Consider the following 55,467-nt stretch of genomic DNA (forward strand, 5'->3'; position numbering starts at 1 on the left):
CTTTTCGTCGCGACCTTGACGTGTAGAAAGCAGCTGAGCCGAAGTGATTCGGGCTTCCGCTTTCTGAAAGAACCTCCTGTGGAAAGCATCCATTAGATCTCGGTAAGATCTAATGCTGCCTTGGGGGAGGCTATCGAACCACCTTCTTGCGTTCCCGATAAGCAGCTCGGGAAACAGCTTGCACATATGGACCTCATTGAGACCTTGGTTCGCCATGTTATACTGATAGCGTCCCAGGAAGTCATGAGGATTCACTAACCCGTCATAAGTCATTGACGGAGTTCGGTAGTTCTGTGGCAAGGGAGTTCGGGTGATATCGTCCGAGAACGGAGTCTTCAATGCTCCGTACATGGCGAACCCGACATCTCTTCGGTATGGAGGAGATGGAGTTCTCCTGTGATTCCGGTACCGAGGAGGAACAGGAACATGTCGGGGGTGAGGATTCTTCTTCCTGGAAGACACGGCACTACTGCGGTAGTGACTTTCATGTCTGGATGAGGAGGGAGAATCCACCGTTTTCGTCTCCGGCTTTTGGCCTTTTTGCAGGAAAATTAAGAACTCTTCCTGCTTCTCGGCCAAAAACAACTTGACAGCCTCGTTCAAATTGGGCTGCTGGGAAGACTCGGTGCGATGAGTCTTTGAGCGGCTTGTTCCTTCTCCGTGAGAACTGGAAGTAGATTTCCCCCGAGGCTGTTTTCCAGACCTGCGGGCTGGACTAGCTTCCTCATGGTTATCACGAACGGTATTATGGGTGTTACGTGATCTGGTATGCATTTTTTTTGGTGGAAGAGGATCAAAAACTCGCTTTATCACAAATTTGGTTCTCTGTTTCCCACAGACGGCGCCAGTGATGGTTGGGCGAATTTTTGATGGTTGTAAATGCAGGTAATGAATATAGATCACGACACAAGGAATTACGTGGTTCGATTTACTGAAGTAAATCTACGTCCACGGGAAGAAAGGAGGGCAAGATTGTATTGCTTGATCTGGTTTACCAGCTTACAAATACAGACTTGCTATATGATATTTTGTGTCTAGAGAGCTCTCCCTCTCCTATCTGATCTAAGTTCTATTTATACATTGAACTAAGATCGTGGCTTGCATCACCACTAACTAGGTCGTGGCTTACATCATCACTAATTAGGTCGTGGCTTACATCATCACTAATTAGATCGTGGATGTCGTGGAGGTCATGAGATCCTGCATGGGTCCACCACTAAATAGATCGTGTAGTGGAGGTCGTGGAGGCTCTGCATGAGTCCACTATCTCCCAGTTCGGTCGAATACTGAGACCGAACTGCTGAACTATTGCCGAGCAGCTTTTGCCGATCTGAGAGTAGAGCTTGATTGGTCGGCTTTTACCGAGCTGTAGGCTGGGGCCGAACTCTTTGGTAATGCCGAACTGATTGGTCGGCTTTTACCGAGCTGTAGGCTAGGGCCGAACTCTTTGGTAATGCCGAACTGATACTCTTCCTTGGGCTTTGGGCTGATGGGCCGTCACTGCTATTGGGCTTGTTTAGTACGTACCCCATCAGTAGGTGTTTTTGCTTTTCAGAATGAGGAAATTGTAAGTGGAGCTTTAGATAAGACTTAAAGAGTGTAGTAGTATCTTTTTTTCAAGTTTGAACTCATGATTCATCAATCAAGTAACAAAGATATCTTTATACCAGCCATTTATTAATAAGGTGATTTAACTTCATTTTGTGATTTCAAATCATACAAGATGAAAACCACTCTAGAGTTGAAAAAATGGATCATAATGCAATCAACAATGTATGAAACAACAACACAAGGGATGGCGGAATGGAAATAGGATTTTTCTTGGGATTTAGTAAGATTAAAGTAATTCTGCTCAAAGATTGGAATACAATTTTCCATGTTTTCATTGTTCAGACGTAGATAACAACATAAGACTTGCAGCTGTTAGTAAGATGTTGTAATAACTAAGATGAAGAAATTGTTAGAATGATTCACCTGAATTCTTTCTTATTCTTCTTCAATGTATTCTTTTGCTGTTATTTGCAAGCTACTATATAGGAAATATGAAACAGAAATCTGGTTTTCATTTTTTTAGTGTCACCTTTAAATATTGATGATGCATAAACGTGCTCTACTTAACTAATCCAACTCCAATGAAGTGTGACACCTAAATTTAATTTCTACGATTAAAATAATTGGTATAATTATTTAGAGACAACTGCATTTTTAGTCACTTAATATTACATTAATATCATTCGCAGTTCCTATTTTATAAAAATATCACCATTAATCCCTAGACATTAATAAAATATCACTAAAAGGAGTAGGTAAATAGTTCTAATTAATGGTACTCCAAAATTCATCTCAATTTGAGTTTTTGAGTAAAATATTAAGTACTAGTAATTTTTAGTTTACACTAAAACAAACTCAAAATTTATTTTCAAATTTTATGAGTAAAAAAAGTAAAAAGATATAAAATATATTTTTTAAAATGAGTTTAATATAATTATTAAAATAAAATCACTATTTAATATTATAATAAAAAAATTAAAATTTCAATGTAATGTAAATAATTGAAGATGTTTCTAAAAATATATGAATAGCGATAATCGATATGTAATTCATTAGTTTGACTAGTTATAAAGTTTTAAATATTTCAACTTACTAGAAATAGAATATATTCTAGAATATTAATAGACATGATGTTACAGCACTAAGTTTACTTATTCAATATCAATTAATAAGAAATTCGATATAGAGAGGGGTTAAGTCAAACTATACCATCACTATTTTATTTAGAAGCTGTCACGTGGCCTGTATTATTATTAATTTCTTAAATCTTAATACACACACATGATGCACGCAGAATCGTAGCATAATTTACCGGGAGTTATCATAAAATTACTATTTTGAAAAGGCTAAACCTAATGATTTTTGTAGTGGAGAAAGAAAAGATGGAAAACTTCCATAATTTCCCGGTGAATAATATTACTAACAAAACTAATGTTTTCAATCATCAAAAGTTTAGATATTCTAATTTGGAATTGGCTTTAATATATTTGATTCGCATATAAATTTAATAACGATGTATTTTTTTTTCTGGTTGTTTATGGATTTGATGGATTGATATTGATGACTTTCAACAAATCGAATTCACTCCTAAATCTAGATTCTAAACGACTATTAATATTTTAAAATGATTTTAAGTCAAGTCTTGATCATTCGAAGAAACTTACTATTTTTTTTGGGATCACGCATCGAGTTGTGTTTTTACATTAAAACATTGTGTCCATAGCACTATATATGTGTTCGTACATGCATCACAATCAAACTCCAATAAACCAAAATGATCGTAATGTTGCAATTACTTTAAAATTACATTCTCTTACAAAAATCGCGACGATATTACAACGAATTTAGAAAGAGAACACCGATTTTATCCAAAAAGAATTTATAAGTTTGAAATTTTATTCATAAAGCAATTTGTAGGCTCTATGATTACTTTATTATACACTCGGTACTCACATGGGCTCTATTATTATAAATTTCTTAGTTTTTATTTTAATGCACACACATAATATATGTGCGAGGTTATCATTAATTATTAATGTGAAAAAGCTAAATCTGACCTGCATACTTTTTTTTGCTTTCGTGAACACTAAAGCCTGGGAAATTATTAAATATCGAAGTTGATTTGACCGAAGTCACTCTATTTTTGTTGACGTTATTTTGCATGAAAAGCTACAGTGCATATTTCCTTCTTTTTAGGTATTTAATTGGTTTTGTGCTGATTATATTATGATGTTAGTGCACTAGAAGAAATATTCACAAAAAGATTTACTATTCCATCAAAGATCAAAGTATACATTAATTTAAAAAAAATCATGATACAACCTCAAAGTAAATCTCCAAATACTCAATTTAGAAGGAAAGCAAATTTAAAAGAAAATAATTGGATAGTAGTACTCTGTTGTTATGAACGAGGCCCTAAAAATATTTGTTGCAAATTAAACATGCATATAGGGATTTATTTTATTTACTACAGCACCAACCCTTTTTGCTTTTTTCTATTTCCTCCGTTTCATTTTGCAGAGATATGGATGGGGGTGATCCGTTTCTGAGCAAGCGAAATCTGTTGAAGATGAATGATGAGTTCAAATTTATCTAAAATCATTGGAATTGGAATTGGAATTGAAAATGAAGTAATAGATAAAATCCATTGATGAGTAGTACTTGCCTGTTTATCCCAATCTGTGATGCAAGTCATCCAAACAAGTATAGTAGTTTGGACAGCAGTTCCCATTATTATCCCTACCCACACACCCTACCAAACATCCATGTTAGTTAGGCTTGTAATGCTAAACAATTGAGAAACATAGATGAGCTTAACATGAGTAGTTTAGCTCGACTCGACTCGACTCGATCGGACTCACCACAACTTGCAGCTTCAAGACATAGCCAAGAATGACTCCCAGAGGCAAACCAATCAAGTAATATGAAGCCAGATTCACATATGCCACAATGCCTTGTTGCCCAGCTCCATTAGCCACACCTGCAATGCTTCACACAATATTCATCTTCTTCCTCATACACTTGCATATTTCAATGCTTAGCAGAGAGAGTGGGCTGCGCTTGCCTGAGAGAACCGGCTGAACGCTGTTTAGCAGCAGAGTAAACGCGAGCAGAGGAGACAGATGAGCAACTGCCCCAGCCACTTCCTCACTATTGGTGAACACGTACGCTGCATTCTCCCCATACACCAAGAAACACACAAACAACACTAAACCGATGCTGAATGATGTTCCAACCGCCATCAAAATCGAGAACTTTACTGCCTTCGCATCCCTCCTTCCCAGCTCGTTTGACACACGAACACTCGCTGCTGCCATGAACCCAAATGCTATCATCAGAGCCCATCCGCTGATGTTAAGACTGCAACAAACAATGTACAGATCTATAGTCGCGTTAATGGATCTTACAAACCAGAGACAGAGGGACGAAGAAGTATACCAGATAGAAAGAGCATCAATTGTGACCTCTGCATTACCCATATTTCCAGCCAGAAGAATTAGCACAGTGTTGTAGCAGAACTCTAGGCTACAAATACGGCAAGAAACACGCGCTGTAGAAACACCATAAAAAAATATAACAAACTTCTAGATAAGCAGGATATGAGTCTAAGTCTAACCAGATCATCACACCAGATGATACAGAAAGCTTGATTGTACGTCCAAGATCCTCGAATGCCAAGGCCGTAAACCCCTTCCACGTCTCTCTACAACCACCACTCGTGATGTACACGATCTGGCCTACATTCGGTATCACATACGACAAAACAGTAGACACCATCACACCAGTAACACCAAACCCCAACTTCACAGACAAAAGCCACGAGAAGAAGATGTGTGCTAGCAACGACACCACTGCAAAGAACGACAGAACAAAGTTCTTGCTCTGTGACTGCAGGAACGAGTTGCAGCTATACAGCACAGCGTACAAGAACGAGACAGCAACGAACCACAGAGCAAAATCCCCTGCCACATCAGCAATCTCGTGATCCTGGCCTAATGTTTTCAAAATCGGGGCAGCAAATATAAACATTGGCGTCAAAAGGGCTGAGGCAACGAGCAATATGATGCATGATTGCTGAAGATACACGCCTAGCTTGTGATACTGTTTGGCGCCAAACGCTTGCCCACACAGCGTTCCAACCCCGTTAACCATGCCAAGCTGCAGAATCAGTGTTTATAAGAAGAAACACATGATTTTTTCACATATTATCTCATTTTATTGTCAAATTTGTGAGTGTACAGATAGTGCACCTGCACACCAAGGACAATCCGGAAGATCACAGTGAAGACGAGGGCGTATGCAGCAAGCTGCATGGAGCTAAAATGGCCTATAAAAGCTTGGCTGATTACATGGATTCCAAATGTTGAGAATGGTATTAAGATAGCTGGACCTGCAACAACCCACAGCCTTTTGGTCTCATTCCATATCTTATTCTTCAAAAACGACGACTTTGCCTCGTCTTCTAGCAGATTTTCATGGATGCCGCCTTCCATTTGATACTAATTAACCCTTTTTCCTGCAAAACATAGGTGTTTTTTGCTTTTCAAGTTTAAATGCATGATTCAACAAGCAAGTAAGAAAGATATCTTTATATCTGCCAGGTATTAACAATGAGATTCAACTAAATTATGTGATTTTAAATCATACAAAATGAGCTTGCTTCAATTTTCGGAGCTCCCTGCTGAAAAACACTCTTAAAATAGAGTTGAAAATTTTCACTTATTTCAAACCGTACACAGCTATAGCCACAGATGATGAATCATACAGTATTTCTAAAATTAACAACAATGAATGAATGAAGCAACAGCAAAAGGGAGGGCAGAATTGAGAAATTTTCTTGGGATCTAGTAACATTAAAGTAGTTGTCCTCCAATATTTTCAAGATTAGAATACAATTTTCCATCTTTTCATTGTTCATAGAATCATACTAGTAGTATGCATAACAAATAAGACTTGCCAATACAGACATTAAGATGAAGAAATGGGTAGAATGATTCACCTGAATTCCTCCTTCTTCTTCAATGTATTCTTTATGCTGTTTTTTTGCAAGATATACTACTATGAAAGAGACAAATACTACATATATCTAGTTTTATTTTTTTAGTTTCATCTTTGAATATGGAATAATACTGCTATAAACGAGTAAAATCGTTTGACATTGGTCCCACGTGCTTAACTGAAGTCACAGGCTCTCATCCCATCTCATAATTCATTCTAGATTTTATTAAGTGATTATGTTCTTGATAGGCGTACTGCAAATAATTGTGTAGACCGTAATTCACTGCTTGTATCGATTATCGAATTATCTGTGCCACAAGTTTTTGTATTATCCATTGATATCTATAATTTCAATATGTTAATTGTGGACTCCTATTTATCATAAAATTACAGGAGTATCTTGTTTTAAAATTTGGGTTTGCCTATTGTATCTGGACTTTTTTCTTCATTTGCGGCCGAAACACAGCTTGATCACTAAATCGGAATAATTAATTTATTTTAGATTTTACAACTTTTGTAATTATTATGATCTGGACGTCACGTGATTGATATACAGTTCATTGAGAACGTATGGTTCTACTGATTCAGTTCATTTTTTCCGCAATAAAATTAAAATCTTATCCGTCCCATAAAATTAAAAAATCTTTCTATTTTAGTATGAAAAATAGAAATAGTCTTATTTATATTTAAAGTAACTTCCCTTTCTTTAACAACGCGACCTCACTCTCCACTAAATCCCTATTTTCAAGGAAGTATTTTTAATTTTCGTGAACTACATAAGGAATATTTTGGTACGTTTAAGGATATTTTGAACTTTTGAACTATACGATCATTACTTTTTGCAGAACTATGACTTTACCACTTTCTTTCCTATATCTCTCTCCTTCCATTTAAGAGCAACCTCATCCGTACTCTTACCAACAAGTATATATGGGCTCAGACCCACTTTTACTCCCTACTCTTAAGCAGGAGCACAACACCCACATCTATGCTCTTCCGCAAAGACAAGCTCAAGGTCTCACCATTCTATTATTCAATTTAAATAAAAACATTTCCACAAAATTTAAATACATTAAAAATACCCGGAATAATATTACAAATTACAAATAAAATAAAAATTACATAATTAAAATCCTAGTAATTAAAAATTACATAATGAAGCACCTAAAAATAAAAATTACATAATTAAACTCCTAAAAAATAAAAATTACATAATTAAAGGCAAAAAATACCTCCGTGGAAGACTATTCATCCGTCTCTACCCCTAATGTTCTTTGAAGACCCCGTATCATTGCCACATGTGATCGAAGTTGCTCGGAAGTCATAGTTGACCTATCGGCCAAATTGAGTTGGGTCAAAACCCCCCACAACGAGTTAGTGGGTGGTTGAGGTGGCTCAAAAGGAGGCGGATGGAGTCGCGGTGCGACGGAGGTTAGCCGTCGACGATAGACGCGCCACAAAAAATGGTTCCCAGATTAGTTCGTGCCAATCACCGGATCTTCGGAGATAGACAAAAACGCTTTGAATAATTAATCCATCTCCCCCGGAGTGTACGGGGTGCGGACACCATGAGTATGAAGATGAGGAGTTTGAGAGTCGCCGCTCCCTCCCGCTCTAGGTACGAGTGATTTGGGTGCCCACCCGTATTGCCCATCGGGGGCATCTTGGTCGTCCATCGGGTAAGACCGACAGCCACCCGGAGCTTGCGAACTTTGGGTTTGAGGAGGGGCTGAAAATTTTGTTTCCGGACTAGGAAATGGTTGTGAGCCGAACCATTCATGGTTCCAACCGCGGGAGTCGGAGGGATGATCGCCTGTGCCGGACATTTTTTGTTGTAAGAGTAAAAGAAAGATTGAGAATTGTAAGAATGAAAATGAGAGAATTTAGATGAGAATTGTGTAGTGTGGTGTGAAATTTTTTGTGTGGAAGTGGGGGTATTTATAGATGAAAATGTATATTTTTAGGGGAAAAAATTAAAAAAATAAATTAAAAGTGAAGAGAAAACGTATATAATTTTTTGGAAACTGGGAAAATATTTTTTTATTTTTAATCGAATTTTTTAATTAAAATCCATTTTTTTATTAAAAAAAAAAGAAAATTGCCAACGGCATTGCCGTTGGCCAATCAGGTGTTGACACGTAGGCTGCTCGCTGGCACGGACATGCTCGATGCATCAAGCAGCGCCGCGCCAGCGGCGAGCAAGCGGTGTCGCACCGCTGGCACGGACGGACGGACGCCACTTTACCGCTGCGGATGCTCTAAATAACCATTCATCTTCAGAAGGTAGTTCTCTTTTTTTTCTCTCTGTATGTAATCGCGGTTGCTCGTAGAAGTTCTTCTACACCGTTATCGTGCAAACATACCTGTCATCATCTCATGCTCAAACATGATTATATTGCATGCAATTCTTAAGCCTCTTTTGAAGCATTCACTACAAAGTACCTGATTCGGTTGTTCTCTCCAAATCTTCCTTGGGCGCCCACGCTGCCGTTTTGTGTTTGGGGGGTCCATCTCGAAGCCAACTTTTGAAGTTTTAGGCCAACATTCCATCCCGTTGATAGGATACAAGACATGCTCGTATAAGGCTGGCATGCGGATCCTAGAGTAATATTCTGATACATAATCAGTAATAGATTGCCGATTCTTCGTAATAGTGGTTGTCGCATGCACGCAAGGGATACCACTTAGCTGCCAACATCTATACCTGCATGTCCTCACCCGCAAATTGACCACAAATTGACCTCTTGGACCTGACACTTGGAACTCGTTATCACCATTCCACAACGATCTCCAAGAGGTAGAATCAGAAGCTGCCTTCTCGATGATTTCCTTTATCGCAGGAGGTACTGGAAAGTCGTACTTCTTCACCCATTGCCCTCTAATCTGTATGCGCTCCATTTGTTGTGTTTGGATTTCCTCCAGCATTGTTATTATGCCCTTTTCACGAGCAAGTACGATCTTGGAGTTAAATGTCTCAGACGTGTTGTTTAGCTGCACAATTTTGCACACATTCTCATCAATCACCTCCATCCATATATATAACTGGCTGCTACTTATTAGCCTCCAAATTTTCATAGATAAGTGAGAATAACTATAAATTTTCTTTTAGAGGAAATAGAGAAAGAGTAATATAGAATTGAGAGGTTGAGAAATCTAAATTTACAAAATAATAATTAAAATAATTGTAGAAACACGAAGAACATTATTGGCGTGGTCAGATATGAAGAATAGGCGGGCTGGCGCCAGGCGGGAATGAAAAAAAGAAACAGAAATCCTATAAAAATCAGCATAAGAGCAGTAGATGTGAGCTTAATAGGAAATTTAGTTTAAAAAAGAACTACATCAATGATCATGTATGAGAGAGAAACTAAATTCAAACTGATAAGATGAATGAGACGTGCAGCAGGTGGGTGAAGAGGACAAGTGGGAAACTTAAAAATTTCCTCAGTAAATAAACATCAACACACAAGAAAGAGAAGAAAAAAGGAAAAAATAACGAAGGAAAGAAATGAAATGACGCGGCCTAGATAAAAAAAGAAAAGAAAGGAATAGATTGGTGATGTGGCAGTGTCGCTCATCTATCGCTCATTTAAGGAGCGCAGCATATCTTTTCTCATATATAACAATAGTTTAAGATTACTAGTACTTCACCTGTGTGTCGCATTTTGTGTGCTCGGAGAAGAAGGCTTTAACCCATTTTTCCTTCGGGGCCACACCGAGCAGATGATTGTGTGTAGCTGGGTTGAACACTCGCAACGCATCCACATTCTGCTCATACTCCTCGACTTTTGTGCTGGATGAAATCCCCCACATCCTTTTTCTTCAATATGTCTCCGGAAAATCTCTTTTTGAAATTATTATACATATGCTGCACACAAAATCGCTTTGGGGATATTTCTGACCAATGATCATCCCCAAACCCTATAAACAAAGTATTGTTAATTTTTGAAGAAATATAAACATTGTATTAAAGTATGTGCAGGCCATGTAAATTTTGTACCTTTTGCTGATCTGACTGACATAAATACATATCGAGGAGGGTTTGCTGATATATCCAAGTCGTCGTCAAGGAATTCCAGAAACAATTTCCACCGTTCGTAGCCTTCCGATTCAGCAACTGCCCAAGCAATGGGCCACCATCCATTGTTCGGATCGATGCCGATGGCCTACTTGTGGTGGGGCTCTTTCCAAGTCGGCTTCAACATATACTGAAGCTTCAGAAACAGAGTGTGTTTGTGCCAACACATCATGCTGGCCTACTTCTCACGTTCTTTAACCAAACTATCTTCAAGTTATAGTTCAAACTCAATGTCCCGTTCATACCATCCAAGCAAAGGTATGTCTCCATTCACCTTCGTCTTCTTTCCCGGCTTTTGTTTCGGTATAACCATTGGAGGCTCGTCAATTACTTCAATCACAACCTTGGACTTAGGATTGATATAATCCTTCAAATATTCCATTTGGTCCCTCTCATGCCGTGCTTTTGCTTCTGCCACCGTGGTCTCAATAACATACACATGTATCAGCTTCTCAAGCTTGGTAGCCAAATGCAAAAATCGTGTTAAGTGTTCCTCGTCGAGGAAAGGCGAAAGTGGATGACCAACTTCCTTGCCATGGCATGCATGATTGTGGGCCGGATGACAGTAATAGAATTCACAAATCATCTCTCTACGATACCCTAATCTCACCATTACCGATGCCAATTCCATCTGATCGAACTGCAAGATACTACATTCATCCACATAGTTCAATCGCCCCTCAACATACTCATCCTTCGCAAAAAGACCACCATGGTGAATGGCCAAACTAAACCTATCTGGCCTATTAGCTGTATGAAATTCAAATTAACATTATCGTTAAAAATCATCCAACACAAAAACATCAACAATGTCTAGACCCTATATTTTACCAAAATCCTCCATATTCAACCCTAACTAGAGAGTAAACCCTAAAAATCAAGTTTTTGGCCTATATAGTACGAAATCGGACAATGCAAGGAAACAAAATTACCGTATTCATGCTTCGGGTGGAAGTTGTTTCTGCCTGGAGGAGGGATTTTTCTTTTTTTGTTCTAGAACACAATTGTCATTCCTCTAGTGGCAAAACACCCGACCGGGTGATTTGCACAAAGACGCATAATCGTCATGTGTTATATTAAAAGGTGACGCATAAGGGTCATGCGTCTCTCCCAAAGCCGGAACAAAAAAAAAGTCCAGTACACTCGAGGAATGACAATCGTGGTCTAGAACAAAAAAAGAAAAAACCCGCCTGGAGGACGTAGGTTCCATGTCTCCGGTGGTATGTCGACGAGTCGTACCGAGTGCCGGAGCCGGATGCGGACCCTCTCCCTCCCGAAGACGAGCCGGATTTTCGGCCTCTTTTTTTTGGAGGCATTCCGTTGATGATGATTTAAAACCGCAAAAACAACCAAATTTCGTTGCTTGCTGCCGTTTGACGGCGAATAGTGAGACGAGAGATAGACCACGTGTGAGAGGAGAGAGAGAGATAACGGCGAGGCGGACGTGCGAAGTGAGAGTGATGAGAGAGGCGAAGCGACGAATGGAGGATATGATGGAGTGAGGGAGGCGAAGCGTCGGAATGGAGGGAAATTTGGAGTGAGAACAGTTGAATACTTCTATATTAGTTGAATATACTTCTATATTTTGTCTCAAAATAAGGAACAAGTACAAAAAATAAAATAATACTCCACAAAAACAAAATAAATCTACTCACTCCCATCACATCGCCTCCACTGCACAACCTCCAAAATTGAAAAGTCACTCTTTTGAAAGCCCTGTCACAATCGTTTTTTTATATATCTTACATCTTTCAAATTTTAATTAACACTTATTACTACAATATACTCCCTTCGTCCCGCACTACTTGCACTTATTTCCTTTCTAGGCGTCCCAAGTTATTTGCACTCTTTCCATTTTTAGTAACAATTTATACCTACAGCCGTAATTGTTGACTTTATCTATCACTCATTCCTTAATCTCCGTGCCCAAAAGGAAATGTGCGAGTAGTGCGGGACGGAGGAAGTACTACTTCCTGTCCCTGAAAATTTACCTCAGTTTTCCATTTTCGTTCATCCCCTAAAATTTATCTCATTTCATTTTTTATAGTGGACCTCATATTTCACTAACTCATTCATACTCACATTTTATTATAAAAATAATATATAAAAATAGGTCTCACAATCCACTAACTTTTTCAACTCACTTTCAATTACATTTCTTAAAACTCGTGCCGGATCAAAGTGGGATAATTTTTTGGGGACGGAGGTAGTACTACTCAATCCGTTCCTTAAATATTGTCACATATTGACTGGACACAAGTTTTAAGAAATATAATGAAAAGCGAGTTGAAAAAATTAGTAGGAGGTGTGTCCTACTTTTAAACTAGTACTCCCTCTGTTTCTTCACAGTTGAATCATTTTTTCATTTTAGGAAGTTCCCTCATAGTTGAGTCATGTCTCTATATAGTAACTTTTTTCTCTTTCTTGCTTTACCCTCTCTTATTTTATTCTCTCTGTTTTATTCACTTTCTACTTTATTCTCTCTACTTTTTTCTCTCTCTTACTTTTTTTATCTATTTATTTAACACATTCAATATCCCTTTCTTAAACTTCGTGCCGAAAAGTTTTGCCTCAACTATGAAGAAACGGATGGAGTATTAGTTTTATAATAAAATGTGAGTGAAAATAAGTTAGTGGAACATGAGGCTATTACCAAAAATGGTAAAAGTGGAATTTGACAAATTTTGTGTTACGAATGAAAATGGAAAAAATGTGACAAAATTTCAAGAACGGAGGGAGTAATAATTTGTTGTCAAAATTCACTAGTTTGCCTTTTTAAAGTTTTAAATAGTTTACTTTAATTTCATGATATGGAGTAGAATATAATCTCAATAGATATTATGCTACTACAAAAAGAAGTCTATGCATTCAATCAATATCAATTAGGTAACCTTATAGAAATTCGTTAGAGAGAGAAAGGGATTAGTTTATTTATAGACTCATGGTCAATCACCATTCATAGTTTATGAGACTCGGTACTCACATGGCCTCTATTATTACCATTAATTTCTTTTAGTATTATAGGATAGTAATTTAGAGACATAATGTCTTCATGCCATACCCACCCCTTATGTTTTGTTTTCATAAATATATTTTATATTGTGACTAATTTACCCTAATGTCATATTAAACGGATAAATATCTACTTAAGGAAAGCTAAATCAAATTAAATATCATTATACAAATGATTCATTAATTAGAGATAAACTAAAATCATGCATATATCAAAGTAGAAGTAATAAACGCATTTAAAAAAATCATAGGTTATATACCATTTGTGTCATGTTAATTTAATACTAATATTAATTAGAAAAAATCATTAATATTAAAATTACGAAAAATTTAAAATCAAAATTGCATAATCAATTATTATTAAAATCAACACTGCATCTCAATTAATTTTAAAATCAAAACTGCATACTCCAAATTTGTTACTAGTACATGATATAGTAAAATTTTAATGTTTAATAAAAAAGGAAAATATTAATAGTGGTCAATATTAGCATTAACAATAAATAATTAAAATAAAAATAATGAAAAATTAAAATCTTAAACCCAATTGTTATGATATAGTATCAATTTAATTTTTCTTGATACAGTGAATCTAGTTAAGAACTCCAATATTTTACAAATCAAAAGAGAAACTATTAAATATATACTTGTAGAATAATAATAGATAAGTTAGGAACATATAATTTTTTTATCTAGGTTAGACAAGAACGTTCCAAAATGAAGACTTTAAAGAATTAAAAATTTGAAAGTAAAGAATCAAAATAAAAATGTAAAATTCTTAAATCAAAATCGTAAACTTAATTAGTATCAGTAATCAAATTTTAATTTGTTTTGTGATAAGGTGAATTGAGTTAAATCAAAATCGTAAACTCAATTATAATCTGTATATCATATATCATGTTTAACTTGTTTCATGGTACAGTGCATAAAGCTAAGGGTTCTAATATTTTACAAAGCAAATATAAAATATACAGCTTTAAAATATTAAATAGATAAGTTAGAAACATGTTTTTTTTGTTTTTTTTTTAATTCTTGGTTTGACTGTAATTATCCAAAAATTAAGAATTGAATGAATTAAATTTTCTAAATAATTTTTAAAAACATTTCTTTAAATTAAAATCATACTCAATTACTATTAGTATAGCATATATCAATTTAATTTGTTGCATGCCATAGTAAAGTGAGCTAAGAACTCCAAGATTTTAGAAAGAAAAAGAAAAAAAATATCAACTTTATAGCCTTATAATATTAAACAAACAAGTTAAACATGTGTGATTATTTTTCAAGTAGACGAACCAAAATAAATGTTACAAAAATGGAAGTATTAAATTTTATATTTTTATAAAATTATTAAAGCATTGGAATTTTTAATATTTTAAAATTGATTATTTTACTATTATATTTTTCATTTTTAACACAAAAATGGTATAATTTCAGCAAATTATAAAAAAAAGGGAATATGCGGAAAAAAATTTAGAACTTAAACGTATGGTCAATGCCAAAAGTTGTGGATCCCAATTACTTCCATAATCAAATTAACCTTATCAAGATCTTAATGAATACTATTTCATATATAAATACAAGGGCAACAAAGTACATAAAAAAAATATAAGTTCAATTAAAAATAAAATGTAAAATAAAATTACCATTTAACCCTCATTATGGCATTGCCATTATGTCTCTAAATCATTTTCATATTCTCTAATACAAACATGATGCACGCAGAATCATATCGTAGGAGTATAATTTAGCGGGTGCTATCATTAATTATTCTTGTGAAAAAGCTAAATCTATAATGCATGTTTGTTTTTTTTAATGGAGAGAGAAAAATATGCTAACATCATTAAATATGTTTCACAAATATATTCTCAATCATAAAAGGTTTAGATATAATTATAATTTGGAATTGGATTTAATGCATTTAATTCGCATAACAATTCATTACATTGTTGTGATTGCAAAGTTAAAGGGCCTCCATAATAATAGTGCCCTCAAAACCCGCCTCCAAAGTCCGCCATAATCCATTTTTCATTTGTCACGTAAGCATTTTAAATTATAGTACCAAAGTCCGCCACACTTTATTTAGAAAACAAATAACATCAATTTAAATACCAATAAGATATGAGAATAATGAAAGTGTTTAAAGATAGAATAATGCATTAAAATTGAAAAGGAAAAAATTATACTAGTAGATTAATTGTGACAAGTTTAAATCAAGTTCATAAGGAAGACCAACCAGGGTTAAGTTCCCAAACATCCTACAAAAGAGTTAGGGATATGTCACTTTTAACCAACAACCAAATAAGCAAAGAAATTATATAGGCGTTTAACAAAAGTAGATAGATTTGCACACAAATATGACACCCTACAAAATGTGCACAAATTGCTGCATAACTCATTACTCATACATGTGTTAGAGTTTGGCAAATATGAGTTCATCCAGCTAGATTTTTGGGTGGGCTAGGCCATATTTTTATACTCACAAAATGTCAGCTCACACCCAACATATTTCTTTGGCGAAATTATAATTATACTCTTCAAAAATAGTCGCACTACCAAAATAAGGAGATAATCGAATAGTTGCTTTTTGTCTTGAAATATGCTGACAATAATAAGTGTTAGTACTATTTATTGTATTTCCATGTTGTGAAATAAAGTAGCCACCCAAACATTCCAAACACTGTAGTGAATCAACAATCCACACTTTATTTTATATAGCCAGGGCGATTCTCCTTTTTCCAAACTGAACCACGGCTACATTAAACGCTGCACCCCTGGAAAGATTCTGGCGTTAGTGTTTCCTAACGGCAATAAGCCAATAATTATACATCAATCATAACTGAAGCCTCTCTCAAAACAGAGACTCAGAGAGGGAGCTGATTCGATTCGAAGTAACGCTCTCTCAATTTTGAAGATAGGAAGAAGAAAACAAATCCAAAAACCCTAAATTTTTCCTTTAAAAATTTCAATCAACCATATTCATCTCAATATTTTCATTGATTACTTGATTTATAGTTTACGCGTTGCGATTTGAAGATTATCGCGAAATGGGAAGCAAAAGGGAGGAGGTGAGAAACGAGAAAATTATCAGGGGTTTGATGAAGCTCCCTCCCAATCGCCGATGCATCAACTGCAACAGCTTGGTACTCTAATCTTCTTTCGCATCACTGATTTTTTTTCGATAGAAATGCGTGCCTTAATGCAGTATTTGGTGAATTTATAGCACCACTTGTTTCTTATAATTAGAGCTCGCTTATTAGTTTAAGCTGTGTGGTGAATTGGCTGTGAAAGGTTTTCAGTGATTACCAGCTTTCAATTGAATGTGATGGGGGCATTGGAATCTTCAAAGATTTCATTTTTTATTTTCTTCTTTTCCAACAATTTTCAGTTAGTGAGAAGTTGGGACTATTGTGCTTACATGAAGCTAGTTTCTTTTAAGGATAAATCTTATTCTAGTTATGATTTTATTCACTTGCGATTTATTCGTTTTCCTTTTTTAAATTGGTGAGTGCAGATGTTATCTTGGTTTAGTTGATTTCCAGCTTTTCATTCGATTGTACTTTTAATTGGAGTCTTTAGATTATCAAGTTTTTTTAATCAAGAATTTTATCTGTGAGAAGCTGGTAATCTTGAGCTTCCATGAAGCTAAACATTCTGGTTTGGTTTTTCATATCCTGGTTTGAAATTCAATCTCTTGAGAGATTTTTTTCAATTTTTGTGGCTGCAGGCTCCCCAATATGTGTGCACGAACTTTTGGACATTTATATGTATGCCATGCAGTGGAGTGCAGTGAGTATTTGTCTTTTCAGCCAAGTTTTCTTTATGTTCCTATAAACTATAGATGGTAACGATGCTTAATAGTTCAAGGTGCAGCTTTTGATTTAAATGCAGGTTTAAAAGAGTTCGAACCTTTTAACTAATGTTGTGGTGCTTCTAAAATATAGTTATTTTTCTCTTGGACTTCAAGAAATTGAGATTTTGGGGAGATACCTTTTGTAAAATTTGATGTATAGATTGGAAAATAAATTCAAGCTACTTTACTTGTGGATCCATTACTCTCTAGTCTGCAGCATGAACTAGTATACTGTGATCAGAAACAGATTGTACTTTGAGACAACAAAACAAGATAGTTGATAATTGATATTAGGCCTGCGCGTTTTGGGTTTTTTGTTGACTGCGTTTCAAAGCAAGCATGTACCATGCTTGTCAATTTCTTATGTAATATTGAAACTCTTATTTCTCCTGTATCTTTGATGGTGCATGCTCTTTCGGTTCTAGATTCATATTGACAAATCAGTATGTTTGAGTTGCAGCCGTGAGTTCACTCATCGTGTTAAGTCTGTTTCCATGGCTAAGTTTACTTCTCAAGAAGTGGATGAACTTCAGAAAGGTGGAAATCAGGTAAATGTGCCTTTAGATCTTTTACCCTGTTCTAATGTTACCCTGGATTTTAGTCATGCTAATTGTTATTCCAGCGTGCGCGGGAGATATTTTTGAAGGCCTGGGACCCACAAAGCCAGAGGCTTCCAGATAATAGGTTCGAGTTCTAATACTTTATTTTTCATGTCTTTTACAGGAAAGAAAATATTCTTACATGTACATTTTGTTCTTGCAGCAATCCTGATAGAGTTCGTGAGTTTATAAAGCATGTTTATGTGGACAAGAGATATGCTATTGAAAAGATGCCTGATAAGCCTCCGAGAGAACCACAGGTTGGACCTTTCGATGAGAATGATACCAAAAACACTCAATATTATATTTAGAGTATCATCTATAAGTATGTGACATCAAAGTTGAATAATGATTAATTGATTTGTCAGACCATAAGAAGCCATGAAGATGAGACGAGGCGAGCAAGCTCTTATCATTCTTTCTCTCAAAGTCCACCTTATGATTTTCAATATGAAGAAAGGCGTTATGGGAAGCCCATACCTTCACTTGGCAGAAAGCCCGGTTCAGACCGCGGTCTTTACGATGGGAAGTTGTCTAGTTTCTCGAGTCCTGGTCAATCTAGTGATCAAGCATATGATGAGAGGTTTGCAAATGAGGGATCATGGCCTAGAGTTTCAGATTATTCTGTCTCTAGTGGAGGCGATCCATTCAGATCTGATGTGCTCTCACCTCAGAGAGAAACCTGGAGCCCCTTCAGTGAAAGCGAGACTTTAAGTAATTTCACAAATGAGGTGCACGGGAATCACACGTTTTTACATAGTTCAAAAGCACATGGTGGAAGTAGGAGAGTCGGGCATCCACAGGTAAGAAATGCATCAGACGGAATTATGACATTCTAGTAGGAGAGTCTCCCTTCACTTTAGTGTGTCCCTGTCACTGATATCTTATGTAAATTGACAGCGCAGTTTTAGTTAACTCAGTCCTTGATTCCAGTATTCTTATGTGCAGAGAACTTCATCTTTGGGAAGTATCGGATCATTTGATTCCATGTCCTTCAAATCTGTAAACTCAGTGGCTGCTGCTGACGCCCAACAGTCTGTTGGGACATCCCAAGAAAAATCTTCACCACTTCCCTCTCTTCCTCAATCTTCAGCATCCAGTAGCTTCAATGGTTTGGACCTCTTCAATGAACTATTATCTCCACAAAACACCACTTCTTCTAAAACTGTTTGCAATTCGCAGTCACCAGAGACATTTTTGCCCCAACCCCTTGATTTGTTTCAGCAATCTCCTATATCTTCAGCTCCAACTCTCACAGAGCAGCAACCATCAGAAACTCTACAACCTCCACCATTAGAATTCACTGGGCTGCCTCAGCAACAACCAATTGCTGGCTTCGGTGGCATGACTTCTGACATGGTGATGGCACAGAAAGGAGCATGGGCAACTTTTGATGTATCTCAGAACTCATTGATTATGGGCAGTGCAAATTCTATCCCTGCTGCTGTGCCATCTTCTGATGGAAATAATCTGCTAGTTTTTAACCCTTTCTCACTTGATCATTGTGCATCTAATCAAAAGGATCCACCAAGTCTTGAACATAGTGCGGTGACGCATGCACTCTGGCAGGACAACCTGCAAAATGCCGAAACCACCACAAATAACACTCAGGTTAGCATTATTCGTACAAGGTGATAAAGGATGTGAAGTTGTAAAATTCAAGTTTATCGAGTTTTTACTACTTTTTATATGCTGCAGGAATGGAATGCATTCGATGATTCTACTGGAAAACGACCAGTTGAATACAAACTAGACGATATAGGTCAAGCTCCAGCTCTATATGTTTCAAATGATAATAGATCTCTTGGCAGTGGTGTGTATGAGGTTGGTGTCCCTTGCACTTTTGATGTAACTGATTCTCTTCTTGGGCTTATTTGCAAAATATATCCTGCAGGTTCTGCCAAACGATGGAAATTTTAGAACTTCATATGGGATCCAACCTCCTTCAACTAGTGTATCTCTGCATTCGAGTATGGCATTGCAGAGTTTCTCCTTTGTTCCCGAGGTTGATTTAATTCTCTCTCTTTCTTATGTCTGATAGTCTCAATGGACATTCGTTTTTATCTGAACTCATTTTGTTTCTTGCTGCTCTTTTGCAACCGATATTTTAGGATGGAGCACATCCAGTTGCAACTGCCCATAAGCCTGGAAATCCATTTGATTTTCCCTGTGATGCAGACTTGGCACCAACTAATATGGTATGTTCTATTTCTTGTTTTCTTTTCTAGTGGTTCTGCATGCTCTCAAGGATTCTGACTGTATGACGTGTATTTAGACTCAATTCTGGGACATGAGCTCGTTGGAAGCAGCTCTCCCGAGTAATCAGGGACTGGCTACTTATGTTAATGATGTGAATGAATCCTGGTTTCCCCAAAATACAGTTCCATATACCCCTGGTGCCGTTGCATTTGACCCTCCAAATGGTATTCTCATTTCTTTTGCATTGTTATTTTAAAACTTCCTTTCTGACTGTACATCACACCAAACCTCTGCTTTTTCAGCAGGCTCTTTGGGGTATATAGTCGGGCAAGTGCCAACCACCCACATACCGTAAGTTCTTTAATGTCATATTAGGCTTTTGCTCAATCAATCTATTTGTGTCTCCTTCTTACCACATGGATAAAATTGTGAGAGAATTAAAAGGAGCAAGGTTTTGATGAAGTAATTATGGAGTAATTTTTTTGTGAATCATGTCTTAATCTAGTAGTAGTCCATGAAACAACTCATTGCTACACCAGCTCTAGTAGATGGGCCTCTTTTTTTTCTTCATTTTCTCCAACCGTAATTAGTTGGCGTGTTCCTGCAGGAGCAGCCCTGCTCAAGGCCCTGTTTCATCCACCGGGGGCAATCCTTTTGCATAGCATTCTACTTTTCCGATATTGTTAGTATCATCATATCAAGATCTTTTTGGCCAATGTATTTAGTCTAGTTTCTTCGTTTTCATAGATAGACCCCAGTTTTTCATGTTTCCAGTTTTTTCATGATTGTATTCTTTGATGAATAAGATGAGAGAGTGTTTCGTTGGTTGTGATATATATGAAGCAAGTGCCTCGTCTTGGTACTTCTATGTTTGTAACTTTGTAAGTATCGTTGAAGTTGTTTTTGTATGGAGATTTTAACCTTCATTGATGTCTTTATGTGGTATTAATAAGAAGTAAACCAGCATAGTCATTCATAGACATAACTGTCTACGTTACAATATTCACATATCCAAACTTCACCACCTTTCTTCCTAACATAAAGACAAAACCATGTTCGTGCGTCCTGCAATGAAGTAGGATGAGTTATTTGATATAAGGCTCAAGGGTCAATACATACAAAAAGAATTGCAGTATGCAATTGTTGTATCTATACACCACGCTCAGACTGGTGCTGAAATATCAGACTTGAGATATGCTCAATTTGAGTTATCCTTGCTAGCTTTAGCCTTTTCAATGGATTCCACCCGTCTCTTCAAAAGATTTCTGCAATTCTAGAATCTTCAGTTGATTAAAACGTAGAGATATATCTTACATTGATGATGTTTTTTAACGTTGAGCGAGAGATGGAAAGAGAAGCACGGAAGCAAATGATAAAAGTAGAGAGTTTACCCCTGTATTCTGCATCTTCCATAGTGCCTTGCCGGCCCGCTAGCATCAATTATATACATCCTACCTAACAAGATACTGGTGCAGGTGAGTAGAGAAAGCCAAATAAATGATCACATACATAAATGCATGCTGAGATATGAGTTTATCCAAGAAATTCGATTTGATCAGAAATTTATAGTGTAAAACTTACTGCATATAACAATCTTTGATACATTTGAACAAGAAGCACAAGATAGGGCATGGCACAAAAGTAACATATACTATACTAAATTCTCTACATATATCGTATGTAGGAGAGAAAATTAGGAATGACTCTAGAAACACCACTGAAATGAGACTCAACGAACACAGTACCTAAGGAAAATAGTGTGGTTTATTTAAGCTTAAAGCAGAAATTGCTTTGACAGAGCACGGACCTAGCATCTCGCCTAAGGGCTTCATTGTCATCATCATCATCGTTGCTACAATATCAACATTCACTACAACATTATTTGCTTCATTATTTAAGCGAACTTGGTTTTAGTTTGGGGACAGAACATTAGCCCCATGATCTATTAGATGTTGAAAAGTCCTCAGAAAGTTATTTACAATATCTAAGAGTTCATTCACAATGTAGTTTTGCTAAGCTGCCGTGGCGCCAAGACAACCATGAAGCATAGTTTCCGCTTTTAATGTGTTTTTCATTTTTTCTTCTTCTAATTGAGATAATTTGATCTCTTAATAAGGTCGGATAAATTAATTTAATTAAATGATTAAGAACTAAAACATACCTGAAAATGATATAATTGGTCCTTCCATTACATACGTGTATATTTCCTTTGTCCTAAAATAATACTCCCTTCATCCCGAAAGTAAAAGAGAGATAGAGAGAAAAAGTAAATAAAGTATTGTTAGAGCATCTGCAACGGCGGCCGTCTCGGAGGACGTCCGACATTGCGGTGCCACGACGGACGTCCCGAATTTTAATTTTTTCTTAAAAAAAACTCTATATATACGACTCGTCGAACTTCATTTCATTCGCACCACTTGTTTTAACGAGTTTCTCTCTCTTTACTTTAATTTCTTTTGAAGATAAATGGAGCACCACAATAGTGATTCCCCCGCCACGAGCGAGTCACAAACGCCGACGTTCCGTCAGAGTTGGTGGAAATGCCGACAGAAGTACACTAATGTGCGGGATGATGCCCGGAATGGCGCCGATGATGCCCCAACCCCAAATGACGGGGATGATGTCCGGGTACTACAATATGTACCCCATTGGTGTGGGATGATGCCCCAAATGCCGGGGATGAGTGCCGCGATGCCGGGGATGATGCCCTAAATCCCGGGATGATGATGCCCGGGATGATGCAGGGCATGCTTGCCGCTGCGGGGGGAGCAGACAGGGGGTCCCCCAATCACCTGGGGACAATGTCTATTGCCCCTACATGGATTTATTGTTTAATTCGGTAAATTGTTTAGTTTGGTGAATTTGTGAATTTTTATTATTGTGGATTTCCGTCGGGATGTCCTTGGGGATGTACGCCATTGTGCAGTGGGATGTCCTTATAACGTAGCAGAAGGTGTTTTTGGAAAGTCCGTCGACATGTCCGCTGGGACATCCGTCCCACTGTGGATGCTCTTAGTGGAGAATGGATCTCACTTATTAGAGAGAAAAGACTTTTCAAAATTAGAAAGTGCATATTCTTATGGGATGGAGTGCATATTCTTGAGGGACAGATGAAGTACTTTTATTTATTTATTTTGATCTGTTTCACAAAATTAATTCACTTTTATTTTTTTTTCTCTCCTAAAAGTGAGTTACATTCTCTATTAATAATATTCAATCATCTTTTCTTTTTATCTTTTAGCTAATTTTATCAATTTTGTACTCCCTCCACTCCATTAGTGAGACATTTATTTTGATACAAGTTCTTAGGAGTGAAAAAAAGTATAGAGAAAAAGTAATAGAGATGATAAAGTATAGAGAGATAAAGTGTTGTTTTTACCACAAAAGAAAATATTATACTTTTAATGAGATGGCTTAAAAAAAATGTGTCTCATTTATAATGGAACAAATAGAATATTAAAGTTTATACGATCCCCAAATTCCAGACTCTCTATTTCTAGAAGATAGAGGGAATATATGAAAACTAGTTTTAATTCTTCAATAAAGTTGTAGTGTACCACAGTCCACAGTCATGACTTTCTAAAATTTCACAACATATTTACGGAGAATTTTGTTTAACATAGCTCAAATGTCGTTTAACTCGTCTTAACTAATGATAAAATTATCCTATTATTATCCTTCAACTATTTTCGCATTTCATGAAGTTTTTTTTGCTTGTACCAAAATGATCTCATTTTATAGTAGTGAGACATTTTTAGTTTCTGTCCCATCAGTAAAATGCAACATAACATAGCTCAACATTGAAATTTTACATTGATGTCCCATTGCTGCTATTGGGTTAAAATTTTCATCCACACTTGAAAACTGTAGTTACTTTATATATAACACAGCATCTTATGCCACATTTTGCCACACACCAAACACACATAATTTTAAGAGAAAACATAATCAAGACTAGAGATAGCTGTGTTTTGTGAAGCTTTCCATAAACTACCACCCATTTCTTCATGAGCAGTTTGTATCATAAGTAGCAAGCCCCTGCAGCTCTGGCCCTTCCAGGCGAGGGTTGTTCTCAAAGCTGCATAATTCAAATCACGCGTCCCTTAGAGAGAGCAAGAGAAAAGAGAGATCTGAATTGAAGCGGAAACTCAATCAATAATCTTACTTGTTTGAGGGGATGTGTTCAAATGAACCACTGGTAGGTATAGTGCCACACAAATTGTTATTTGAAACATCCCTGAACCAGATGCAGATAAATATTTATCAACTAACCGTTTGTCATCATCTAAAATTCTAGGAGGTAAGGTGGTGATCAAACTCAGGTACTTACACAACTTTCAATGAAGGAATACCGGTAAGAACCCTTGGGATCGGCCCATTTAGTCGATTATCATTGAGACGCCTGCAATAAACCAAAGGCTTACTCCATTTGCAGTTCCTCGAACCATTTGCACATTTAGGTTTAAAAAAGAGGGGTAGGCACTAGTCAGCTAGTGCCAAAGATGGAAACACAAAAACAACATACAGACAAACCAATTCACACGAAGAGACAATCAAGATCAAGTAATAAAAAATTACAAAAAAACGAGTGACTTCAAGTTTCCGAGTGATGGAGGTATTTTTCCAGATATGTTGTTGTTGTATAGATCCAAGCTAATTAGGCTCTTCAAGTTACCAAGCTCAGTCGGGATTGTCCCTTGAATGTTATTTTTGTAAAGCTCCCTGCACAATGAAGTGTCCATTTAGAGATACACTAATGATGTGTGGTGGGGGGAAACACAAGATTTCAACAATGAGTCAAGTCACAAACAAACTTTTTTTCAGAGACAAAACTAGTTGTCAATCAATGCTCGTGTGATCAAAATCAGACATTTACATAATATACTCACAGATACTGAAGATGTTCAAGTTTCCCAAGCTCAGGCACTAGATGACCAGACAAATTCGAGTTACCAAGGTCCCTATCAAAAAAATGAAGACATGTTAATAAGTTTGAGAAACACGAGCATCACAATTGTGAAAGATCAATCAGAAGGAAAGTTATTCTACATTGTGAAACATCTAATCGCCTACAAATCAACAATGCACCACAAAAGCATCTTCAAGAATAGTATTGTTTCCGCCACATAAATCTGTCAATCTATGTAGATAACAATACCATTTCGAAATCAGAATGAATATACCTAATCTCATTCAAAACTACAATTTGGAGATCATATCAATAGAGCATTACTAGCCCTACCATTTTTTTTGCTAAAATCAAAACAGAATTTGGTGTTCCAAATGCCTTGAAGGAACAAACAAACCTTCAAAGAGGGAACTTAATGAAAAAATGATAATTAGCACAGTTTGATTCAGGCATCAAAAGCTCAAAACTAACAATTCAAAATTTTCAATTACAACTGCAGCAATTAACTGAAATCACTGCAGCTGATAGATTAACGCTACATAGGCACTTAATCAAAAAAAACATATGAAAACTGTATACGAGCAAATCTACAGAGAATTGCGAAATTCATTAGCATCAGAGATCGACAGATACAGATACGTACACGCGGGTGACGCGGTCATCTTCATTGCAGGTGACGTGGAACCAGGTGCAAGGGCTCACGAGGTTCGGATCCCAGTTTTCAAGCACCTTATCCGGGTCAGTCAAGCTATGGCGAAAAGCGTTGAGCGCGTCGACCTCGGAATTCCCACGCGCCGCCGGCACTGATGAAACGATGGATAGGCATATGATTAGCAGCAATTCAATGGTAGCCATGACTCTTGGCTTAGTGATTACACTGTGCTTGTTAGCGGAATTGAATGATGAAATGTTTCAGAAGAAGAAGAAGAATTGGATTCTCGAACGCAAACAATCAGTAAAAATCGATTCTATATGAGTTGTTTTTTATAATAAAATATTAGTTAGTCCTTTTTTCTATACTTCATTTAATTATATTCTTATACTCTCTCTTTTTTGGTTGCTATTTATTGCATGAGAGTTCGTTTCATATAATTAAACTACTACACAAGTCAAACTTTTTTTTTCGGCGAAGTGTAGTAAATTACACTCCTAACTACTTTGTATTCAATTTTAAAGAATATGAGTAGAAAAAATTGGTGAAGTGTGGTTCAATTATTATATAATTAATAAAATATAAAATTAAAGATTTAGTAAAGTATTTTCTCCGTTTTACAAGAATATGCACTTTTTAATTTTAAAAAATCTTTTCTTTCTAATAAAATCGGACTCATTCTTTATTAATAATATTTTATTTATTTTTTTCTTTACCAATTGGAAACGGAGGAAATATAAGACAAACTTAGTAAAACAAAAACAAAATAAATGAATTTATGTTATGAACATCTTCAATGAAAAAATGAATCATTATTTGGTAAAACCGAGAGAGAGTGTAATAAATCATTTTAATTTGTGTTACATTTTTCATTTGACTTTAAATAATAGGATGTCATGATATCATCATTTGACCGACAGTCATAAATGGTGGCTGCAACTGTTCATTGAGTGGAACTTCAACTAATAGTAGTTGACTCGATTTGTTTGATTCGGAGAATGAACCACATTAGTTATTAGGCAATTCACGAGGTTGTTATTGAATTCGTTTACACTTTACTGTATTCATGATTCGTAATAATATTACCACATTTTTATTTAAAAAAATAAAACTTACAATCAATGGTTCAATTCATAAAATATATTCCTTCGTCTCAATCAAACATAAGTTAAACATTTCATTTTTCACTTATGTTTGAGAAATTGATATAATAAGTAAAGTAAGAAAGTGAATAATGTAGATGAAATTCTCCTCTACATTATTCTCTCTTTTACTTTTCTTTATTATCATTTTTCCAAGATAGATGCAAAAACGAAATGTCTAGCCTAATGTCTCGCTTAGGCTAGGACTAAGGTAGTAATTTTTTTATTAATTCACGAATTTGACTTTAAGTATGACTCATTATGTAGTTATAGTAATTGTTTGGAGTATTTTAAAAAGTAGATTGTTATTGAATTCGTTTACACTTTACTGTATTCATGATTCGTAATAATATTACCACATTTTTATTTAAAAAAATAAAACTTACAATCAATGGTTCAATTCATAAAATATATTCCTTCGTCTCAATCAAACATAAGTTAAACATTTCATTTTTCACTTATGTTTGAGAAATTGATATAATAAGTAAAGTAAGAAAGTGAATAATGTAGATGAAATTCTCCTCTACATTATTCTCTCTTTTACTTTTCTTTATTATCATTTTTCCAAAATAGATGCAAAAACGAAATGTCTAGCCTAATGTCTTGCTTAGGCTAGGACTAAGGTAGTAATTTTTTTATTAATTCACGAATTTGACTTTAAGTATGACTCATTATGTAGTTATAGTAATTGTTTGGAGTATTTTAAAAAGTAGATTTTTATAAATAAAAACCAATTTTTTCATATAATTTAAAATATATTTATATAATTAAAATTTATTTTTTTAAATCATGTTAAATAATGTTTACTCGCACACCAGAGAGTGACCATCACATTGCACCCATTGGCTGAGAGAAAAGGGTGCATGGCGTAACAGTCTGCCCCTCATCTTGTCAGCAAGCGGCGTTTGTCCCGCTAAAGGGACCTTAACACGTTCTGCTAAAAGTACGTCCCCTCGGAATGTAACCATTTCGTATGTCCTTTCTCTCCGTTCATGATATGATTTTTTATTTAAAATTGATGTAATTTTAGAAAAGTTATTTGACTTTGAAAGTAGCATATAAGATTCGCGTTTGATTAAAGTTTTACTATAATTGTTACTCCACTTCATTTGATAGAAAATGTGCTTTTATGAGACTCACTACAATGAACACTTTAGAAGGTGTTTGGGCATTTCATCAATGGCCTATTTAAATGTTGATGATTATTGATCTAAATTTGATTGCCCAACACCAACGATGTTATTATAATTGCACTCATGACCTACATTAATACAGTTTGTGCAAATGTTTCATTAAATACGTAAAACTTGAGCATATATAAAAAGGTCCATGACCATAATAAGATGTGTTTGACCTTAATTTATAAATAGTACAGTCAATTTTTTTAGGTTCGGTTCAATAGGATAGATGGATCCAGAATCGAAAAGTTATCTAGGCTCAACAACCATTTGGTAATATAGTTACGAACTAACGCTGACATACTGGTCCAACAATTATTCATTATATCAAAAAACTAAATCAAGAAAAAAATATATATATCAAATTTAGCACATCCTATTATCAAGCCAGGCCTAAATAGAAAATCTACCACAAGAGTATTCACAGTAATGGAACAGCCACGCTTTAGCCACAAAAAAACTTATCCTCCTAGTCATCACAACCATGCCTTAACCACATAAAACTTGTCACAGCTACGCCTTACATTTTTTTTAATTCTTGATATATTTTAATTGGACTATATCAAAAATAATTGGAAAAGAATAATTAGAGTGGAATGGAACGAAAAAAAATTGAATTGGGAATATATATTTATGGATAAAAATTAAAAAAATAAAGAAAATACCGCCGTTGCACTGCCGTCTTGCCCGGTGGCGGATCCAGACCCCGAAAATGGCGCGACAGGGGAATTTAATATTTAAATATTAAATATTTAATACAATATTATTTTTAATAATAAAATAAATAATATTATATTAATATTTAAGTAGCACTAGCTTCGTTAATAAAATATGAACATTCATTAGCTAGAAAATATGTATTATTCATGTAAAAATATAAAATTATTATAAATATTATATACGTTCAAAATCATACTAATAAATACTATATAGTACAAAACTTTTACTAAGTAGAGCACTAAATATTTAGATTAAAAAAATATTTCATTTTGTTACATAGAGAATAATTAAGATGCATGGATCACAAATTATAAGTAATTTAGAAAAAAACATTAACACAGATTAAAAATAATTTTAACTAAAGAACAAATATACAACATGATATATGCAAATTAACAAAAGTTTAAATTTCATAAAGTATTTAAAGGTATTATTTTGAGAATAAGAAGAAATATGAATTGATAAAATAAAAAAAGTGAAAAATGGAAGAGACACTTTCTCCGTCCCAACTTAATTGTCCCTCTTGGAGTGGGCAATGAGATAGTGGAATGTGAGTATGTTTTTGTTGAGGATTGAACCCTAGACCTCTTGGTTAAAAACTCAACAACCAAATCATTAGACTACCACATTTTATATGACATTTATTGAAAATAATTATATTTCTACACTCCACGGAGGGGACGAATATGCTATTTTCGGTTCGATTCAAGAGAAAGTCTAGGTTCTCCTAACGGCCGGGAGGGGGCGACCGCCCCCTCCTGCCCCTGGATCCGCCAGTGGTCTCGCCCGCCGCTCGCCACAAGGCTCCAACGGGTACTCGGCTGTCCTCCATGCGCCGCAGCTCCCCTCCAGCTTGCAATAGACCAACCGCGCAACACAGCGGCTGCCACTTCTGGTCTATTGTGGTCACGCTAACACTACTTATTTACAAATTCCTACTTTTGAAATATCCAAATAATGAACTTTTTTGAAAGACCTCCGAGTACTTGTCACGGTAAGTCTGGAGTCAATTGAAATGATTCAATCCCCCGAATAATTAGATGTAGAAAAAATATTTTATAAATTAACATACACTTCATTGTCATTAAAAGCTAGTTTAGAGCTTAAAACTCCACCAAGATTTTTATTTTTGTAGTATAAACATTACTATTTTACTTCAAATAATGCTGATCGGTCATGTTATCATTACTCATAAAATATTTTTCCCAAATTTAAATTAGTTTATTACTCCATATTACTTTTAAAGGTCAAATATATCCGCCTATAACTAATATGAACGCATAGTTTTTTACTCTTCTTTTTTCAAAATGACCCAAAGTCCAGTATGGATGAATTGGGCTGTCAAAATCAAAGGCCCATAACCATAAATTCCGTGACACACCGCGTAGGAATCGCGTTTTCTAATCTGATTAAAGTCAATAATTGGACAGCGACACAAAATATATTTAATCATCTTAGTATTCCACATAATTTGAATTTCTTTTGAGTTATGGCAATTGAAATACCATTATACCCCTTCAGATCTTCTATGCAATTGAAAGATCACATAACTTAGCTCAATTGTAAAATATTGTTCATGATACATACTTATAATTTGCAGAAAACTTTACTGTGATAATAACTGATAAATGATAATGGTTTCATATGAAACAAGTCAAAAATTAATAATAATCCTATATGCATTGAAATTAAACATTTACTATTAACCATGAAATTGAAAAAGAAGCAATTATATTTCAAAAATTAAATTAAATAATTAAATTAAATCAAATCAACACTCCGCACTACAATAAGTCAATAACTCATTTATTGCATTAAAATCTATGTGATTTATAGTTATAAATCATAAGTATTATTCTTGCAATAAGAGGTGAAACAGTAAGGTAGGAAGAAATTTCGACGAGAAAATAGAAAGAGAAATGAAATTAGAAAAGTCGAAGGGCAAAGCGGGAAAGGCGGGATGAAATGCAAAAAGGATTAATACGCCATTGAATTCCAAGTCTTTTTCATTTCTTTATTTCATTTGCTGATATATATAACGCTGACTTAGTCGCAGCCCCAAAATAACTAAACGGAGTGCTTATCCCCAATCACCTTCTCTCAAGAATCCGAACCCAGAATTTGTTGTTCCAGAATAAGGTAAGGGAATAACTAGTTGAGAAGAAATGGCGGATCAATTGACGGACGATCAGATCTCTGAGTTCAAGGAGGCCTTCAGCCTTTTCGATAAGGATGGCGATGGTTCTCTCTCTCCTTCTCTCTCTTATTATTCGTTTGTGCATAGATATGGATCTATTTTTCATGTAGTATGTGTTACTTTTGTTTGTATATTTGTTTACATGTTTGAATTTCGGTTGCTCTGTTTCTGTGCTGGATCTGATCTTTTTGTTTTATTGCGGTTAAAATGATCGATATATCTGAGACTTTGGATTTTGGGGTCAGCAATATATCTTTGTTAAATGCAAAAAAATTCGTTTCTTGATACATTTTTTTTGGCTATCGATTTTTATTTGTTGTTTAGAAAAAGAGGATAAAATCGTTTCTTGATACTCATGTATAGATGGGATTAGGTTTTTATTGCTCGAATCTTCGCGCCATGGAGGTTCTTTTTGGGGCTTTTTCTTTGATAGAAAGGTAGGTTTCCATTGGTAGGCTTTGGTATCATACTCTGATAAAAAAGCTAAACATGAGAAGAAATTATTCTAATACGGAGTATATGAGCTATTGCTGGGGCTTTGATGAATGATCTTAAGCAGCTGTGGCTGCAGTGTTCATAGCTATGATGGTGTATGTGTCGGGTTAGTAGTTTGTTTTGAACTATTTCCTCGTTAGGAAGATGGGCGATGCGTAGTTTAGCTGTTTCAGTCTGATGGTTCATGTGTTACTTCTGCTCGCTGTAGTATGGTTGCTCTCGTGCTTCTTTCATGGTGGATGGTTCCTTTTTTCGACAGTTATCATTAGAAGAATGAGATTGGTTGTTTCTGGTTCGATTGAATGTGATTAGTTAGTCGTAGGGAGATAGAGTATGAACATATTTACTATGATTATGCTTCTGGACTCTAATACAATTGCAAGTGATTATGCTTCTTAACTTAACGCATTGGCTATAAAATTAAGCCATATATGCTTGAATACTATCGGAGTTACAATTGAGTGTAAAGGTCAGAAGGATTTTGATATCTGCACCTCTTAGGTCCTGTGAAAGATGCTTGGATGCCGCTGTTGTTGTGTAATATATTAGCTAACACATTTTGAGTATGCTTCACAACAAAGATGTAGTTAATTGCTTCTAATGATCATTCTTTGTGACAATTCTTTAATATTATTTCTTGATTGTGTTCTTTGTGATGATTATTCTTTTTGGGAAGATCCATTGGCTGAAATAATCCGTTAAAATATGCTTGATAAACTCTAGACACATCCAACATGAGCAAACCTCCCTTTAACAACTTGTCTCATCTCCAGGTTGCATCACGACGAAGGAGCTGGGTACTGTGATGAGATCCCTTGGTCAGAACCCGACCGAGGCTGAGCTCCAAGACATGATCAATGAGGTCGATGCTGATGGGAATGGAACCATTGACTTCCCAGAGTTCTTGAACCTCATGGCTAGGAAGATGAAGGACACCGACTCTGAGGAGGAGCTCAAAGAGGCGTTCCGTGTCTTCGACAAGGACCAGAACGGTTTCATCTCTGCTGCTGAGCTGCGCCATGTGATGACAAACCTGGGCGAGAAGCTGACCGACGAGGAGGTAGATGAGATGATCAGGGAGGCCGACGTCGATGGGGATGGCCAAATCAACTACGAAGAGTTTGTCAAGGTTATGATGGCCAAGTAATCCTCCCTGTCTGCAATAAAATCTAGAAATATATAAAATTGTCAGTAGTATATTTTATGAAGAAGATGAACTTGGTTGGTTGTTGGATAGTGTAATGCGATTAGTTGGTTTAGCATTACTGCATTTGTGGTTTAGACTGATTTTGAATGGTGTTGTAATGGTTGTGGATTCTTCACTATTCCTTTTCTTGTGAGATTTGTTGGCTCTTATTTTGCATTAATCTTTACTATTTATGTCAAATATTGAATCATTGTGACAGTTGCTGTTAGTAGTACTGCTTGCCTTTCTTCTTTCTTGGTTCAGCCACGACTCGTGGCAGAGGTCGCGACTCGGAAGGTGAGCTTCTCGACTCCGACTATGAGCAGTTGTGGCCGAGAAGGCGTGAGCAGTGGCAGTTTGAATATATACTTTGATTTTCTTCTCCGTTAACAAAAGCAACTACAAACCTTATTCAGTATTCATACAAACATATTGAACTTCAACTTAGTATCCAAATATGGAGAAGAAGAAAAGCCAAGAAATGAAATGACAATTACGCCCCTATATGGACATAAGCATCAACGTTGGCGACCTGGACCAGGCCGAGCACGGTGTTGAACACGGTGCCGACTGCGCGGAGGGTGCCGACAAGGAGACCAGTGGTGGCGGAAAGCACAGGGCAGACAGCGGCATCGAGCGGAAGCTTGATGTTGATGTTGCATGGAATCAGCGGCGAGCCAAGGAGGAGCCCCGGAAGAGCAGGTATGGTGATGGTGTATCCTCCAGTGGCGTTGGTGGTGCCAATGCCAACGACGGTGCTGTGCAGCCCAAGAATGGTGCAGTTCAACCGGACCCCCACGTTAGCCAGGCCTTGGCCGGGGCAGTTGCCGCTGCCTGTGCAGCAAAGGAGGCCGTTCACGGTCAGACCATTCAAGATTTAACCTGAGGATGGGCTTGCGCCGCCCAAGAGGATGAGAGCGGCGACAAAGACGAGGAGGGTGGTGGGGTTACAGGCCATTGCTGGTGGTAGTGGTGTGGGGATTTTATGTGGTTCTAGTAAGCAAGTTTGCTTGTTGAGTTTTGGTGTTTGTAGTATGTGGGAAACTAGTCCTATTTATACAGTCCAGTGTGTGTCTTCAACTTGTGCAATATATCCCCTCTATGCCTCAAGCTCCAGGCACAGATGCTATAAAAGAAAATTTTATAATAAAATACTGTAGGATTTAATATGAGAGAAAACAAGTAGGTCAGAGGGACAAATCGAAATAGAAAAATGGTTTTGATATCCTGCCCAAAACTCTAAAAGATGATGGCGATGACAAGTACCAATTCATAACATGTTTAATCATAAGGCTTGTTGAAAAGGCTCTAAGTTTGAGATATAAACTATGTTTAATCATAATGTTATTTTCTTATTATTTATAAATACAATAAAATTATGAAATGAAATCTAGAAGGGACGCCTGTATGAAAATACAAACTAACAAACTCAAATTAAATCCAATCTAATATAGGATAACAGAAATATACACTTGATAAAATAAGGTACTCAACTAAAAAGGTTATATGAGTTGATAATGCATTGAGAAGCCCACCATATTTTATGGGCTCGGCCCGATAATGGTCAACTGCTTTTGGCCATATCCTTACGTCATATCTAACAAATTTCAGTAATCTCGGCACGCAAATATAGTAAATGAAACAAAAAAAAAAACTAAGCAATTTTATAATATTACGAAATCCAGAAAGTTGTTCTAGATAAATTAAATGTTCTTTTTTCAATTTATCAAAGTATTTATTCTACAACATAAATGCAAATGTATTTAACCAGAGCTTATCAAACCAATTCACTAGTCACTATCGGGTTAAATCAAGTTTCTTCGATACCTGTATTAGTATAGTACATTTTCTACTTCTACTTTCTCAATGGTGATATCAGTATACAAAATGAAGTCTATTGGTGCAATTTTTATAAAAAAATTGTCGCACAGATGGAGATAGTATGAAGTAGTAGTATTTCTTTTATTTCAAATTCATTCAAAGTGCATTCAAGTTAGGAGTGAGGATCCCTTCTTCTTGAAAACACTCTTTCTCCGTGTCACCAATTTGTGTAATAAATGGAAGCTAGGAATAAAATCTTATGTTTGCTGAGCCTTCAATTTTTGCTCGGTCCTTTTCAAACATTATATGCAGTTGGACTATGATATTTCCTCACAACTAGTAATTCACTGTGGTTGCTACTACTTACTAAAAAAATTGAGCAAGTTTCTTGGAAATTGAATCTCAACAAATGCTAATAGTATATGATCAAACTGCACAATGTTATCTTACCAATTACCCAAAATCAGTGTGCAGACTTACCCTGCTGGAGGATTGAGGCAATACGAATAAATGACCATACGAAAATGAGAAAAATAATTATTGTCATTTGAAAACTTATAAATGTGTGGATCTTAGGCAAAATGTGTGTTGATGATGCAGGGGAAGTTGTTGTATAAGTCTGTTTTTGTATATATATCTGGGTCGAAATATAGTGATCCAACCAAGTTGAATCACCGAAGAATTTGGGATTTTGTATGACTATATTACTATATAGTTATGTACTTTATTTAGGGGGACTTTTTCCTAAATTAGATCAAAGGTGTTTTGAAATCGATGAAAGGAAATAGAGTAGTGTGAGTTCAAAAGGAATGTCAATTGATGAATTCGCGAATTTCTGATGTTAGTAAATGCTGGTAGAGAATAAAGACTACGACACAATGAATTTACGTGGTTCGATTTACTGAAGTAAATCTACGTCCACGGGAAGAAGGGAAGGCAAGATTGTATTGCTTGATCTGGGATTACAGCTTACAACACAGACTTGCTATATGATATTTTATCTCTAGAGAGCTTAACCTTTTTCTATCTGATCTAAGTTCTATTTATACATTGAACTAAGATCGTGGCTTGCATCACCACTAATGATGGTTGTGGATGTCGTGGAGATCATGGAGATCCTGCATGGGTCCACTACCTCTTTGTTTGGTCCGCTTATCCCGCATGAGATCCTGCATGATTTGACACCACTAAATAGATCGTGTAGTGGTCAAGAGATCCTGCATGGGTCCACTATCTCCCAGTTCGGTCGAATACTGAGACCGAACTGCTGAACTATTGCCGAGCAGCTTTTGCCGATCTGAGAGTAGAGCTTGATTGGTCGGCTTTTACCGAGCTGTAGGCTGGGGCCGAACTCTTTGGTAATGCCGAACTGATTGGTTGGCTTTTACCGAGCTGTAGGCTGGGGTCGAACTCTTTGGTAATGCCGATCTGATACTCTTCCTTGGGCTTTGGGCTGATGGGCCGTCACTGCTATTGGGCTTGTTTAGTCCGTACCCCATCACTACCCCCCCCGAAAAGCGAAGTGAATCACTTCGGCGAAGCGAGTCACTTCGGCATTCTGGATAAAGGTACGGGGGAGGCTGACGTCAGGGGACGTGCCTTGCGCGTGACTGCATTAAATGCGACAGTAAAATCCGGCCGTTGAATCCTGAAAAGGTGGGATTCGAAACGGTGCGATGATTTTGAAATCTTCTCCGAATCTGATAAATACGCCCTTTCTTCATCCTTTGAATACTTTTGCTATTGCTTCTTCTGCACTCTGTCTCTTTTGCGTAAAAATTTCCTTCCGCTTTCAAGAATTTCTTCAGAATTTCTTCAGATTTTGCAAAGAGTAAGAACCATGTCTTCTTCTTCTTCTTCTGAGTTAGGTAGCGGTAGGAAAGGGGGCAAGGGGTCTTTTAGCCGGAAAGAGTCTGCCGGTGCTTGAGGAGCTTGCTTCGTCCTCGGTCCTGCTTTCTGCAGACCAAGTTCGTAGTTGCCGAGCTGACCGCGATGAGAATATGGAGGCTATCTTTGCCTCCATAGGGTCAGTTTCACCCGCTCCAATTTTCCATGGAGAGGGTGAGACCGAGCAGCATGAGCGGCAGACCGGCGATGAGCAGGCCGAGCAGGAGGCGCAGCAGATCGGCTACGGTGGCGCCGAGCAGGCTGGGGAGAGCAGGGAGGCCGAGGCTGAAGCTGAAGCAGACAAGGAGAAGGAAGCTGAACCTCACCGAGAAGGCGGAGACGAAGCTAGCGGAGTATGATTTCGTCTCCCTTCTCTTAGTTTAGTTTCTTCCTTCTTGTAAAACGGCCTTGAAGCCCTTGTGTAGAAAAATTTTTTTCTTATGAATGAAAAAATTCTTCTTTCTGCTCTTGTGTCTTCGTATAGCCTTTCGTACTCTCTTTTACTCCTGTTGTGGTTTACTACCTGCTCGGTAAACTGAAATGCCGAACTGATTGGTTGCTTTGTATTCTTAACTCTCAAGGAGCTGGAGGTACTTCACTGGAAGCGGCTGTACTCTTCGGCTTTAGACGAAGCTGAGAAAAGAGCTATAGCTGACCAGATGAAGAATGACGAACTCTTGGCTCGTTCAATGAAGCTGGAGGTCGATAATAAGGACTTAGAGTCCGAAAAGAAGGATCTGGAGGCCGAGCTGAACACTGCCGTCGCTGAGAGGACTGCGTATGAGGATTTCATCTGCAGGCGTGGGGGAATGACCATCTCTGAAGTTCAGGAACGAGTTGACGAACTGTGGGAGGAATATCATGTACTCCGGAGGAACAATGCGCTGGAGAGCTTGGCTTGCCAACAAGTCGTGAAATCATTGCGGCGCTGGGCTTCTCGGTACGACATAGTTCTTTCCCGGCGTCCCTCAATTGAGAGATTCCTCAGGCATTTCCCGCCAATAGATGCTAGTACTCCAGCTCAAACCTCTGATTCACTTGCTCAAAACCCTACTCCAAGTCAGCAACGAACTCAGGGACAACCAGAGACGTCAAGTCGAGGACGGACTGAAGTTCGCAGAGGAGCTGTGGTTATGAATGAGCAAGATCGGCAAATGCTTCGTGAAGAGACTCTTCGCCGCCGAGGTGCTAGGGCTTCCTGGGCTCAGGGAAGAGGTGGTAGGTCGATTAGAGCATCTCGTCGACCTGCTTATTCTTCAGCTGCCGAGAACGCCCGAACTCGGCTTCACGAGGATTTTGTGAATAGATGGCTCAACTTTAGCAACCCTGGACAGTAGAATAGTCCTTTGTAATAGCGTAACGCCATTTTGTAGGGTAGCGGAGTTGTATGCCGAACAAGATTTGAAAAATGAAATTTTGTTTTCGCTTCTAACACTGTATTTACAGCTTAGCGAAAAAATTTCATCGTACTTGTCCTCGGTCTTATGAAGTAAACTTCTTTGACCGGACTTGGTCCTTGGTCTTATGAAGTAAACTTCTTTGACCGGACTTGGTCCTTGGTCTGATGAAATAAACATCTTTGACCGGACTCGTCTTTGGTCTGATGAAATAAACATCTTTGACCGGACTCGTCTTTGGTCTGATGAAATAAACATCTTTGACCGGGCTCGTCTTTGGTCTGATGAAATAAACATCTTTGACCGGACTAAGCTTGTGTCCTAATTTGGCGAGTTTTATCGCTTGGATCGGACTTTCCCTTGTCAGCTGACCAGATGAAGAATGACGAACTCTTGGCTCGTTCAATGAAGCTGGAGGTCGATAATAAGGACTTAGAGTCCGAAAAGAAGGATCTGGAGGCCGAGCTGAACACTGCCGTCGCTGAGAGGACTGCGTATGAGGATTTCATCTGCAGGCGTGGGGGAATGACCATCTCTGAAGTTCAGGAACGAGTTGACGAACTGTGGGAGGAATATCATGTACTCCGGAGGAACAATGCGCTGGAGAGCTTGGCTTGCCAACAAGTCGTGAAATCATTGCGGCGCTGGGCTTCTCGGTACGACATAGTTCTTTCCCGGCGTCCCTCAATTGAGAGATTCCTCAGGCATTTCCCGCCAATAGATGCTAGTACTCCAGCTCAAACCTCTGATTCACTTGCTCAAAACCCTACTCCAAGTCAGCAACGAACTCAGGGACAACCAGAGACGTCAAGTCGAGGACGAACTGAAGTTCGCAGATGAGCTGTGGTTATGAATGAGCAAGATCGGCAAATGCTTCGTGAAGAGACTCTTCGCCGCCGAGGTGCTAGGGCTTCCTGGGCTCAGGGAAGAGGTGGTAGGTCGATTAGAGCATCTCGTCGACATGCTTATTCTTCAGCTGCCGAGAACGCCCGAACTCGGCTTCACGAGGATTTTGTGAATAGATGGCTCAACTTTAGCAACCCTGGACAGTAGAATAGTCATTTGTAATAGCGTAACGCCATTTTGTAGGGTAGCGGAGTTGTATGCCGAACAAGATTTGAAAAATGAAATTTTGTTTTCGCTTCTAACACTGTATTTACAGCTTAGCGAAAAAATTTCATCGTACTTGTCCTCGGTCTTATGAAGTAAACTTCTTTGACCGGACTTGGTCCTTGGTCTTATGAAGTAAACTTCTTTGACCGGACTTGGTCCTTGGTCTGATGAAATAAACATCTTTGACCGGACTCGTCTTTGGTCTGATGAAATAAACATCTTTGACCGGACTCGTCTTTGGTCTGATGAAATAAACATCTTTGACCGGACTCGTCTTTGGTCTGATGAAATAAACATCTTTGACCGGACTAAGCTTGTGTCCTAATTTGGCGAGTTTTATCGCTTGGATCGGACTTTCCCTTGTCCTAATTCGGCGAGTTTTATCGCGTGGATCGGACTTTCCCTTGTCCTAATTCAGGCAAGTTTTATCGCGTGAATCGGACTTTTGTTGCAGTTCGTTTCAGACGAAGTGCTTGATTCTTAAGCTGAATTGTGGTCTTGCATCCTCTTTAGAAGCTTGGACTTCACAATCGTTGGCTTATTGCAGTTCGTTTCAGACGAACTGCTTGTTTAAGCTGAATTGTGGTCTTGTATCCTCTTTAGAAGCTTGGACTCACAATCGTTAGCTTGCAGCTCGTTTCAGACGAACTGCTTGTTTCTTAAGCTGAATTGTGGTCTTGTATCCTCCTTAGAAGCTTGGACTCACAATCGTTAGCTTATATATGTTCTAAAAAGGGGATCAGCCTTCGAAGAACAAGATACCTCAGTAACATTTGTAAGAGACGACACACACACAGACAGACAAAACGCACATAGACAAACAAAACGCAAGTAAAAAAACAAAGAAAGCACATAGAGACAAAAACGCACATAGCCTTAGGACCGAACTAGACACAAGACTGACTGACCGGACTGTCTCTTACAAATGGAACTTTTTGAGGTTGGAAACGTACCATGTTCGGGGTGCTTGTTCTTCTGACATGTGAGTCAATTAGTAAGACCCTTTGCCGAGGACTTCTGACACCCGATATGGACCTTCCCATGTGGGTTCGAGTTTGCCCAGCTTTTCTGCTCGGCTTACTTCGTTGTTTCTCAAGACGAGATCTCCCACTTGAAATTGCAGTTTTTTCACCCTTTTGTTATAATACCGGGCTACTTGCTCCTTGTACTTGGCTGCTTTTATGCAGGCCAATTCTCTTCTTTCTTCGGCCAGATCTAGTTCGGCTCTCAGTCCGTCATCATTCATTTCTGAGGAGAAATTTAGAGTTCGGGGACTGGGTATGCCGATCTCAACCGGAATCACGGCTTCAGTCCGTTTGCTTGTGGGTGGGAGACCGAGCTTTTAAACCTCTGCTCTATGACTTCAGAGACGATTTAGTCTTCCCGGCAGGGAGAGCGTCAATAGTTAGGATTACTCCATCATATTGCGGCTCGTTATCGTCTTCGGGATCCTGTTGCCTTTTCGGATCCTGAGGAGCGCAGTTCGCACCTCCCTGCTTTTTGTTCTTTTTCGGCTGCTTGCTTTGGTATTTTTTTAACGTCCCTGCTTTCACAAGGGCATCAATACCTGCAGCCAAATGTCGGCACTCCTCGGTATCGTGACCGTAGTCTTGATGGAAGGAGCAATATTGATCCTGAGGTCGGCGCGCGGCCGATTTCGTCATCCGCCTTGGCTTTTCGAACATATCGGAATGCAGTTCGAAAATTTCCGCTCTTGACTTGTTCAATGGTACGAACTGAGCGGGCGGCTTCTCAGGATTGAGACGTGGTCCCAATCTGCCTTGTACCGGTGCCCTTTGAATTCTTTCAAAAGGAGTTCGGCGAGGAAACCTCTGATCGCTATGATCGGGCTTCTTTTCGTCTCCTCTAGATGAGCTGTCTAAAGACCGTTTTCGACGGTCTGCCTCATCGGCACGGGAGAACTGGTCCGCAATGTCCCACATCTCTTGAGCTGTTTGCGGACTGCATTCCACGAGCTTTCTGTAGAGAGCTCCGGGCAGGATTCCATTTTGGAATGCCGAAATGACAAGTAGATCGTTGAGATCTTCTACTTGTAGGCATTCCTTGTGGAATCTCGTCATGAAGTCGCTGATCTTTTCGTCGCGACCTTGACGTATAGAAAGCAGCTGAGCCGAAGTAATTCGGGCTTCCGCTTTCTGAAAGAACCTCCTGTGGAAAGCATCCATTAGATCTCGGTAGGATCTAATGCTGCCTTGAGGAAGGCTGTCGAACCACCTTCTGGCGTTCCCGATGAGCAGCTCGGGGAACAGCTTGCACATATGGACCTCATTGAGACCCTGGTTCGCCATATTATATTGATAGCATCCCAAGAAGTCATGAGGATCCACTAGCCCGTCATAAGTCATTGACGGTGTCCGGTAGTTCCGCGGCAAAGGAGTTCGGGTGATATCGTCCGGGAACGGAGTCTTTAATGCTCCGTACATGGCGAACCCGACATCTCTTCGGTACGGAGGAGATGGAGTTCTCCTGTGGTTCCGGTACCGAGGAGGAACAGGAACATGTCGGGGTTGAGGATTCTTTCTCCTGGAAGACACGTCACTACTGCGGTAGTGACTTTCATGTCTGGATGAGGAGGGAGAATCCGCCGTTGTCTTCTCCGGCTGTTGGCTCTTCTGCAGGAAGGTTAAGAACTCCTCCTGCTTCTCGGCCAAGAACAGCTTGACAGCTTCATTTAAATCGGGCTGCTGGGAAGACTCGGTGCGATCTCTCCTGGAGTGGCTTGTTCCTTCTTCGTGAGAACCGGAGGTAGATGTCTCCCGAGGCCGTTTTTCAGACCTGCGAGCTGGACTAGCTTCCTCACGGTTATCACGAACGGTATTATGGGTGTTATGTGATCTGGTATGCATTTTTTTTTTTGGGGTGGAAAAAGGGTCAAAAATTCGCTTTATCACAAATTTGGTTCTCTGTTCCCACAGACGGCGCCAGTGATGAATTCGCGAATTTCTGATGTTAGTAAATGCTGGTAGAGAATAAAGACTACGACACAATGAATTTACGTGGTTCGATTTACTGAAGTAAATCTACGTCCACGGGAAGAAGGGAAGGCAAGATTATATTGCTTGATCTGGGATTACAGCTTACAACACAGACTTGCTATATGATATTTTATCTCTAGAGAGCTTAACCTTTTTCTATCTGATCTAAGTTCTATTTATACATTGAACTAAGATCGTGGCTTGCATCACCACTAATGATGGTTGTGGATGTCGTGGAGATCATGGAGATCCTGCATGGGTCCACTACCTCTTTGTTTGGTCCGCTTATCCCGCATGAGATCCTGCATGATTTGACACCACTAAATAGATCGTGTAGTGGTCAAGAGATCCTGCATGGGTCCACTATCTCCCAGTTCGGTCGAATACTGAGACCGAACTGCTGAACTATTGCCGAGCAGCTTTTGCCGATCTGAGAGTAGAGCTTGATTGGTCGGCTTTTACCGAGCTGTAGGCTGGGGCCGAACTCTTTGGTAATGCCGAACTGATTGGTTGGCTTTTACCGAGCTGTAGGCTGGGGTCGAACTCTTTGGTAATGCCGATCTGATACTCTTCCTTGGGCTTTGGGCTGATGGGCCGTCACTGCTATTGGGCTTGTTTAGTCCGTACCCCATCATCAATCATTATTCAAGTCAAAGAACATCAAGTGTAATATTTGAGGCACATCATTATATGTGCATGAAGACCAACCCCTTTTCATAATCATCTCCAGTTAAAGAACATCAATTTTCTTCTTCTTCTTCTTTATAAAACTCCTGGCTAAACGTATAGTACAATTAATTAATGAGAAAAACTCATATTTAAAAAGTGGAATTTCTTTATTGAGTTAAATATTAAAATTTCTTTTTATTTTCTGAATATTATATTAGTAAAATTGAGTACTACGAGTTGAAGGAGTAAGGACAAAATAGGAAGTGACAAAATATTACTACACGCTTCTGTAAAACCGAGGCTTCTTTTAGCACTCTCACAAACATTGATTCTAGAGAGAGAAGCTAAATGAAGCTTCCGTCCGTAGAGAGAGAAAGTGGGTCAAACTCGTCTACGACTGCTGCTTACTGATGTCAACGATCTACAACCAAATTTAGCTCCATTTTTTTATCCGTTTCTCGTCTCTGCTATGGCAGGTAAGCATAAATTTTGATTACCTTCTGTCAGAGCCCTAATTCTATTTTTATGTTGCACTTTCCCATTTTTTTTTACTTCGGATGCGTTTCAGTTTACCGAATTGTGGCTTAATTCTTCCGTTTGGGGGATCATTTACTCCGAGTCTCTCGAGAATTTAAGTAGTCTCGAGTCTGGGGTGATCCATATCAGGATTAATCAAAGTTTTTAATTTGTGATCTATGCCGTCATTTGAGTTTTGTGCAGTTTCAGGTGCTGGGGGTGTCTTAGTTTAGAAATTTAGGATTTTTATTTAATTTGTTTGCGTGTTTATTGGGGGTGCTGTCGTTCTGGATAAATTACCTGCAAATTTTTTTGCTGAATTTAATGTGTGCTTCCGTAGTTTATTAGTTTATATGCCTTGGGTGAGCTCTAAAGTGCCATAGTTTTTCTTGTGAATATTAAGTACTCCAAGTTGTACTGGTATCAGTATTAAGTCATATTGCTGCCTGTCCCTTTATTCTTATGTAGCTGAGTTCTTTGCAATTTGAAAAGAAATAACAATATTGTTCTCTAAATAACGTTTTTGAAACAATGCTGGGTACTTACGTTTTATTTCGGAGTGCATCTGCAATAAAAAAACTGTACGGAGCACTAGTTACTAAACAATTAAGCACGTGCTTACCTCTAGATCCTTTAAACTTCCCCAACTGGAGTGTGTCACAGTCAAGATAGTTCATTGCTGGTAAATTAGTTGATGATTTTATAGAATAGGTATCTATTAGCTTGTGGAAGGGGACAAGGCTGAGAACTTGCAAATTATAGTTTCTAGCACTTGATTTTTGTAATCTCGGGGTACTTATTTCAGATATAAGTTGATCGATTGGTAATGTCCTAAATGCGTGTTATGTGAATGATATTATTCCTATCAGGTATATCACCAGATCAGGAATCAGTAGATTCAGCAACCAAAAAGTCCAGTACCTCCTCAGGTGGTAGGGCTCTGGATAGGAAGGAGTTTCTTCGTAGATTTGTGGACAGTGAAGTCCTGAAAGAAAACCTGGAGGATTGGCTTGAGGATATAGTTGAAGATAATGTGAGGTCTGCCTTTGATCTTCCTTTCGAGTTAATAGATCTTCAGAAGTTCGATTATGCCCTAGAAGGTGTTCCCTTTCAACAGCTAATTCGGATGCCTAGTGCTATTTATGCTTCAACATCCAGTGACGTGGAGGCAACAGCTTATCTTGCTCTTGAGGATTTTCTGCATGCAAGTGTGAATGGCATGTGGGAAGCTTTCTGGGGCCCAGAAGATGGTATGATGCCTTTCTACGTTTCCTCTCTATATGAAGGAAACTTGAGATTTTACCAAGCTGAGCAGGCCATTGCAAAAGGTAAAGTCGGAGGCCTATGTGCGTCGGCTATAATGCTAAGGAACCCAAGACATCCACAAGGGAAGTGGGATGATATCATTGAGTTGGCACTGCTGCGACCTGATATTGGAAATCATGCTTCAGCGGATAACTCTAGTCCTCCTGTCTCTACTATTGGTGAAGCTTTATTCCTTGCTCTTCGTGTGTTGCTTGCCAGAAGCATCAGCAGATCAAATATCCCTCTGAGTTTGAATTCTGTGTTTGTACTTCTAGTTGACTCTCATTGTGGTGGCGTCCTTAAAGTTGAAGGTGATTTGAGCAAGCTGAACTGCGATCTGAATAACATCTATGAATCTGCTGCCGCATGGATAAAAAACCATTCCAAAATTGCAATCTCACCAGTTGACAGGATCTGGAACAAGCTTGGAAATGCTAACTGGGGCGATATTGGGGCTTTACAGGTACTTTACACTACATTTCAATCTATAGCACAATACGCCGGAATGCCTAAGAACAGTATAGAAGATTTAGCTGCCGACCACAGTTCCCGTCTTCAAGCCAGGAGGATTGAGAGGAAGTTGGAGTATACAAGGGTGAATGGTAATGGTTTGTTTCGCTTCCAACATCGCAATGCTTCACCCGAGATCATAGAGGTACAAGAAGAATCTGTTAAAGTGGATTCTGCAAAGACACTAAAGCTCGAAGTAGGATCTGTGTTGATGGTGGAGGATTCGAACTGTCAGAGCGGTTATCAGATAGATGAAGTTTTAAATGATGGGGAGATTCTATACTACATTGCATCTCCTGTTCAAGATCCAGGAAAGTCTCACCTTTTGTATGTTGGTTCGCATCCATCACAGTTGGAGCCAGCCTGGGAGGATATGAAGCTATGGTATCAAGTTCAGAGGCAAACTAAAGTACTTGGTATTATGAAACAAAAAGGATTGTCCAGTAAGTATCTTCCGGAAGTGGTTGCATCAGGCCGGGTGATTCATCCTGGCCAATGTCGGAAAACAAGTGCAGGTGGCAATTGCGATCAGCCATGGTGTGGAACTCCTGTCCTAGTAACCGGGCCAGTTGGTAGGACTGTTTCCGACATGGTTAGATCTGGGCAGTTTGGTCCAGACGAGGCTATTAAGTGCTGCCATGATTGTTTGTCTGCACTCTCTACTTCAGCTTCGTCTGGGATTCGGCATGGGGATATCAGGCCAGAAAACATAATCTATGTGAGTCCTGGTCTCAGGCAGCCTTATTTCATCCTTATCGGTTGGGGGCATGCCATTTTGGAAGAAAGGGATCGTCCGGCACTAAACCTTCATTTCTCTTCTACTTCTGCTCTTCAAGAAGGGAAGTTGTGCTCTGCTTCTGATGCAGAAAGCCTAGTATATATGCTCTACTTCTGCTCTGGCGGTGATTTACCCGTTCTGGATTCAGTTGAAGGAGCACTCCAGTGGAGGGAAACATCTTGGTCGAGGAGGCTGATTCAGCAGAAGCTCGGAGCAATCTCTGCTGTCCTGAAAGCATTTGCAGATTACGTTGACAGTCTCTGTGGTACGCCGTACCCTGTTGACTATGAGATCTGGTTAAGAAGGTTGAAGAAACAGATTAACGAAGAAGATGGTGGAAAGGAAGCTGAAACATCGAGCTAGGATCTAGCCATTTTCTTAGTCGAGAGTTATATACCATTTCGCCTGTTTCTGTTTCAGTTCCTCATTCCAAAGCGGCTTTTGTGTGATCATGTTGTTCTCTGAAGATGGACCATGCCCCTCGTTATAATATTCGGGGTCGTTTATCTGGGTGAAAACACGTTCTTATGGCAAGGGCAGAGCAGAGTTTCCGCCTCTTGATTTGGTAGAGTTCTTCCTGTGTACAGCAAACCAACACAAGCTGAGGAGAGAGGCCAAGACGCTTTGAGAAGCTGAAACAAGAACAGGTGATCCTTGATGAGATCCAAAAAAAAAGCTTCATTTCTGATTCTTGTTTACAATTGTTGTTTCATCTGCTTTTGCTATACAGGTTTTATATCTTGTGTTATTATGTCATTAATTATTGTAAAGAAATGAGCTGTTCATCTTATTCTATTGGAAATTTGGAACGCGATTAGCCAGATGTTGTGTGGAGTATTAGTTTCAAGAATAGTGTTTTCCACTTCTTTTTGCTAATGACATGATTGTTTTTTGACGCCATTTTCATATCGGTATTGTACAAAAAACTCCTTTTCTGAGTTTTGCTTTCGAACTGCACATCTAGGTGAGTCTCATGTTTAATCATTTCAATCATCATAATTTGGATCCATATATAAATGTCACTTAACAGAGATGAGAATACAACATTTGACTCGTATAACAAAAAATCCTTTAAACGATCTTGACCTCTACCTAGTTAGTTAACGTATCATCCAACAACAATAGCACAAGCCAGCCATTTCAACCTAAAAGTGTGCATCACTAATTTCACGTGAAAATTAGAAAAATCGAAGTGCAAATGAATGTTTCGTACACCATAAATGAAGTCTACTAAATGATCATAAGGTTTAATACAACCTAGCAATAATGTCATATTGTTGTCGTCTTCATACTTTTTCATGTTTATAAAACAAAACCAATGTAAGCGATGGGAAGCAGAAAAGCAGATGAGAAAAGGCTGGATAAGGATCTCAGCAAAAGCCAACAGCTTAATCTAATCTGCATCCATTTCTTCAAGGGCGGCTTTAGCTGCTGACTTGGCTTCCTCTAGTAGATTTTCCGGAACCTGGTAGGTTTACGAAATATAAACATTAAGTGGAGAGTGCAACAAAACAAACGCCTAGACCTCTAGAAGGCCTGAGGAGTTTGAAATTAGTTAAGGATACCTAACATATTAAATCCACTAGTTACCTTTTGATGCTGGCGGTTCGACTCATCACAGACCCAGCTCATTTCCAGTTCAAAGGCCTTGTCCTTGGCCTCGTCGTGCACCCCATAGATGCTGCTCATGAAACACAGGAGAATGAAAGACGAAATAACAAACACATACACAACTTGTATATATATCTAAAAGCATATGCACGTCATTTAGAAGATGACTCACATCTTGGCCACCTCAATGACACCTTGTCGGCAGGTCATCTCTGAGAGCTTTAATTTTTCAATTTCTCTGTCAATATAACAAATGGTTCAGCATCAGCAGATAGAGATTACCAGTAAATAGAAAGAAAAATGCATGACAAAGATGAACACGGTTCTGCAAAAGCTTAAAAGGCTGTTCACTACAACAGAAAGTGGTATGAAGTCAATAACATCAACCAAGAAGGCTGAATGACCTTACGAGCCAAATCAGTAGTGCCCGAGCAACACTAACACAACATAACAAGAAAAGGTACGAAGAGGAAGATTAAATTGCAGAGATGAAAGGCTCATTGTAGGTTTTATTTCCTTCCTTTCAGATGTCATATACCCATACTTCACAAAAATTGGTGAATCTAAAATCAGAATAAGAAAAACTTACGTTTTAGCAGCCTGTCTTCCCTTTCCGATGGCTGCACCGAAGTATCTCTGCAGCAGTAAATAAATAAATAGATCACAGATGGACACATAAACTTATTATTAAGTACAAGTAAATCAAGTGTCAGAACACTACATATAATTTAAAATACAGACTATAAAGAAATTAGATGTTATGCACATCATTTGCGCAAGTAACGAGGAAAGAAAACGCACGTAAGATATGCCAGAAGGTTCGATCATGTACAACTGTGGTCCATCCCTATCATAACCTCCCACAATCACTCCACAACCAAAAGGCCTGAAAAGGTTAAAAAAAATTAAATTGAGAAATCAGCTCAAGAGAATCAAGTTGATAAATAAAACAGATGCAGTATCAACCTGAGCCACCAATAGAGTGTGCACAAATGCACATAACTAGCCACTCGTTCTGCGAGTTCTTTAACAGGAATAGCTTCACCATAAACCCTGGAAATGAAAGACGCAATATGTAAGGATATATACCAAGCAATATACAAAAGCATACCAATTCTCATGTAAGCAATTGCAAAGGTTAGTCATAGAAAGGTACCCAAAAGGTCAAAACAATATGCAACTAAGCTTCTACCTGAACATTCATGCCTCGAAAAAGAAAAAAAACATTGAGCGGATAAAATGCAGGCAACAATTTTTAGTGATTTTCCTAGGTACAAGATTTTGTGAGTGATATGCCATGAACAAGTAAAAAATGTCCAGCCTGATTTTTGTACACAGCTTCTCATTTATTTTAAGTTCATAAACTGCAGTTTCAATTCATACTACGCGTCATCTAGCTATCCAGCCTAAGGAATGTTCTATTCCCCCTCCCCTGTTAGGGAAAATTAGCTGATTTCACTAACCAAATTTTATCATTTGGTATCCTAGTTCAATCTTATTCCAAACCTTAAAACTCTAAACTCACCTCTAGACAACATCTCCATGAGGTAAAAAAGGGTGTACCCAGATCTTATTATGATTTAAATTTAAATTTCAGGATCACCTGCCTCAGCAGTATCAACAGAGACTAAAGGTACTTTGCCTTTATTTAGGAGAAAAGGATAAGAGCAACAACTTAATCTAGGTCTTATATACTATAAAGTTCGTAAATATGAGTCACAGTTCTCATCAGAATTGTTTCCAAGTAGGAGTATGCTTAGAAAGGATGTTGGAAGACTTGAAAACAAGACAAGTGTCTAGAAACGAACTTCTCATAATTAGTTGCTTCAGACTTTGCTCGTGTAACAATCTGCCTACCATCTGCAGCTAATCCGGCAACAGCCTGACAAAGGTCAAAGCATAAGCATTTAGCACAAGATAATAAAAATGAAGGGCAGAAGCCTAAAACAGCTCCCTAACAAATTTTGAATAGCAAATACCTAAAGTAAACTCTAGATAAACTTTAAAACCAGTCAAATTCCTTTAAATTTTCAGTAGCTTTCGCATGAATTAAAGCTTTAACACATAGTAGATCAACACCACATGATGAAGAAGACGATATATCACGAGGAAATTAATGCAAGTTATCAGAATCTAAATGAAAACATAATATAAACACTCAAAAATGCCCTTTTTTTCAAATCTACACTATCAGTCAGTTACAGCTAGTGAGAAAAAAAAAAAGAAGAATAAGGTACCATGCCGGAGTGGCGATGAACGGAGTGGATTCTTCGATTGGAGCCTGGAAGCAGCATCTTGGAAGCAATCAGCTTCTCCACTCCCTTGAACAACATCCGCAAAATGAGAAACCCAGCAAAAACCCTAGCAATCTAAAACTGAATCGAAAATGGTTAGTTGAAAATTTGATTTACCATGACGATTCCGTCTTTGCATTTGATGGCAACGACGGTGCCGCTGTTGTCGACGGCTTTGGCGGCATATTCGATCTGGAAAACGCGGCCGTCCGGTGAGAATGTCGTCACCGATAGATCGTATCCTGTGCCAATGCTGCTCATTTTTTCCCTCTCTTCTGCTGCTGTGGTATTTTCACTCCCTTCTGCTTTTAATTTTCTTTTTTAAACAATTATGGAGAGATTTCTTTGTTAGCAAGACAGTGTATTAGGAAAAATAAAAGATTATAATTACGTAAGAGCCCCTGCACTAAAGTTTTGTCCAATTCTGCCTCTCATCTCTCCTCTTATTTCATTCGAATCATCTCATCAGATTTCAAGATTATTGGGTTAAAAAATTACAAATCTAATTCTAAATATTCGAATTCCGAGCAAGCTCATCTCTAATGCATAATGAGAAATATCAATTGATTGATTTGCATAATGAGAAAAATCAATAATATTAGAATATTATAGAATATTTAATTTGGAAAATTGCATAATACTACACACTTAACTCAAATATGATTGAATATAAGGTTGATAAATTTTGAGTTAGTTCAATGATATATATGAACTAAGGTTGATTTATCATGGAATATTAAATAAATGCTAGCATAATTCAAGATTTGTGAAAATAAATTAAAACACATGCATGTTTAACTTTAAATTTAGCGGGTTGTTCATGTTCATCGACGGGTTTTAGATTGACATCTCTTTCTATGTATTAATAGAAGAATGTTCATTTCAAAACTTTTTTTTAAGTCAGAACACAAAACTATATCAATTCGTAAATTCATTAATATTTATTGGCACGAAAAAACCAAAATAATATGGACATTTGGGATAATATTAACTTGAATTGGTAAAGTAAGAGAGATAAAAAAATCATTATAGTATTGCTAGTGGAGATCAAAGCTCATCTTATTAGAGAGAAAAAAGTTATAAAAATAGAGGAAGCTATTTTTATGGAACAATCTAAAATAAAAAAAAAAGTCTATATTTTTATGAGACGAATGGAATATTAGTTTCAAACTTAATATTAGCTAGCCTATTCATAAATATCGATTATCGACTTAATAAGTAAACTATATAATTTTCATTAAGTTCTCACTTAAAAAAAATCTTATTGAAACCTCCCTGTATCACTAAAGGATAAAGAAGTCGCACATTATCACAAACTATAAATAATTAAAATTAACTGCTAAGGTAATTAGATATTTCAATAGCAGTTAATTATAGTTTAGAGTTTGAATAATTGGAAACTATAAAAAATTGATCTCGATAAAATTACTCCTACATAACTCGAACTCGTACGCATATTGGAATATAACATTTCGTCTCACAATAGCCAAAGCAGCACCCAAAGTAGCATAATTACATATTTCATGAGAAAACAAACTTCAAATGCTAAATATGGTCGTCTAAAAACATGAAAATATATGCACATCAACGTGTAATTACACAAACCCGGGACACGGACAACGGGGCATCGAGACAAGCCTGTCTAAGAAGAAGACATGGCGCTCTCGCCCTGAAGGAGGCCATTGCGGATCTGTGTAGCAATATCCTTGACAGCCCCAGGTCCGTGAGGGATGAAGACAGCAGAGGACTTGGATGAAGCACCAATTTCCTTCATCGTGTCGAAGTATTGAGTGACGAGGACCATGTCCATGACATCCTTAGAGGTCGTCCCAGGAACATTCTCCGAGAAGGCGAGCACGCTCTCCCTCAGTCCGTCTACGATGGCCTGCCGCTGACGAGCTATACCCAGCCCTGACAGGTACTTGGACTCAGCCTCTCCCTCAGCTCTTTTGATCTGCAAGATTTTCTCAGCTTCGGCTTTTTCAGTCGCAGCAAGCCTGAGTCGAGCAGCTGTTGCAACATTGACAGACTATCAGATAATCCAAAAGAAGAAAATCACATAATAACACGATAAAATCGCCCCCAAGAGCCTGAGATGCATGCTCACTATCTTTCGCATAAGGATTTACTAATTGTCATTTAAATCACAATCTTCGACACAATTAAAAAAAAATCGACATAATTCCAAACCATTGCAAACTAATACCCTTAGATTGAATTTGTAGCACTTAAAGCATGCTCAACTCTTCCGGCTATCAGAAATCTCAACTGATTCGCCAAACTTTTAATTTCAAAGGCCGTTATTTTAATGACAATTAACCCTTCTAATGAAAAACCAGAACTGATTTTAACCATTTTTCATAGATCCAAGAGAATGCATAGTTGGGTACAATTCATTATAGATCTGAGTTCATATGTTTGAAACTCACCAGCATTTATCTCGTTCATGGCCCTCTTCACTTGAGCATCTGGCTCAATGTCAACAATTAGAGTCTGCACTATCTCAAATCCATAAGCAGACATAGCCTGCAAAGACAAGAGATAATCAAAATTCACTCAGTACAACTGACAAACACGACCAGCTTCACACGTATACAAGTGTCATCTATCAAGAGCATAAGCTACCTTTTCAAGTTCGCTTTCTACAACTCTAGCTATATCATCCTTCTGCTCAAAAGTGGAATCCAGATCCAGTTTTGGTACACTTGCCCTGATGACTGTCACAAAATTCAGACAATACCGCAATAGACCAGAGTTCTAAAATAGTACGCGCAAAAAACACAGTATCCAGATAAGAAACTTATTCTCCAGTTACATAGACCAGAGTTCTAAAATAGTACGCGCAAAAGATACAACATTCCACATTCAAAGGGGCAAAACCTTAAGCAAGTCAACCAGCAACATGCCTTATTATAAGGTGTTCTGTCACACAAGAAATTATTGACCTTCATAAACTTACCATCAAAAACATATGCTTGGATCTGCTCTTTTGTGTTAGATAGCTTATAATATGCATCAGATGCTTTGTCGGCCAGTGCACGGTACTGGATCGAAGCAACCACATTAACGAACACGTTATCCTGGACAGCAAGAAACATATCAATGAGAAAATGGTCACGTTAGGACTAAAATGCAAACAATAATTCATGATTTGCAAACTGATTCTTTTCTCTTCTGTTGGTTAGTCATGAGATATTTTGCTGAAGCTACTTCCAACGAAATCAAAAGTTCAAGCAGCAAATGAATGGCAACAAACCTTAGTTTTTGTTTCACAACGGACATCGAGCTGCTGTAAACGTAATGACAGGATGCCAGCCACTTGGTAGCCAAAACACCATGGCAGGCAATGGCAGCCAGGATCTAGCACCTCTTCAAACTTGCCAAATTGCTCCTTCACAGCAACAGTAGACTGATCTACTTGAATACAACCAAGCATTTGACCCATTTTTCAATAGACAACTGAACTGGAACAGTGTAAAGAAAAATTCAAAGTCATGCCAATTACAAAATCCAAACACACATACATATAGTTACATAATAAGTTGTGTGTCTAAAGTGGAAAATCTAATTAAACTAGTCCTTGATATACACCAGATCAGTTTTCAAGAAGAACTGCACCGAAAATGATGGTAATCATCAACTTTTTACTTCTATAAAATTCTTCTTTTATTTAAATTTTATAGGAATAATAACATCTAAAATGAAAATTCATCTTTGATTTTCAGAATTTTACGAGAAGAATTTCGCTGGAAATAATTTCATCAATTTCGAAGAACATCCAGAATTTGCCTTTATTTTGTTTACTACTTTTGGAAATAATTTCCTTCTTTGCATACCAAACATACACAGACATGCACAATAACAAAACCCTAGAAGAAATATCACGCACACGATTCAAATTCAACAAGATTGGACAATTTGTTCGACAAATCCAATTCCTCACATCTTCAATTCACGTCTGAGATAGGAAAATAACACAGAGAACAGCTATGAGAGGAGACTTACAGAATACAGAGCAGAAACAGGTAGTTGGGGAACTTTCAACTGAGGCTTTACAAATTTGAGCGTAGGTATTTATAAATTCTAAGGCGATCCGCAACCTACTGTACTTTTCATCCATCTCTTAGCTAAGATATAACACCTTCATTCAATTTCATTTTTTATTTTTATTTCCAACCAATTCAATTAATAAAAACACACTTCATTAAATAAAATAAAATTATAACTTAAAATAAAAAAAAACACATAATTAAAATCCTAAAAAAATATAAATTACATAATTTAAAATATAATTTTATAGAAATTGATTAGAACTACTCCGCCGGCGAATCATCCCCCGAAAACGGTGGCGGTGCACTCAAACTACCTGGAGGCGGAATACCGATTTGTCTTGCCGTATACTCAATTCCGGCAAGATGAGCTTGATATTGCGGAGGCGTAATGCGGGAAGTGTCAGCCTTCGTGGCGGTCAAGTACATGGACAATAGGGTGTTCGACCCCGAGACCGAGTCCGCCTAACTTGATTCGCCTCGGCCCCTCCTCCCTCTAGCCGTCTTCGCCGCCTTGGTCCCTTGCGGCCGACGATGCCCACGAGAGGAGCCCCTTGCATCGGTGGTCGTGCCATCAACCTCTTGTGAGGCGTTGCCTAACACGCCCTCACTAGATGAGTATTGGTCACTCGCCGTGTGCTTCGTGAGTTTAGAGCTCGAGCCCGCGCTGGACTGGACACCGCCGGCCCACCTTTCAACTTCTTTGACGGCCTCCCAAACATCGACATGTTTGAATTCTTTGCCGTTGTCGTCAAAAAAGACTCGCATAGCCGCTCTCATAATGTCGGCTCCACTAGCTTCGCTTTGGTATTGAGCCGCTTCATTCTTGTAGATGCAGCAAAATTTTTTGACATCTCTGTCGACTCGGTCAAAATGACTGCGGAGAATCTTCATGGTGCTGCGGCGGGACCGAGACGGCTTGTTCTCATTGTAGGCGTCGGTGACCTTTTCCCAAAAACACTTGCGGGTTTGTTGATTCCCGACGATGGGATCGTACGAGACGCTGACCAAAGCGGTAAACAGAGTCATCGTGTCCTTGCGGCTGTATGGATGACGACCCATATCCTCTTTCTCCTCGGCCGCCTCCTCCTCTTCCTCCACGGCGTCGAATGCTCGACCCCTGGAGCTTCCACCGCCTCGTCCTCCTTCCGGATTGGGTTCATCCGGAAAATCCTCACTAATTTGGGATAATCCCTGCGATTGCCCATACCTCGGGGCGGAGGGACGAGAGTATGCATCCACATCAAAATAGGGTGGTTGGTACGCCGCCGGCGTAGACGAACCGGAACCGGCAGCACCCAAGACATTGTACATGTCCGCCGGTCGCCAAACGTGCTCAAGTCATATCCGCCGGAGTCGCCCTCGTTTCCGTCGCCGGACATTTTGAGATGAAAATTGGAGATGTGAGATGAAAATTGTAGATGAAAGAGAGATGATTTAAGAAGAATAGAGGTGTGTTTTTGTGTATAATGAAGATGAAAGAAGAGTATTTATAGAGTAAAAAAAGAAAAAAAAATACCTTTGAAAACGGTAACATTACCGTTTAAATTTTTTATTTATTTATTTTTTTAATTAAAATCAAATTTTTATAAAAAAATGATTTATTGCGTCAGCGTGACGACGCCCACTCGCGGTGTGGGCGTCACGCCTAGCGCTGGTGCGTGGCGAGCTGTCGCGCCAGCCGTCCCTCCGGGACGAGAGACGAGACCGAGACGTATCCCTACAACGCCGTCTCGCTGCCGTCTCATCTAT

General features: G+C 38.1%; 8 protein-coding genes across 11 annotated transcripts; 4 read left to right on the forward strand and 4 right to left on the reverse strand.

The window, feature by feature from the left end:
- Positions 1 to 3,801: 3,801 nt before the first annotated feature.
- Positions 3,802 to 6,741, reverse strand: LOC121753307 (protein DETOXIFICATION 22-like). The gene is made up of 8 exons (XM_042148565.1): positions 6,551 to 6,741; positions 5,802 to 6,067; positions 5,168 to 5,709; positions 4,990 to 5,076; positions 4,616 to 4,911; positions 4,413 to 4,531; positions 4,217 to 4,303; positions 3,802 to 4,111 (listed from the first exon to the last, which is right to left on the reverse strand). Exons 2-8 carry the CDS (start codon positions 6,042 to 6,044, stop codon positions 4,061 to 4,063), a joined length of 1,425 nt encoding a protein of 474 aa, XP_042004499.1. The 5' UTR covers positions 6,045 to 6,067; positions 6,551 to 6,741; the 3' UTR covers positions 3,802 to 4,060.
- A 9,592-nt stretch (positions 6,742 to 16,333) lies between these two features.
- On the forward strand, positions 16,334 to 21,242 carry LOC121752434 (probable ADP-ribosylation factor GTPase-activating protein AGD14). Of its 4 annotated transcripts, none has more exons than XM_042147504.1 (14): positions 16,335 to 16,530; positions 16,655 to 16,782; positions 17,367 to 17,428; positions 17,953 to 18,040; positions 18,115 to 18,176; positions 18,255 to 18,351; positions 18,460 to 18,894; positions 19,040 to 19,702; positions 19,790 to 19,915; positions 19,986 to 20,096; positions 20,203 to 20,289; positions 20,367 to 20,514; positions 20,593 to 20,641; positions 20,898 to 21,242. In XM_042147504.1, the coding sequence occupies exons 2-14, from the start codon at positions 16,687 to 16,689 to the stop codon at positions 20,950 to 20,952; spliced, it is 2,079 nt and encodes a 692-aa protein (XP_042003438.1). In that variant the 5' UTR covers positions 16,335 to 16,530; positions 16,655 to 16,686; the 3' UTR covers positions 20,953 to 21,242. The 4 variants fall into 4 exon arrangements, with proteins under 4 accessions (XP_042003440.1, XP_042003438.1, XP_042003439.1 ...); XM_042147505.1 differs by having other exon boundaries at positions 16,676 to 16,782; XM_042147506.1 differs by having other exon boundaries at positions 16,334 to 16,782; positions 20,596 to 20,641.
- A 2,838-nt stretch (positions 21,243 to 24,080) lies between these two features.
- On the reverse strand, positions 24,081 to 26,191 carry LOC121753340 (leucine-rich repeat protein 1-like). The gene is made up of 6 exons (XM_042148603.1): positions 25,843 to 26,191; positions 25,180 to 25,251; positions 24,869 to 25,012; positions 24,621 to 24,692; positions 24,456 to 24,527; positions 24,081 to 24,368 (listed from the first exon to the last, which is right to left on the reverse strand). The coding sequence occupies exons 1-6, from the start codon at positions 26,052 to 26,054 to the stop codon at positions 24,296 to 24,298; spliced, it is 645 nt and encodes a 214-aa protein (XP_042004537.1). The 5' UTR covers positions 26,055 to 26,191; the 3' UTR covers positions 24,081 to 24,295.
- Positions 26,192 to 30,914: 4,723 nt separating this feature from the next.
- LOC121750161 (calmodulin-7) lies at positions 30,915 to 32,950 on the forward strand. Its single transcript, XM_042144642.1, has 2 exons — positions 30,915 to 31,132; positions 32,357 to 32,950. The coding sequence occupies exons 1-2, from the start codon at positions 31,057 to 31,059 to the stop codon at positions 32,728 to 32,730; spliced, it is 450 nt and encodes a 149-aa protein (XP_042000576.1). The 5' UTR covers positions 30,915 to 31,056; the 3' UTR covers positions 32,731 to 32,950.
- A 101-nt stretch (positions 32,951 to 33,051) lies between these two features.
- On the forward strand, positions 33,052 to 33,921 carry LOC121750162. Its single transcript, XM_042144643.1, has 2 exons — positions 33,052 to 33,066; positions 33,218 to 33,921. Exon 2 carries the CDS (start codon positions 33,275 to 33,277, stop codon positions 33,653 to 33,655), a length of 381 nt encoding a protein of 126 aa, XP_042000577.1. The 5' UTR covers positions 33,052 to 33,066; positions 33,218 to 33,274; the 3' UTR covers positions 33,656 to 33,921.
- Positions 33,922 to 42,958: 9,037 nt separating this feature from the next.
- Positions 42,959 to 46,640, forward strand: LOC121752494. The gene is made up of 2 exons (XM_042147599.1): positions 42,959 to 43,128; positions 44,038 to 46,640. The coding sequence occupies exons 1-2, from the start codon at positions 43,122 to 43,124 to the stop codon at positions 46,122 to 46,124; spliced, it is 2,094 nt and encodes a 697-aa protein (XP_042003533.1). The 5' UTR covers positions 42,959 to 43,121; the 3' UTR covers positions 46,125 to 46,640.
- Positions 46,641 to 46,966: 326 nt separating this feature from the next.
- LOC121753175 (proteasome subunit alpha type-3-like) lies at positions 46,967 to 49,988 on the reverse strand. The gene is made up of 9 exons (XM_042148375.1): positions 49,784 to 49,988; positions 49,610 to 49,693; positions 49,181 to 49,254; positions 48,339 to 48,425; positions 48,174 to 48,258; positions 47,962 to 48,008; positions 47,545 to 47,610; positions 47,352 to 47,442; positions 46,967 to 47,226 (listed from the first exon to the last, which is right to left on the reverse strand). The coding sequence occupies exons 1-9, from the start codon at positions 49,925 to 49,927 to the stop codon at positions 47,155 to 47,157; spliced, it is 750 nt and encodes a 249-aa protein (XP_042004309.1). The 5' UTR covers positions 49,928 to 49,988; the 3' UTR covers positions 46,967 to 47,154.
- Positions 49,989 to 51,102: 1,114 nt separating this feature from the next.
- Positions 51,103 to 53,750, reverse strand: LOC121752915 (hypersensitive-induced response protein 2-like). Its single transcript, XM_042148015.1, has 6 exons — positions 53,672 to 53,750; positions 52,923 to 53,130; positions 52,626 to 52,746; positions 52,292 to 52,383; positions 52,096 to 52,192; positions 51,103 to 51,676 (listed from the first exon to the last, which is right to left on the reverse strand). Exons 2-6 carry the CDS (start codon positions 53,109 to 53,111, stop codon positions 51,309 to 51,311), a joined length of 867 nt encoding a protein of 288 aa, XP_042003949.1. The 5' UTR covers positions 53,112 to 53,130; positions 53,672 to 53,750; the 3' UTR covers positions 51,103 to 51,308.
- Positions 53,751 to 55,467: the final 1,717 nt, after the last annotated feature.

The sequence above is a fragment of the Salvia splendens genome, chromosome 10 (genome assembly GCF_004379255.2).
Source record: "Salvia splendens isolate huo1 chromosome 10, SspV2, whole genome shotgun sequence".
NCBI lineage: Eukaryota > Viridiplantae > Streptophyta > Magnoliopsida > Lamiales > Lamiaceae > Salvia > Salvia splendens.

Bases quoted from the DNA above. Each gene is read 5' to 3' on its own strand.
- LOC121752434 (XM_042147504.1), top strand. From the start codon at position 16,687: ATGGGAAGCAAAAGGGAGGAGGTGAGAAACGAGAAAATTATCAGGGGT. The intron at 20,515-20,592 runs GTATTCTCATTT...CTGCTTTTTCAG, and splicing joins TGCATTTGACCCTCCAAATG to CAGGCTCTTTGGGGTATATA. The intron at 20,642-20,897 runs GTAAGTTCTTTA...GTGTTCCTGCAG, and splicing joins GTGCCAACCACCCACATACC to GAGCAGCCCTGCTCAAGGCC.
- LOC121753340 (XM_042148603.1), bottom strand. From the start codon at position 26,054: ATGGCTACCATTGAATTGCTGCTAATCATATGCCTATCCATCGTTTCA. The intron at 24,693-24,868 runs GTAATTTTTTAT...GGTTTATTGCAG, and splicing joins TTGAAGTCACTCGTTTTTTT to GCGTCTCAATGATAATCGAC. The intron at 24,369-24,455 runs GTAAGATTATTG...TGAATTATGCAG, and splicing joins GAACACATCCCCTCAAACAA to CTTTGAGAACAACCCTCGCC.
- LOC121753307 (XM_042148565.1), bottom strand. From the start codon at position 6,044: ATGGAAGGCGGCATCCATGAAAATCTGCTAGAAGACGAGGCAAAGTCG. The intron at 4,912-4,989 runs GTATACTTCTTC...TGTTTGTTGCAG, and splicing joins ATTGATGCTCTTTCTATCTG to TCTTAACATCAGCGGATGGG. The intron at 4,532-4,615 runs GCAAGCGCAGCC...GAAGCATTGCAG, and splicing joins CGTTCAGCCGGTTCTCTCAG to GTGTGGCTAATGGAGCTGGG.
- LOC121750161 (XM_042144642.1), top strand. From the start codon at position 31,057: ATGGCGGATCAATTGACGGACGATCAGATCTCTGAGTTCAAGGAGGCC. The intron at 31,133-32,356 runs GTTCTCTCTCTC...TCTCATCTCCAG, and splicing joins TTTCGATAAGGATGGCGATG to GTTGCATCACGACGAAGGAG.
- LOC121750162 (XM_042144643.1), top strand. From the start codon at position 33,275: ATGGACATAAGCATCAACGTTGGCGACCTGGACCAGGCCGAGCACGGT.
- LOC121753175 (XM_042148375.1), bottom strand. From the start codon at position 49,927: ATGAGCAGCATTGGCACAGGATACGATCTATCGGTGACGACATTCTCA. The intron at 48,426-49,180 runs GTTCGTTTCTAG...TTTCATTTCCAG, and splicing joins GAAGCAACTAATTATGAGAA to GGTTTATGGTGAAGCTATTC. The intron at 48,259-48,338 runs GTTGATACTGCA...TAACCTTTTCAG, and splicing joins ACACTCTATTGGTGGCTCAG to GCCTTTTGGTTGTGGAGTGA.
- LOC121752915 (XM_042148015.1), bottom strand. From the start codon at position 53,111: ATGGGTCAAATGCTTGGTTGTATTCAAGTAGATCAGTCTACTGTTGCT. The intron at 52,384-52,625 runs GTAAGTTTATGA...ATTTTGTGACAG, and splicing joins CCAAGCATATGTTTTTGATG to TCATCAGGGCAAGTGTACCA. The intron at 51,677-52,095 runs GTGAGTTTCAAA...ATGTTGCAACAG, and splicing joins CATGAACGAGATAAATGCTG to CTGCTCGACTCAGGCTTGCT.